The following is a 72,089-nucleotide window of genomic DNA, read 5'->3' as shown; positions in this document are numbered from 1 at the left end:
TAGTAATCCAGAAATAGGCTTCTCTTTGCCTCAAAGAAAAATATCTAACCCCCACCACCATAGCATACAAACTATCTTCACCTCTGGCTCATGTTCAACCTTCCAGGCAGAAATCACACCACTTCCACACATAAATCCCAGGCTCCTGCCACACAAACCGGCACCGGCTTCCAGAAGGGACAGTGTTCTTCACTTCCCTGCCTTGTGCATGCCTTATTTTCTCTCTGGAGGTTCTTCTCCTCCCCTGCCTCCTCTTTATGTGGAACACTTCTTTTAATACCCAGCTCAAATGCCATCTGCTCTCTGAGGCTTTTCTGAATTCCTTCTGCTTTCAAGCACAACTGTCTGTTCTCTCCTGCATGCCTATGCCAACCTTTCTATTCTCTGAGCGCACATCTTAACAATGCTGCATTAGATTCCTTTACCCAGCTGCTCATCCTCACCTAAGCTGGGGCTTCCTTGAGATAGAAGCTGCCTTAATCATCTTTCCCCCACCCACTACTGTGTAGAGCAGTGCATGATGTGTAGTGACCGTTCAATAGATCTTTGTTACATGCTGTAGAAGTACACACCAACAGCTTGCATGCCTAGGTTTGGGTGACTAGGAAACCTGCTTCCCTACCAGATTCCCTCATAGCACCCTGCCTGACCTCCCATGTGGAAAGACCCCAGCAGTGGGAAGCGGGGGGGATACAAAGAAGAGTTGATGGGGCCCAAGAAGCTCCAGTCTTTGCCTGAATATTTGGGTCTCACTTGGAAATGTCAGGGAGGAACAAACTTAAAGATGTCATAACAAAATTTTTTCAGGAGATTAAATCTGGTGATAAAGAAATAATATTAACGCCAAAACCAGTTTGGCTCAGTGGATAGAGTGCCGGCCTGCGGACTGAAAGGTCCCAGGTTCGATTCCGGTCAAGGGCATGTACCTTGGTTGTGGGCACATTCCCGGTAGGGGGTGTGCAGGAGGCAGCTGGTCGATGTTTCTCTCTCATCGATGTTTCTAGCTTTCTATCCCTCTCCCTTCCTCTCTGTAAAAAATCAATAAAATATATTTTTAAAAAAAGAAATAATATTAAAAGCTTAAATGGTAAACATTTCTTTTTTTTCTTTGTTCTTTTTTGGCTAAGCATAATACCTGAAATATTCACATGGTAGGTGGGAGGCATCTCACAGGACTTATTTATGACTAATGAGTATGCTGTCCTCTCAGAAAGGCATGATGCATGTGGAGTGGGTTCAGGTTCCTCCAAAGCTTTCATTATTCAGTTCGGTATCAACTCCCACCCTCCTGATGGAGCCTCCTCCTATCTCTGGGCTCAGCGACTTGAGTGTGTGCTGGGAGCATCACTACAGCTCGTTCCACTGTGGATCTGCATGAATCCCTGTAGGAGGCCTTTGTACTCAGCGCCCAGGCGTTTTTTCCTGGGGGACTTGTGCTCAGTGAGAAAGTTTGCCTAGTCCCAGCATTTGCTCGGGTGTTCCCACTTGTCCTCTACTTCCCACAATCCAAACAAACAACACATTCTAAAACAGACAGCACTGAAGTACAATTTCTTTTTGATGCTGTTTAATTGAATCTTTTCTTTATTCCAATCAAATTATTAAGGAATGGAATACAACTTAGGGATGTTCAACTGAGTCTCCTTATTTTGCTAATGAAGAAATTGAGACCTAGCAAAAGGGTGTGAGTGAGTGAGGCAACTCTAGATGGTGACAGAGTCGGGACTGTATTTTCTCAGTGAAAATACAGTTTGATCTCTAACACCTGGTATCTGACTGTTAATTGTACATTTTGTTAAAATTTATAAACTTTGGAGTCAAAACACCTGAGTTCAATTTCCAGACCTATCAATGTCTAGTTCTTCCTGATAAGAACCTGAGTCTAGTATTGTCACCTATAGAACAGGTAGAATAATAATTACTTCTACCATGAGCTTATTGTGAGAAACAAATAAGTTTTGAATTAAGTACTTTATAAATACTAACACATCATACAGACATTAATTATTGCTACCTCTTTCTGACAATTAGCTTGCCAATTTTTTGCATAAAATTTAATAGAATTTTGTGCCACCCACAAAATTAAGACAAAAATTTTTAAAGTACTCACAATGGCCCTGGTCAGTTTGGCTCAGTGGTTATAGTGTCAGCCTGCAGACCGAAGGGTCCAGGTTCTATTCCTAGTCAATGGTATGTACCTGGGTTGCCAGCTAGATCCCAGCTCGGGTCGTGGCAGAAGGCAACCGATTAATATGTGTGTGTGTGTGTCTCTCTCTTTCCCCCCTCCCTCCCTTCCACTCTCTCTAAAAATCAATGGAAAAAATATCCTCAGGTAAGAAAAAGTACAAATGTGAACTATACAAGATGGAGTTTTTTTGAGCTGTAAATTTGTGTTTAGTGTTTCATTTTGCAGCTGGCTATGTTCCAACATACCTCCTCATTCATTTTGAGTATGTCAAATTTGTTTTAAGAATTAGCCAGGATGTTCCAATCACAAGTCCTCATCATTTTATCCTCAGTCACATTTTCCCTTTGGGACATCTAGTGACAAGCAGAGGTCTACGATTTTTAGAGCAATGACTTATGGGACTTCCCCAGCATGTTTCCTCAAGCATTCAAAGCTCAACAGAAGTTTATGTATCTATTGTAATAACGATAACTAACACTTGTATGGATTCTAACAAAGCTACTCATACATTCTGCAGAGACAATGAACTTTTTTTCCTGTTTAACAGAGAAGGCTCACCGATGTCAAAGTAACTTTTTTAGGTGCCCTAGTGGCAAGTTCTGATAGTAAATGCAGTATGTTTCCTACCTCAGCACTTCTGGCTATTTCTAAGGTTAAAAGGCGTCTTTGTATCTTCCAGAAGCAGTATCCAATGTGTGGGTACAAATAAGGTTGGGGAAAGGTCATTCTGAAACTTCTCAAGTTCCTATATTTGGTGAACATCCTTACATGGTATATATTTATTTCTGTAAGCTGGTAGCATTACTGGTGAAGCACACAGTGAAATAAAAGATGTTAAGGACAGTTTGCCACAGTAGTTGTTTTTGCACGAATACACCTCCCCCTGCTGTGATGTGTTAGCAGGAAGGAAGAAGGAGAGGTGTGCCTTGGTATTTCTAACAGCTTCCAAGGGACAGGCTCAAAGTCAGAAGCTGAGAGTGGGAAGCAAAGAGCATTCTGTCTGCAAATGCCTCTGAACCTCACTCTATTTGCCAGATGTGGACAGAGAGAGCTGTGAGGTTTAGGTACATTTAGTAATCCTGCTTGCCAGCTGCTGCCCAGATGGGGCTCAGATCCAGTCTCCAATAACATCTTTGCTTTCTTGTCTCACTGCACCCATGTACCCCAGGGTCAGCAAAGCAAAAGCGCTCATGATCTTTTATTACTTAGACATCTGGAGCAAAGAGAATTTTTTTCCCTGGGCTACTTCAAAACTCATAAAACATAATTGGCTGACCTCAAGCGCAACAATAAAAGTATGAGAAGTTGAGAGGATGTCATAAAACACCTCAACTCAGACATCACACCTCACAGCCACCTGGTGTTGGCACTTGCCTTCTCCTCTTCCAAGGCCCTTTCCTTCCCTGGTCTGCACAGAAACTACACAAAAGCCAGAAAATGAACTAGGAAGGCTCAATGAGGATTATACTCCCCTGACCAGTTACACTCGGTGCTGTCCTATCTTTCCCTTTCCTTCTATGTCATTATTTTCAGTGTAAGTGGTTGGCGGAGGCAGGGAAGCACAGGGAGTAAGAAAGAACATGACAGAGATCCTTAGTCATTTGTGTTTCTTAGGATGCCACTGTCTTCTTTCTGTGTTTGAAGCAAGTTCCGGATAGAGTGGAGAGCAAGTTCTGGTTATCAGGAATGTCAGCACCTCCACTTGCTCAATCATAGATGTAACATGCTTACCTGGTATCCACTTTGAGTCTTACTGATCTCCCATGCACCCTGTAATTATGATTACCCTCTGCTGACAGCATCCTGTACTCATGGGATACCCTATGCTCATGGACTCTCTGCTCATGGACAGCCTGTGTGCATGGGGCATCTGTGCTCCTGAGGCATGGTGAGTGCTGTATGCAAATGAGGAGGGAAGTAATTGAGGACATGCATATTGCACACACCTCCTCTTCCATGTTCATCCTCCATTGTCGCATTGTACTTCACCTAATAAACATATAAAGATTGAATTACCAAGAATTTCTGGATGGCCACAGCAGAACATTAAACCAAGTGTGAGGGTCTTTTGATCACAGGGCCCTTTTGAGCATCATTTTTCATGGGACTGCACACGTCACAGCCCCATGAAGCCAGCCTGGGCCCAGCCTACTGTGCATTTGTCCTTCTGCTGGTTCACTCTCACTGTAACCAGCCATGGAATTCTCACGTTTGGGCACCTTCTCTCACTGTTTTCCCTGTTTTAACCCATTTTACATCATAAAACTTTGACCTGTGTAGGTATCTCAGGCCCTAGCTCCAGTACTCGCCTGCTCTTCTCTGTCCCGATTCCCTTTGCAGACCTCCAGCCTCCTACAACTAGAGTTGGCAAGGAAATCAAAAGCAGGGAGCTTCCAAGCCACTTGGCCAACGCATTCCTGGGTTTGAATATTCTAGTGCGCCGCCTGCTGTGTGATTTCAGAAAACATTTAAGACAAAAGCTACTCACTGCCTCTGTAACGATTTACTAAGGTAACACAAACTACAATTTTTAACATTTTCCTAGTGCAGTAGGTGGTCATAAAGCATCACTAAGGCAAAGACGGGTTTAAATCTAGTGTGTGCCCATGACCATTATAATTCAGGCAGAAGCTTAGTCTCCAGAAGCCTTGGTTTTCTCCTCCACTCATCTCACAGTATTAGTTTTAGTCCAATGTAGTAATGACTGTGAAAGTACTTCACAAACTCTAAAATGCTATATAGCTTGTAAGGTAATATTATGATACTAATTGTAACATTATTTTGGAAATTAAAAACAAACCTTTAACATTAAATGGAAAAGTGAGTACTCTACCCCAAAAAATACAAGGTTCAAGAAACATAGGAGAGTCACCTCATCTGATCCTTTCTCCCCTCACCCCTAATTTCTACATGCCCAGACAGAGAGGAAAAAAGATATGGACTTTGGAAGTGCATGACACCTAGATGGAGGAAGCAGTGCTAGACACTTCATTGTAATTTGTTAATTAACAGCATATCTTCTCTGCTTAGCAACCAGCTCCACAAAAGTAGACCTTTTGTCTTGCTCTCTGCTGTATCCTTAGAGGCCAGCACTGTGCTGGGCATGTAGTAAGTGTTCAGTCATTATTTTCTGAATGAATGCATGAATGAAGGAGTAAGTGAAAGAACGACAGAATTAGTGCATGGCTGAGAGATACCATAAGAGGAGAAGAGCATAAGGCATCGAGATGGTGCTATATTAAGACTGTCCTCTGACTTCTGGTTCTCATCTCAACTGCAGGTTTATCCAGATGCCAGGGCAAGAGTTTTTAACTTCTTTTAGCCTTCTCCTCAGCCTTTTACTAGAAATAGAAATGAGCACAACTCCCATCTGTCACATGATAGAGAAGAATGAAATTTCAGAAGAATACGGTCCCCTGATATTTTATATTCTTAGGAAATGTCTTTGCACCTTATTATGATGGTTTGGTGAATTTCTTACCACACGGTGTGGCATTTTGTAGAGGAGAAACACCTCACAGTGTACACAGTCCAAACAATTAATTGAATATGACACGTGGGCTACATGTATTTTTTCCTACAAAACCAGATGCTGATGTGCTAAAAATAACGCATTTTTTCTTTATAATGAAGCTGAGAGAATTTGCCTTCTGGGATTTGATAAAATAAATCAACTCATTTATTCTGAACAGATAAGATGTTATTCAAAAAGCAGAGTCATCATTTATGGATAATAAAGAACATTATAAACTGATGAACAAAAAGATAGATACAGAGACAGTAAAACATCAAACAGACTGTCAAATTACAGAGGGAATGTTAGGGAGAGGTGGGGGAGATAAGAGATCAAACAAAGGACTTGTATGCATGCATATAAGCATAACCAATGGACGCAAAACTCTGGGGGGGTGAGGCCATGGTGTGGGATTGGGGGGGGGGACAATGGTAAGATATGTACACATATAATACCTCAATAAAAAAAAATTTTAAAAGCGGGGAAAAAAAGCAGAGTCATGAAGTAAAATCCTTTCCTCTCTGATTCCTCTTTTCCTCAAGAGAGTCCTTCTAAAAATCTTTCTTATTTCTATTTTGTTCTCTTTCTGTTCCCAGTGAGTTAGTAAATTTAATCTAATTTTTGTGGATAGTAAACAAAAAGTTTAAATTATATTTTCTTTTCATAAAGACTCTGTACTGCCTTCAAAATGACAGATGAATAGTTTACAAAACACTGCCTCAAAATTCTACAACAGTAGAGGATCTGAATATGCCTTCCAGATTCTACTACATCTGTTGGGGTGTGTTTTTGTTCATCATATGGATAAGCAAATAAATACAAAATTATTTTGTATAAAACAAGTTAGTAACATAAAACAGTAAGCCTTCATAGGTTATCAAATTTGATATGTTAGTCATTGTGACTTCTAAGTTCAATGGGATGAGTTTTCTCTTTTGTTAGCCAGATTCTTGTATCAATAAAAAAGAGAAGTTGCCAAAACCGGTTTGGTTCAGTGGATAGAGCGTCGGCCTTCGGACTGAAAGGTCCCAGGTTCGATTCGGTCAAGGGCATGTACCTTGGTTGCGGGCACATCCCCAGTGGGGGTTGTGCAGGAGGCAGCTGATCGATGTCTCTCTCTCATCGAGTTTCTAACTCTCTATCCCTCTCTCTTCCTCTCTGTAAAAAACAATAAAATATATTTTAAAAAAATAATAATAAATAAATAAAAAAGAGAAGTCACTATAATTACCAATGAGTTTTATGTTACATTTCAAAGGAACAGGGCCAAGAATTGTTAGTACTCTTGGCCCATTACATGCTCTGCATCCCATAATAGCCTGTATTTTTCAACATTCTTATGAAAAGATAAGAGGTATTGATGCTTCTTAGAGAATTCACCTTTTTTCAGCAATGTGTCAGAAAGGACCCAGACACCAGTATTCAAATGTGCTGTCAAGTGTGAGAACCACTGATGTAGAACAGTGGTTTTCAAACTTTAAAGTTCATGAGTCACCTGGGATCTTATTAAAATACAAGTTGCAATTCAGAAGGTCTGGGTGGTCTATGGAGATTTCATTTTTAACAAGTTCCTGGGTAATCCTTCTAGCCCACAGAACACACTTTGATGACAAGGATTTATAACAACAATGAGTATGCTCTGGTCAGCAATTAGTAGTTCATACCTAACTTATTAAGTTAATTGCCTGAAGTGACAAAGAGAAACTCAAGCACATTCACAAAAAGGAGACAAGGATGATGAAGAGATTTGACCACTTGTTCTGTTCTAAGTAGTTGAAGGAACTAGAGCTTTTTAGCCAGCTGAAGACACATTGTGAAAATGACAGCCAGTTATAGAGAAGTGAAGAGCTATTATATGGAGCCAAGATTAAATGTGCTCATTCCTCCCCAAGGGAAGTGATGGGTAGAAGCCATAGCAAAACAGACTTGGGATCAATATGCAGGACAATGTAAGAGCCAGAACTCAGCAAATATTGGATAGACTCTGCCTTGGGAGAAAACAAGTACCCACAACAGGAGGTGTACAAGCTCAGACTTGGTGTGACTTTGTGAAGCTTCTGCAGAAAGGAATCAAGCGCGGGAAGGGAGCTGACATTTAACATACCTTCCAAACTGGGTCAGTGATGCTCTCAGTTTGTTTTCAGGCCAGGGCCTGTAGCTTCTAACGAATGACAGGCAGTGACGTCTGATATTAACTGTGGCTATAAGCTACTTTTTCCCTTACTGCTTGCATTCCTTCATGAAATTATAAAATTTGATTTACTTGAATATTAAGGTAAATTAACCCCTTCCCCTTTCAAGCTGTTTTCCTATTTTGAGCATATGCTACTTCCCCTTTGAATTTAACTAGAAAATCTGTCATAATAGTGTAGCTCTTTTGATGCAAACAGCTAGAGTTTGCATCTTGATTTGTCTAAACATCCTTTCTGGGCCCCATCCCATTTTGCCTCTCCCATTTGTTGATGCTAATTAAAACATTCTAATTATATGACTAGTCTCCTCCAGGCAGCTAATAATTTTAATCTCCCTAATTCATTTTTCTTGTTTATGGTTACATCTGAGTGATGCCCTGCAATTCTATATATCCAAATCTCTCCAGCAATAACACAGTACCCAAAGAGATTAAACCTTGCATAATAGTCCATTTTAGGATTATTTCTTTCTTTATGAATTCAAGTGAAAGTAGACAAGTGAGTATAATTTCTAGCTATTTTACTGAAACCAGACAATCTATGCTTGGTAATGTATGATGGTTAGGAAGTAACACACAGAATTCTTACCTATACAAAATTTTTCAGTAAGTATCAGATACTATAACATTGCTAATAAAGTGGCAATTTAATCTAACAGCATAAGAATTTGAAAGTAGTTTCTGAACAATGAGTTGCACATATCATTGAGTTCTGGGCATATTCACATCTTTTGACTTGGTTTCCCCATTCCAACATGGTGGGTTATCCAAAACTCAGTACTATTTCACAATGCTGTGTTTTCTTTTATTTCCATTTACTCTGATCTCATTTTTCAGAATTTTAAGGGCTATATTGAACCTCAATCCTAATAAAGTTTTCATATGTAATAACAGACTTTTAATAAGTTTCAGGTGTTACTGTCTACAAGGAGCTATATTGTGAATAAAACTGTTTGTGATTCTATTCCCCAGGATATTTCCACACAAGTGGTCTCCCATGAAAAGAAGAGACATTTCTTGACAGAAAACATGAAAATCATAAAACAAAAGATTGATATACTCAATTACATAAAAATAAAGAAAATGTATGCAATGTGGCAAAAATGCATAATCAGAGTCAAAAGAAAATTAACAAAATGAGGAAAATATTTGCAATTCATATCCATAGTTAAGGAATATTTTCCTTGATATATAAATGAGCTCTATAACCAATAAATAAAAGTCCATTGGTACAATAGGAGGACAGTAGAGGGTATGAACAGATGGGTCATAGAAAAAAGCAAATGACTCCTAAGAGGAAGGGAATTAGACCTCTTGTACCTTTTGAAAGTTTTGCCATGTGCATGAAATACCTCTTCAAAAGAGAAGTAGCTCTGACTGGGTAGCTCAGTTGGTTACAGTGTCATCTAATATGCCAAGATTGTGTGTTCGATCCCCCGTCAGGGCACATAGAAGCAGCAGCCAATGAATGCCTAAATAAGGGGAACAACAAAGCAATCTTTTCTCTCTCTCTCTCTCTCTCTCTCTCTCTCTCTCTCTCTCTCTCTCTCTCAAATAAATAAAAAGAGAGAACTATACCTGTTCACCTCCTCTGCATCTCCTCAATTCATTTTTGTTTCTCTAGAAGTGCTGGCTCCAATAGGATTTAATATTCCTTGGTAGTTTCTGAGATACTACCCACCTCACTTGGCTTCAGTTTCCTTGACCCAAAATGAGGCTTTGGGCTGGATGGATGCTAAGGTCCCTTCTAGCACTGGCCTTCTATTAAATTATGTTATAATGGCCTTAAATGTGGCTTCTCTCTGCAGTTAACAGTACACCCTGCCACCAAAGATCTGGAAGAAGATGGCACAGTTCACTTATAGTCTTTTTTTTTTTTTTAAATCTCAGGAATTATTCAATTTTAAATGCTGTGGCAGCAAGCTAAGGAGACTTCTTCCATTTTATTATACCTGGAAATGGCATTATATTGCAAGTGGTCTAGAAATCTTACTGTTAACCATTTCTTTTATGTAAAGATATCCAATATTCCTGTTAATTATGCAAATGCTTGACCTGAGGGATAACACAATATCCAATCAGCTGGATATTTCAGACTGACTCCAGCATGGGAAAAGATCCTGAAGGACCAAGCAAAGGATGTAGCATGAAACAATGGAAAGAGCAATGAATTTATAAGTTATACAGCTCTGTAACATTTGCAATTAGTTTCTTTTTCTGTAAGATTAAATAACAAAATCCTCTCTACCTACCCAATGGATAAAGAATCAATGATATGTTCAGTAAATCATTTATATATGAACACTAGAGGCCTGGTGCATGAAAATTCATGCACTGGAGTGGGGGGTCCCTCAGCCCGGCCTGCCCCCTCTCACAGTCTAGGAGCCCTCAGGGGCAGGAGGCGACCTGGCGATCAGGAGAAGGCGACGCCCCCATCACACCTCTGCTCGCCCCCATCACACCTCGGCTGGCCCTGAACAGCTAGGCAGCTGCCACCCAAGGCTTGCCTGTGCCTCAGGCATTGGCTAGGCAGCCGACCTCTGAGGCTTGCCGGCCCTGGGCAGCTGGGGGGCTGAGGGGACAGGGGGACTCTGGAGGCAGGTGTGCAGAGCAGCTGGACCCACCTGGGGGCGGGCCCGGCTGGTTCACGTGCCTGAGCCCCGGCGGGGCTGAGGGGACTGGGCGCCGCCATCTTGTGGCTGTGGGCGTCACCATATTTGAGGGCGTGGCAGTCAATTAGTATATTCCCTCCTTATTGGCTGTGGGTGCCACCGTCTTTGCGAGGGCGTGGCGATCAATTAGCATTTTCCCTCTTTATTAGATAGGATAGGATAAGAGGACACTTATGAGATTCTGTGGACATGAGTACTGGAACTCAGCCTCATGGGAGAAGAGATAGTGTGTAGAGGAGAATGCCAAAGGAAAGGAACAAAAGCAGGAACGTGCTTTACCTAAGACCAGGCAACTCAGAGTACTCTTGAGAATCAGCCATAGGTGATCTGCCTCCTTAAACAAATAGATAACTCAAAATGTTGAGGAGAACAAGACAAAAATGATATTTTTGTCAAATTTATTCAATAGGTACTTAACGCATAATTACTTACCCCAAGTCCATTTCTCAACCAGATTGTTTTTCTCCTTTATTTGACTTATCTATACTACCATTTGCTGGAAGATCCCAAAACCAGCATCTATCACTCTCGTCACAAGTCTCACTAAAAGGCCACCTTGTCTAGCCTCCTGGGTTGCTCCAGTACCTATAATTGAGCAGACATATGTGTTTTCTTATAGGTTTCCAAAGGGAAGAGAAATGGTCTATTTAACTATTTTGGTCTAGCAGCATGTGTAGACATGGACTTAATTAGTGTCTCATCTTTGCAACCCATGGTCACCACTGACATCCTATCTAATAAAAGAGTAATATGCAAATTGACCATCACTCCAACACAAGATGGCCACACCCATGTGGTCAAAGATGGCCATCCTCATGTGGACACAAGATGGCAACCACAAGATGGCCGGCAGGGGAAGGCAGTTGTGGGCAATCAGGCTAGCAGGGGAGGGCAGTTGGGAGTGACCAGGCCTGCAGGGGAGGGCAATTGGGGGGGGGACCAGGTCAGCAGGGGAGGGCAGTTAGGGGCAACCAGAACTGCAGGGGAGGGCAGTTGGGGTGATCAGACCTGCAGAGAAGGGCAGTTGGGGATGACCAGGCCTGTAGGGGAGGAAAGTTGGGGGGGGGGACCCAGGCCTGCAGGGGAGGGCAGTTGGGGGGGATCAGGCCTACAGGGGAGGGCAGTTGGGGGGGACCAGGCCGGCAGGGGAGGGCAGTTAGGGGCAACCAGACCTGCAGGGGAGGGCAGCTGCGGGGGGGACCAGGCCTGCAGGGGAGTACAGTTCGGGGCGACCAGGCCTACAGGGGAGGGCAATTGGAGGCAACCAAGCTGGCAGGGGAGGGCAGTTAGGGGTGACCAGGCTGGCAAGGGAGGGCAGTTAGGGGTTATCAGGCCTGCAGGGGAGGGCAGTTAGGGGCAATCGGGCCACAGGGGAGCAGTTAGGCATTGATCAGACTGGCAGGGGAGTGGTTAGGGGGTGATCAGGCTGGCAGGCAGAAGTGGTTAGGGGCAATCAGGCAGGCAGACAGGCAAGCGGTTGGGAGCCAGCAGTCCTGGATTGTGAGAGGGTTCCCAGATTGGAGAGGGTGTAGGCTGGGCTGAGGGACACACACACCCCCACCATGCACGAATTTCGTGCACCAGGCCTCTAGTTTAATTTATAAACATATAAGGTGGAGAGTTGGCTCTAAAATGTCTAAGACAACCTAGATTCACTTCTATATTCCGATTCCTGGTGGACTGGTAGTGATGGGGGGCTTAAAAAATAAGTGGAAAAAATTGAGGGATTTTTTTCTAAGTTTTCCAATGAATAAACAAGAAAAACAAACAAACAAAAACTCATAGGCACAGAGACTACCAGAGGGAAGGGGAGTGGGATGGTGTAGTAAAGGGTAAAGGGGGTCAAATATATGGTAATGGAAGATTATTTGACTTCGGGTAGTGGGCACACAATGCAATATACAGGTCATGTATCATAGAAATGTACACTTGAAACCTATATAATCTTATTAACCACTATCACCCCAATAAATTTAATAAAAAGAAAAAAAGAACTACATTTTCAAAGAGCAGTAGCACATTTGGCTTGGCACTAGCAAGTTCTGCAGAGACAACACTCCATTAGTACTGTCTGACTTAATACTAAGTTTCTAATTGCAAACAAGCCTGTCTTGGGATAGGAGAAGATTTAGAATCCTATTGAACGACCATCTCCACCACCATGTCACTATCCTATATAATAAAAGTCGAATATGCTAAGTGTTCAACTGTTCGTTCAACCATTTGAACAGTCTCTATGATGCACATTGACCAGCAGGGAGCAGACTCTCCAACCGGTAGGTTAGCTTGCTGCTGGAGTTCGGCCGATTGAGACTGGGTGAAACTGGGCGAGATGGGCCAGACATGCCCTGGAGCCCTCCCACAGTCCCTCCCTGGCCCCGATCATGCACCTGGGTTACAGGAATTGGGCTGAAACTGGCTCTCCAACACCCCCTGAGGGGTCCCAGATTGTGAGAGGACACAGGCCAGGCCGAGAGACCCCACCAGTGCACGAATCCATGCACTGGGCCTCTAGTTTACAAATAAAAGAGCAAACTTCTGCTGGCCAGTTAAAACTGAGTTAAGGTTTTTCCTCAATTAAGCAAAGAGACTGCCAACAGCAACTGTTCAAGCCAATCCACCCAAATCCTAAACCATAACAACTCTCAGAATCCTGTCCTAATGTATGTAGTCTCAGGAAGAAGAGAATCATAATATAAGGAAGCACTCTGCACTCACCATTTTTGATCCTCCTAGTTTGAAAGATTTATATTCTGTATCCAATTACTAGCAATGACATATGACATTTGAAATGTTAATGAACTAAAATGATTGGAAGAAAGGATAGAAGTTTATATTTCCTATGTCTTTACACACCAAAGTAAATTTGAATAATGGACATAACCCCATTTTCTAGTTTCTTCTTACCCCTCTTCACCTTCCCAACCCCACACTATTATTATGATGACTGATATTTCTATTATGTATTTATTAACATGTCTGCAGTTTGCAATTGAAGGGACATAAAATAAAGATGCCTCGAGTAAATAATACAAAGAGTATCTTTCTAATAAAATAATTTATGAAAATTTAATTAGCATAAACTAAATTAGATCCTTCTTTTAGAGGCTGAAGTGTGCTCCCCCAAAATTCATATGTTGAAGTTGTAATCCCCATTACCTCCGAATGTGACTGTATTTAGAGATAGGGCCTTCTCATTTTTCTTGATAGCCAAGCATGGTGTGCTTCTCTGCCTGCAGCCCTCTTCCTCCACATGGCCAACTTCTTCACCTCTGTGCCCCCTTAGGTGTTCAACAATGGTGTCTCCAGGAGGCCTACCCTGGGCATCTCACTTAGACTGTAACCACTGCCTTTTCACCATCACTCAATCTCCCTTCCCCTGCTCTATTTCCTTCCACAGAATACTGTAACATATTATATGTTATAGTCTAACAAGCCACAAAATTTACTTATTTGCTATGACTATATTATGCTATATAATTATTATACTCTGTAATTATTATAGTATATGTTATGATTATATACTATTACTATTACTATTACTATTACTATTACTATTACTATTACTATTATTGGTCTGTCTCCCCTAGCTAAAATATAAGGTCCACCAAGGCAGGGATTTTTTTTCCTGTTTGTTTATTGTATTAGCAGTACCAAAAACACTTCCTGGAATGTATAAGTGAACATAGGAGTACCCAAAAAATATTTGTTGGATTAATCAATAAATTCCTTAACTTCCAGGTTTGAGGGATTAAGAGAGTAACTATTTTAAATGTTATACTTTTAAAATAAGTTTATGACCTAGTAATTTTTACATGTGAGTATATACTCAAAGGATATCTTCAAAATGTAGATGAATAAAGGCAAAGACATGCATTATGATTTTTTTATATCAACAAAAATTTGAAATATAAATATTCACCAATAGGAGAATTTATCTAAATTATTATGTATCCCTTTGATGTTGGAATTAAAACTATACTTACAAAGATTGAAGTATAATAAATAAAACTATAAAAACCAGAATAAAATATATTTTCTAATTTTTATATGAAAAAGGTTGTCAAATATAAGTATATTCTCTACCAGCAACATTTAACAGATGACCACTCTGTCTTTGAAGCATTATTCATATGGATGTGCCTATCTTTTCTTAAACTTTAGGCCAGCTAGTTGCTCTGTGATTTCAGCTCTATGAGGGTTTTAAGAAAAGTGATTATTTTGTATATTATTTAGTTTTTATCTTATTGCTGTAATTGAAGCAATGCTCTTTCCAACTTTTTTTCATCCTAGATGATGCCAGAAATCCCACCGGATTTACCTTAAGGAATTTATCCTAGGAAGACAAATTTTATTTCGATAAAGATAGACATGTTGGTATATTTATAAATTGAGTAAAATTAGAAAAACTTTGAGGGGGAAAGATTCCTTTTCAATTCAGCCAATGAACATCCCCCTATGATACAATTGTATAACTAGTGTTTATTTTGGGGTATAACTTCTTTCTCCAGAGAGGAAGGGAGAGGGAGTGAGAGAAACATCAATGATGAGAGAGGATCATTGATTGGCTGTCTCCTGCACAGCCCACACTGGGAATTGAGCCCGCACCTGGGCATGTGCCCTGACCAGGAACTGAACCATGACCTAGTAATTTTCATAGGATGATGCTCAACCACTGAGCCACACCAGCAGGGCTAGAACTATTTCATCGATTAGCACAAATGATAGTAACTGCTGAAACAACCTTCAAGTTCTAGAGCCTTAACATGATAACATTTCTTTCTCACTCATACCAGAGTTTGATGCAGCTTGGGGGGCTTCCTTCAGTATCTGTCTTCTAAGTCGTGACTGCAAAATGTGCCTTCCTTCACATCTCTACCATCACATCCTTCTGATTCTACAAAGAATGAAAGAAAGAGAAAGAGAGAAGAAAACTGAAAAGTATGTTTTAGGGTCAGGCCTGATATTTCTGGCCAGATTCCATTGGCCAGAAGTCAATTATATAGCCCAACGTAACTGAAAGAGAGGCTAAAAATATCATCTTCCTGTTTATCAACAAGAAAGAATAGCATTGATGACCATCTGACCAGTCTGTGCCAGAGTGTGATCAATAGAAAAACTGTTAAATTGTGGCATGTCCTTATGTTGGAGTATTTATTATAATGTTGCTTTTGTAAAGATGTTAATGTCAATGGAAAATGCTTATAACATTAAATGTGAAAAAATATAAGTTAAAATATACACTGATATCCCAATTATATACATAATATTCATAGTATATATGTACACATTTACATATACTCCTATGCCAACAGAAAGACTAAAAAACTCTGAATTCAGTGGTTTTCCTTGAAAAAAAGGATTAGAAGTGATTAATATCTTTTTCTTTTAAAAGTCTGTGCTTTCCAGATATTTATAATAAGTCTGTATTATTTTATGATACAATAGTATAACTAGTGTTGATTTTGGGGTATAATTTAGAAAAAATATCAGGAGCTTTTCGAGAAAACAAAATATTAAAACTGCAGAAAATAAATTCTTACTGTAACTTTGTGAATTACCCATATTTCATATTCACAGTCTGTAAGTAATTTTCATGTTCATGGTATGACTATATCTTTATCTGAAGAGCTAAACATGATCTAAAGATAATACTTGTGCTTCTAAAAATGAAATTCTGATAACTATTAAATGCGACCATAATAGAAAGATAAAATGTTTCAATTAATGATAAATCTGGACAATGGATAACATGAGCAAATGAAAATAGACACAGCCCCTTTTCCTCTTGACTTTTCATGTTGAATTGGGCACTAAGTCATTTTTCCTCTAACTTCCGAATGTGTAGAGAAGCAATCCCTGGTGCTCATTTCCTACCCCAACTACTTGTATTTCCCCCTACACTACCTGCTCAGTCACCAACCCAGCCCTCCTTCTCAAAACCACTGTCAGGATGATCTTTCCAAAATGCAAATCTGATCTGGGTAAGAACAGACCCCATGAGAAATTGAGAAACTTCAGTACATATAAGGCACCTGGACAAAAGCCCTAGGGCCAGTTGTGCACCTGAACCAGAATGTGCACTCAGTGAATTAGGGAGATAAAATCTGACCTCAGGATCCTTCAGCAAGGTTGTTTGTGCTTCAGATATGACAGAGTTCCTACAAGGCTACAGAAAGAGATGAGAGCGGATAAGGAAGGTATGCAGTTTTGAAGGCTGTGACTAGAAGTTTTCCTTTGATACCCAGAGTAAATCTAAGAAGCTGCTCAAGGATCCTGAGCAATGCAATGACAAGAATGGAAAATTAGAACTATTTTCTCTTCCCAGTTTTCCTAATATGACAATAAGAGATATTGTCAATATATAGAAGATTTGGAAGAAAGCAGGCATGTAAAGTTTTCCTGCTCACTTCATATAATATTTAGCCTAATTAGTCATTTCTTGTCTAAGAAGTGTACAAAACACTGCTTTTTGTTATTACTTTTTTAATTATTTAAATAAATTCACCTCTTATAACCAAATGATTTAAAGGCAGCTGTGAAGCTAAAAAAAAACAGGCCATCACCATCACTTCCTATTCCTACCCTCTGTGATGGCAGCAAAGGAGTCTTTCTCCTGCTGTATCTCAGGGTCAGGCCCACAGGAATATTCCTCCCTTTCTCCCTCTTGCTATGCTTTTGATATACAGATAAGATACCTAGGACTCAGAAAGGGAAACCACAAAAGAAATCGTCTAGAAAAAAATACAAAGCCTTAAAATTCAAATACATTTTCACTTGTGTATGTAATGGAAATTAATATATATTTTTATTTAGATGTAATTTATATATTAATAGCAATTATAATGTTACCAGAGAATCAAACTCCTCCATCGCTCCTGGGAGTGAGGTTCTTTCGATATCTTCAGAAAATGAATTTTCTAAGACTCACACAGAAGGATGGGATGTGGAAGAAGGCTTTATTTGTGTAAAGTTACATTTCTTGGGTTCCAAAGTCCCCTGTCCTGGAAAAGGTGCAATTAGGGTTCCAGCACAGCCAGAAACAAGGCCAGTGTCCAGAGCTCCCATTCTATGTTGTAGCCAGGTGTGGTTTAGTATCCAAGCTAATTAAAGTCCATTAGTCCATGTGTGGTGCCCCAAATGGCTGTGGGTGCAGGCGAGTCCTGCAACAGGGGTCCCAAGAGGGTATGGGGTGTGTGTGTGCGCGTGTGTGCGTGTGTGTGTGTGTGAGAGAGAGAGAGAGAGAGAGAGAGAGAGAGAGAGCGCTTCCATTGTTAAACACCATGCCATCTGTTCTCGGGTATGACTGGCAGACAGGTAAGCACCTTACCACGTCACTCAGACCTTACTGGGCATGTATCTAAACTGCCTTTGTTCAGTCCCTTCCCCCATCAATCAGTGGAGAACAGACTTGGAGAATGTTAAATGCAACTTTCTGGCAAAGCTGTATAAATGGCATGCCTATACTATTTGGTCTTTCCTTTCCTCCTTTTCTGTTAAATAATAACCAGGTTATTACAACAGCATCAACAAGACATTCCATTTCTCCAGTTAGTATTACTTTATAAAAGAATTTGAAGTCAGGAAGTGGAATGAGAAGGGGGTTGTAGTTTGATAAGGGAAATGAAGTGATGGTACTTCCCACTTTCCTGAACACCAGCAATCTTACTTTTGCCTTCTCCCCAAAATAAGCATGACAAATCTTCATGGATCACATAGCATACTCCCATTACTGCACATCCTATTTCTGTCTGCATATCTAATTACCTTCTCGTGAACCATTTTCTAAAGGAAGATGTTTTTACAAAATAGAAACAATATCCCTAAAGTATTAGACCTCAAAGATAAGGCCTGAAGTCAGCATGTGTACAGGAGCAATGCTGGTTTATAATGGTACTCGCACTGCCCTTCATCCCTGACCTCATTGGCAGGCGTAGAGGTGGAAGGGACTGAACTAAAAGATCTCTGCCTGCCACACTGACCAACCCTAGCTCAATCTTCTCTGCTTAAATGCCTCTTCCAACCTTTTTTGTCCAACTATGAAGCAAAACTAGGAAGCCATTTCTTTCTGCCTCTTTAATTCTTGCTCGTTCCTGTATAGTTGTCCTTTGCTTTTAATTGTCCTTCAATATGAATCTCTCAAAGGTCAAGTTATGCCTTCAAGCTCAATTACACTGATATCTGAAAGACAAACCTTTCTTCTGCCTGGCCACACCCCCTGGGTTTCACCACACCCTTAAACTCTTTTGTTGGCTTCTTCAGACTTCCTTTAGCTCTGCCATTGCTACCAGATGTGAAAGAGGTTTTTAAGAAAGAGTTGGAACAACATAAACTGATGAACAAAAACAGATCCAGAGGCAGGGAAGCATCGATCAGACTATCAAACCTCAGAGGGAAGGTAGGGGAGGGTGGGGGTAAGGGGGAGAGATCAACCAAAGGACTTGTATGTATGATACATATAAGCATAACCAATGGACACAGACACCAGGGGGGTGAAGGTATGAGTGGGGGGGGGGGCGGGGTAGAGGGTGCAAGGGGGGTTTAGGACACATATGTAATACCTTAATCAATAAAGAAAAAAAAGAAAAAGTTGGATGATTTTATTTCTAGCGTCTATTCACTACTCATTGATCACCAGGCCACAGAGAGTGCCATGTCTAAGAATTAGGCCAACCCTGACCAGCATTTTCTCTTTGTTTAAATGCTAAAAACTCCCAACACATCCAGACTGCTCATTCTCTTGCTTCTTTTCCTTTCTTTTAAGAAGAATATTTTTTGTACAGATGAGAATCAAAAGTGTGGATAAGTTAGGTTGTTTCTCCAGAGAGTAAAATGGGTCCTTAGGTAGTTATTAAAGTGCTTGACTTGGCATGTGCATTCTGAGAAGTATGCAAACATATTTTTAGTTCCTTTAATAAGACTTTTGTACCCTTGACACTCAGGGCTAGATGTATCTGCCAAACTATGAAAACAGCAAGGATGGATACTATATCCCTGAAAGCTGGATCTAGGTGGAAAAAAACAAATTTTCAATGGCATTAGAATAAAAGAACCCAACTCTTTGAAAATATAGCCCAAAGGGTGCAGTGCAGAATATTTCTTGATTTCCCTTGCTCTGCCCTAAATGTGTCAGTTCCGCAATCCATCCCCCACATAAAAATAAAATAAATGTCAATAACTCTGTAGTTATGAAATAAGGACAAAGTTCAGTTTTTATTATATGATCCTTTTAACCGCCCCCCCCCCCCCCAAAAAAAAAAAAGTCTATGATTTTGCCTGGAATAAATAAAAGTTATATTGAAAGACTTCGCACAGAAATACTTTTCAGGTTGATGAAGAGAAAAGAAAACTTTAGGTAGAGGGAACTGCATGTACAAAGGTCCTAGGGGAAGAAAAGAATTCAGTATGTTTGAGGAGCTGAGAAAAGACACGGATAGCTGGAGCACAGGAAGTGAGGGGGGAGTGAGGCGTAGGTGATGTTCAAGAGGGAGACAGGAAGCAGAGAGTAGCACAGGCAGAGCCTTTGAGATGACAGGTAAGGATTATGCTAATGCTTGTGTGGAAGCTCCAGGCCAAGAATAAAAGAGAAAGAAATTCCCAAATGTTTTTGACCACTGCAGAGAATTAAGTTAAAGATGTTAAAATAATTCAATGTAGTTTATGAAAATATTTATGGCAAGCAAAAGAAAAAGAGAGAGAAAAGGAAACTAATATTTATAGAAAACTCTATGTTTTAGCCACTGTGCTAGAAAAGTTCCACAAAGCAGAGTTCAAGTAGGATAAATTAGGCATATAACAAGCCAAAAATGCGAATGTATTTTTAAAAACTTGAAAAACAGTATCATTTAGCATGCTGCCTTTTTTATGTGTTATTGATTAAAGGTAAAAAGACATGAAAGGTGATTTGAAGTTCTGCAGCAAGTGAGATTGCTAGAAATGAGATTACAGTTGATTTCCAATGTTTTGAGGATTTATCTTCATCAGAATCAGAACTCTTGATTGGAAGCCAAGATTAAACATAAGATTGCATTCATTTATAGAGGTGTGGCTTGTTGTTTCATCCAAACCATTTTGTTACTAAATCTTTTAATTTTCCGTTTATGTCTGTGTAGGAAGTTAGAGGGAAAAAATTAGTCCTGTTTGATATAAAGGAAGCAGAAATAAAAAAAAAAGTTAAGTGATTTTTACTTAACCTTCCAGAGAAGATCAGTAACTGATCTTCCAAATTAAACCTAACTTGTATCTACAAGAAATTGTGCTGTGTCTGGTCCCTTGACATAAAATTAAAACTAAACCTTGAAATATTCATGTTTATTGCATGTAATATTATTATATGTTAGATCATTTTTCATGAATAATTGGTGTTTATTGCCTGTAACATTATCATATTTAAAATTGTTTTTCTTGAGATATTAATGTTTATTGCTTGTAAAAAAATTAAACCTTGTAAAATTTAAATTTGAAAACATGTTCATTCATAGTCACTTTTAATAGTACAAACAGGAAGCTGTTTGTACCCAACTAGTGGTGATTATTTCAGATTATAGAGAAATATTTGTGATGGAGAAAAAACTAGTGAACACACTTTGAAATGGGTAATATTCTTATATATAAGTGGGATATTTTCACTCTTTCATTCTCAAAGATAATAAAACACATATATTTACTTGTTTTAATGATGATTACAAGATTAAAGTTATCTAAATAAGGTTTTCATTTACCAAGTTTTTAATTGTAGAGACCTATATTGGCCTCAAAAATCTTTCTCTCAGTTATATCCATTATGTTATATAATACGACTCATAAAAGTAAATAACTGCAGCTAAATACCAAAGATTGAGAAAGCCAGGGAATTGGAACTAGACAGAATCATGTGAGTGGGGCAGCCACTGGGGTTTTGGGGTACAGAAAGCCAAAGAAGTTGCAGCCAGACAGGTAGGATATTGCATCTAGGAGGTGAGGTCCCAGTCCTTAGAGGGATGGGAGAAGAGGAAGAAATATAAATGATGCAATTTCTGGACCAAGATTATGGGTCATGAATTCAGGGACTAGGTTATTCATTCTCAAAATTTTCTCTTTCTTTTGTTTCTCAATCTATTCTGTTCTCCTGAGTCATGTTTATATCTATACACATGGCTTGAACCACCAGGTATATTGTCATGTTTCCTATGTTTACATTCCAGCCCAAAGTTGTCTCTGGAGTTAGAGCCATAGGCTCCTTTATGTTCACTACATGTCATCTCATAGATGTATCACAGCATCTCAGATTCAACATGTCCAAAGCATATTCTGCAGAACCTGTTCCTCTTTCCTATATTCCTTCATTCATCTATCAATTCTGTTAAGCATATAATGAATGCAAAATATTTGCTAGGTTCTGAGAATTTGGTGACAAATTAGATGTTCCCAGTTCACAAGAAATCTAAGTCTAGTGCAGCAGTTCTCAACTCTACCCACAAAATGAAACCACCTGGAGTCTTGAAAAAAGTACCAAAGCATGGGCCCACCCTCAGATATTCCCAGTTAAGTCTTTATTGAAGGGGAAAGCATACTATTGTTTTTTAAAAGCTCTCTAAGTGAATATAATTTGTAGCCAGTGTTGGAAAATCCTGGTATAGTGGAATACTAACTAGCCTATGGTCCATTCAAAAAACTTACAAGTTACCTTAGACCTCTTATTTTCTGCTTCCTACAATACTAGTCACCAGATTTTATGGGACTGCTACACGAACATTTCTTAATTCCAGGCCCTATTATTATTATTTCTAGAGGCCTGGTGCACGAAATTTGTGCACTCGGGAGCGGGGGGGGGCGGGGGGGTGCCCTCAGCCCGGCCTGTGCCCTCTCGCAGTCCAGGAGCCTTCAGGGGATGTCTGACTGCCACAGAGGCGGGAGAGACTCCCGCCACCACCGCTGCACTTGCCAGCCATGAGTCCTGCTCAGGGCTTCTGGCTGAGCAGTGTTCCCCCTGTAGGAGCGCACTGACCACCAGGGGGCAGCTTCTGCGTAGAGCATCTGCCCTCTGGTGGTCAGTGCACATCATAGCGACCAGTTGTTCTGCTGTTTGGTCGATTTGCATATTAGCCTTTTATTATATAGGATTATTTCCACTTGGAAGCCACCTTGATGAAGCCACCCTAATTTCTCCAAAATGTTGGCAATCATCTCCTAACTTGTCTCCTTTCCATTAGATTTTAACTCGCAAAAGCATTCTCTACACAAGAGCAGAAGTGATCTTTCTAAAACTCGGTCATGATCATAGTGTCCAATAGTTGCATGTATCAACATATAAAATAAATATACAAACAATATATATATCCGAAATAAGAATGTTAAATATATAAAAGCAAATCATATAAGAATATGTGCAGTTTAATTCCATTTCAAGACCAAAAAAGGCCTTAGACCTGAAGAGAGGCAGACCTAATGCATGCAGGCAGGTACTTCTTATGGAATAAAAATGCCCGTTAAAGAAAGATGGGTGGAAAAGGAAGCACAGGCTTGTTAAAATACACCCATTTGCAGTACAAATATAAGTTTGTTGTGTGTTTATACTGCATTGTATTTAGAGACTATCTGCATTGGCAGTAATCTCTTGATTTATTATACCCAGCAATTTGACTATTAAAGTAATCATTTCAGGTCTACCCATAGTTTCTATTTTGATAAGCAAAATTTAGCAAGCATATCTTCTCCCAGCTCAAAATGTAATGTCTACTTGGCAGCCAAAATAAGGTTTCCACCTGTTTAATTTTTAAAGTGTTTTTCTGCAATGTTCTGGCAGGTCTTGGCAAAACTTGGCATCACAGCTGTTCTTTTCATCATGGAAATGTTATTTAATTAATATATGAGGGTTAGGCTTCTTATGGTTGCCACCAATCCTACCCAGTACTGTCTTTGAGGTCATAATCAACATTTTACAATATTACCCTATTCTCTTCCCTTCTAATAATTCAAATGTCTTAAGTGTTAGCAATGAGGGGATACAGAGTTACTTAACATACCTACCTCAGCAAAACTCTGATTTTCCTTAGATCGCTCATCTCTTGGCTGCAAAAGCTCTCCCACTACCAGAACCTTCATGTCTCCTGTTTTCCCTTGCAGTCCCCTTTTAATCCCCAACTATTCTCACAAACAATCTTCAACAAAATAAAGTCTTCTGTGGCAGACCTACCTTAATCCCTTGCTCCAAAAAAGCAGTTTTGAAATTATCAATGTTGATGGGGGTGGGTGCAGTAAGAAATTTTCTCACCCTTCTATCACAAACAATGTATCAAAGATTTTACTGAACAAAGCAGAACCATTGGGGGTAGAGGAAGAGAAGGGGATTAGGAAGTGCTAAGGAGCAGGGGACCCTCTGCTTATAAGAAAAAAAAAAAAGAGCAACATCTGTCATAGAAAGGAAGTAGTTGCCTTATCTGTCCTCTTTTTATTTTGCCTATCACACTCCTTGCACCTCAAATTATTACATGATAAAAATGTGTCATCTCCTACTCAAAAGCAACCAAGAAGCCTGATTTAAACATGTTACCTTCCTACAGGAATCCAGCACTTAGGTGGGGACTGGAGGGTACAGCAGAAGTTTCTCTCTTCCTAAAAACCAGACAGATTCAACTTTCTGGAGATTCCCAGATATAAGATTCCCAGAGAATAAGGCACTGCAGAAGAGAATAAGGCAAATAACATGTGAGCTGAAGGTCAAGGTTATAGAAATTTAGAGAAGGGAATGCTCATAATCAATTGGGGGCAGTTAAGAATAGTTTCAAAATCTGTCTGTATATGCAGGAGTGGTGACATCATAAATAAGACTGAAAATATATTTGCTGGGTATAAAATTTGGGGTTCATATACTGTTAGTTGGGTTTATTTTTCCCCAGTATTTTAAAGATGTAAATTCATTGTCTTCTAGCTTGTAGAGTTTTTGAAGGAAGCTTAGTTAATTGTTTTCTTTGTTCCTCTGTATATAATATGTCTTTCTGGTGTGTGGGTGTGTTTTTTTTTTTTTAACTTATAGTTGTTTTCCAGATTTTTCTCTTTATCCTTGATGGTTAGATGTTAGAATATAATATGTCAGTGATTTTTTTCTATATTCATCTTGAGTGTTGTTTTTTAATATTCTTATATCTGTGGTTTGATGTATTTCATTATTTCTAGAAGATTATCAACCATTATATCTTCATATATATTATTATGCCCTATTCTTTCTCTTTTCTCCTTTGGAGAGTCCAATGACACCTATGTAAAACTATTTGATATTAAACCAAACTCTTAACGCTTTCTTTTTATTTCAGGTTTTTCTTTTATTTATTTTTTTAATTTACCTTTATTGTTGAAAGCATTACAGATGTTCCCCTTTTCTTCCCCATTGACACTTTCTAGCCCGCACTTGCCCCACACCCCAGGCCTTCACCACACTATTGTCTGTGTCCATGAGTTATGAATATATGCATATTAGTTCCTTAGTTAATTTCCTCCCACTGATATTTATTTTGTTCTTCCACAGTCTGTTCCATGCTTCTATGTCTCTGGATCTATTTTGTTCATCAGTTTAGATTCCACATATGAGTGAGATCATGTGATAATTGCCTTTCTCTGACTGGCTTAATTCAGTTTGCCTAATACTCTCCAGGTCCCTCCATGCTCAAAAGGTAAGAGATCTTTTTTTTATTGCTGCATAGTATTCCATGGTATAAATGTGCCAGTTTTTTTATTCACTCATCTATTGATGGGTACTGGGCTTTTTCCAGATTGGAGCTATTGTAAATTGTGCTGCTATAAACATAGGGATGCATATATTCTTTCTGATTGGTGTTTTAGATTTCTAAGGATATATTCCTAGCAGTGTGATTACTGGGTCAAAGGGCAGTTCCATACTTAATTTGGGGGGGAAACTCTATACTGTTGTCCATAGTGACTACACAAGTCTGTATTCCTACCAGCAGAGTACTAGGGATCCCTTTTCTCCACATCCTTGCCAACACTTGTCATTTGTTGATGGTAGCTATTCTGACAGGTGTGAGATGCTACCTCATTGTCGTTTTAATTTGCCTCTCTCTGATGATCAATGACTTTGAGCATTTTTTCATATGTCTTTTGGCCATCTGTATGTCCCCTTTGGAGAAGTATCGATTTAGGTCCTTAGCCCATTTTTTAAAATATATTTTTATTGATTTCAGAGAAGGGAGAAAGATAGACAGAAACATCAATGATGACAGAGAATCATTGACTGGCTGCCTCCTACACTCCCAACACTGGGGATTAAGCCTACAACCCGGGTAAGTGCCCTGACCAGGAATTGAACTGTGACCTCCTGCTCAACCAGTGAGCCATGCCAGCCAGTGGCCCTTCCCCCCATTTTTAAATTGGATTGTTTGTCTTCCTTTTGATAAGTTGTATGACTTCCTTATATATTTTGGATATTAACCCCTTATCAGATGTATCAATGGCAAATATGTTCTCCTATACAGTGAGCTCCCTTTTTATTTTATTGATGGTTTTTATTGATGTGCAGAAGCTTTTTATTGCAATGCAGTACCATTTGTTTATTTTCTCCTTAGTTTCCCTTACCCTAGGAAATGTATTGACAAACATATTGCTACAAGAGCTGTCTAGGATTTTACTGCGTATGGTTTCTTCTGGGATTTTTAAGATTTTATGACTTAGATTTAAGTCTTTTATCTATTTTCAGTTTATTCTTGTGTATGATGTAAGTTAGTAGTCTAGTTTCATTTTTTTGCATGTGCCTGTTCAATTTTCCCAAGATTATTTATTGAAGAGACTGTCTGGACTCCATTGTATGCTCTTGCCTCCTTTGTCAAATATTAACTGAGCATGATGGTTTGGGTCAATTTCTGGGTTCTCTATTCTATTCCATTGATCTATATTCCTGTTTTTATGCCAATACCAGGCATTTTGGGGTACAGTGGCTTTATAGTATAACTTGATATCTGGTATTGTGATTCCTTCAACTTTGTTTTTTCTCAAGATTGCTGTAGCTATGCATGGTCTTTTTTAGTTCTATATAAATTTTGGAGGTATTTGTTCTATATCTGTGATTTTAATAGGGTATTTTAATAAGGATTGCATTGAATTATAGATTGCTTTGGGTAGTATGGCCATTTTAATTATGTTAATTCTACCAATCCATTAATATAGTACTAGATATACTGGTTAATAATGGCAGATTTTATAATCAAAGAAACCACAATAATATTTTTTATTTAATTTCTTTATTGATTAAGGTATCACATATTTGTCCTCATCCCCCCATTCCCATCCCACACCCCTCCCCACACATGCCCCCACCCTCCTGTTGTCCTTAACCTCTGGTGACAATAATTTTAAGAGAAACATTAAAAGTGCTTTATTCAAAGTAATGTCCATCGCTAGCTACACATTTCCCCCATCTTTCAGGTAATTTGTGGATACCATCCCAATAGAACTTTTCTTGTTTTGAGGAAAACCATTCAGAGACCAAATTTTCCACCTTTTCATACGTTTTGAAGTGCTGCTCAGAAAGTGCGTGTGCCATTGATTGGAACAAGTGGTAATCTGAAGGAGCAAGGTCTGATGAATATAGCAGGTGGTTAATACTTCCCAGGCAAGATCTTTTAATGTGTCTTTAACTGGTTTTGAAGTGTGTGATGGTGCATTATCATGAAGCAAAATTACTATGCCAGGTCTTCTGGAACATTCTGGTTGTTTCACAATCAAAGCATGGTTCAAATGGATTATTTGTTGTCAGTAGCGATCAGTACTAACGGTTTCACCTGGTTTTAGAAGCTCATAATACACCACACTTTCCTGATCCCACCAAATGCAGAGCATTGTCTTCTTTCCAAAGCGATCTGGCCTTGCAGTTAATGTTGATAGTTGACCTGGATCAACCCATAATTTTGTGCATTTGGGATTCTCAAAAGAAATCCACTTTTCATCACCAGTCACAATTCGATGCAAAAAAAGACTTTCTTTCATGCCCTTGAAGCAGCATTTTACTGATGACTTTTCGGTTTTCCATTTGTCTTTTGTTCAGTTGATGTAGCACCCATTTTCCTTCCTTTAAAATCTTTCCCATTGCTTGTAAATGATTGAAAATTGTTTGCTGAGAAATGTTTAATCTTTCTGTAAGTTGTTTTTGAGTTTGACACGCATCTTCATCCAATAATGCTGTAATTGTTGGTTTTCAAACGTTTTCAGTTGACCTGGACATTCTTTGTCCTTCACATCGAAATCATCACTTTTAAAGCATTTAAACCAATGCTCACAAGTATCTTGAGATGAAGCATGTTCACCATAAGCTTCCCTAAGTATATGATAACTTTTTCTTCAAAATAATGAATTAAAACTTCCCACAAATACTCTTTTTTTGGCACGAAATTCGACATCTTTAAGCATAAAAATATCTATGATGTTACCACCTTCAGCAAATTCGACATATGAAGTTTTGAAGCTTGCTGTCAATACAACAAAATAGCATACATAATCAAATTGCATATATATCAAAATATGTGTAACTCCATCTATTGAAGAAAATCCACATTATTAACTGGTACACCTCGTATACTAGAGGCCCAGTGCACGGATTCGTGCATCAGTGGTGTCCCTCGGCCTGGCCTTCAGGGATTGGGCTGAAACTGGCAGTCCAACATCCCCCGAGGGGCCCCAGATTGCGAGAGGGTGCAGGCCAGGCCAAGGGACCCCACCAGTGCACAAATTCGTGCACTGGGCCTCTAGTATGCATATAAAATCTTTGGTTAATCTCTTCCCGCCCTCCCCCCTTCCCTCTGAGATTCATCAGTCTGTTCCCTGTTTCCATGCCTGTGCATTAAGCGTCTGACCCCTGGTGGTCAGTGTGCATCATAGCTACTGGTCGAACAGTTGCTTAGGCTTTTATATATATACTAGAGGCCTGCTACACAGGGGTGAGGGGGGTGTCCCTCAGCCAAGCCTGCACCCTCTCCAATCTGGGATCCCTCTCAAAACCCAGGACTGCTGGCTCCCAACCACTCGCCTGCTTCTGCCTAATTGCCCCTAACCGCTTCTGCCTGCCAGCCTGATCACCCCCTAACCACTCCCCTGCCAGCCTGATTGACGCCAAACTGCTCCCCGGCCAGCCCAATTGCCCCTAACTGCCCTCACCTGACAGTCTGGTCGCCCCTAACTGTCCTTCCCTTGCAGGCCTGGTCCCCCTCAACTGCCCTCCCCTGCAGGCCTGGTCACCCCCAACTGCCCTCCCCTGCAGGCCTGGTCCCCCCCCCACAACTGCCCTCCCCTGCTGGCCTGGTCTCTCCCAACTGCCCTCCTCTGCTGGCCCGATCACCCCTAACTGCCCTCCCTGCTGGCCTGATCACCCACAACTGCCCTCCCTTACAGACCTGGTCTCCCCCTACTGCCCTCCCCTGTAGGCCTGGTCCCCCCAACTGCCCTCCCCTGCAGGCCTGGTTCCCCCCAACAGCCCTCCCCTGCAGGCCTGGTACCCTCCCCCCAACTGCCCTCCCCTGAAGGCCTGGTACCCCCCGCAACTGGCCTCCCTTGTTGGCCTGGTCTCCCCCAACTGCCCACAACTGCCCTCCCCTGCAGGCCATCTTGTGGCAGCCATCTTGTGTCTTGGAGTGACGGTCAATTTGCATATTACTTTTATTAGATAGGACTAGAGGCCTGGTGCATGAAAATTTATGCACTGGAGGGGGGTCCCTCAGCCTGGCCTGCCTCCTCTCACAGTCTGGGAGCCCTCAGGAGTGGGAGGCAACCCGGCGATCAAGGGAAAGTGACACCCCATCACACTGCTGCTGCCATTTCCGAAAGCGCTAGCCTTGGCCGGCCCTGGTTACCTGAGCCTCGGGTGGCCCTGGGTGGCTGGGGGGTTAAGGGGACTGGGGGACTCCGGAGGCAGACTCACGGAATGGCCAGGCCCCTCTGGAGGCAGGCCCGGTGTTGCCATGTGCCTGCCACGCCAGCATGGCTGAGGGGACTGGGCGCCATCATCTTGTGACTGTGGGCACCGCCATCTTTGAGGGCGGGGCAGTCAATTAGCATATTCTCTCCTTATTGGCTGTGGGTGCTGCCATCTTTGAGGGAGGGGCAGCAATTAGGATATTCCCTTCTTATTGGCTGTGGGTGCCACCATCTTTGTGACAGCATGAGGGCAATTAGCATATTCCCTCTTTATTAGATAGTACTAGAGGCCCAGTGCACAAAATTCGTGCACTGGGGGGATGTCCCTCAGCCCAGCCCGCACCCTCTCTAATCTGGGACCCCTCGGGGGATATCTGACTGCCGGTTTAAACTGGCAGTCAGACATCCCTCTCACAATCTAGGACTGCTGGCTCCTAAACACTCGGGTGCCTGGCTGCCTGATTGCCCCTAACCACTCCCCTGCTGGCCTGATTGACACCTAACTGCTCCCCTGCCAGCCCAATCACCCCAACTGCCCTCCCCTGCCGGCCATCTTGTGACAATGTGGGGGTGGCCATCTTGTGGCATCCATCTTGTGATGACGTGGGGGGGCCATCTTGTGATGACGTGGGGACAGCCATCTTGTGGCAGCCATCTTGTGACAACATGGGGGCAGCCATCTTGTGTTGACCATCTTTTTTTTTTTAATATATTTTATTGATTTTTTACAGAGAGGAAGAGAGAGGGATAGAAAGTTATAAACATCAATGAGAGAGAAACATCGATCAGCTGCCTCCTGCACACCCCCCACTGGGGACGCGCCCGCAACCAAGGCACATGCCCTTGACCGGAATCGAACCCGGGACCCTTGAGTACGCAGGCTGACGCTCTATCCACTGAGCCAAACCGGTTTCGGCATTGTGTTGACCATCTTGTGACGACATGGGGCAGCCATCTTGTGATGACGTGGGGGTGGCCATCTTGTGGGGGTGGCCATCTTGTGGGAGGACGTGAGGGTCAATTTGCATATTACCTCTTTATTATATAGGAGGATAGATTCTTCCACTTGTTTAAATCTTCCTCTATCTGTTTTTTCAATGACCTGTACTTTTTCAAGTATAGGTCATTTACTTCCTTGGTTAAGTTTATTCCTAATTATATTAAATTTTTGTTGCAATGATAAATGGGATTATTTTTTTAGGTTCTCTTTCTGATCATTCATATTGGTATATAAAAATTCCATCAATTTCTGGGTGTTAATTTTGTATCCTGATACATGGCAAATTCATTTATTAACTCTAATAGTTTTTTGGTAGAGTCTTCACAGTTTCTATGTACAATATCATGTCATTTGCAAAACTCTCAGCAAAGTGGGACTAGAGGGATCATACCTCAACATAATAAAGGCCATATATGACAAACTTACAGCCAATCATACTCAATGGGCAAAAACTAAAACCATTCCCCTTAAGAACATGAACAAGACAGGGATGTCTGCTTTCACCATATTCAACATTAGAGGCCCGGTGCACGAAATTCGTGCACAGGGGGAGGGGTTCTCCTCAGCCCAGCCTGCACTCTCTCCAATCCGGGATGCCTCGGGGGATGTCCAACCGAAACCGGCAGTCGGATATCCCTCTCACAATCCAGGACTGCTGGCTCCTAACTGCTCACCTGCCTGCCTGCCTGATCGCCCCTAACTGTCCCGCCAGCCTGATCACCCCTAACCGCCTCTGCCTGCTAGCCTGATCGCCCCCAACTGCCCCCTCTGCTGGCCTGGTCACCCCTAACTGCCTCCACACACGCCAGCCTGGTCGCCCCTTAATGCCCCCCTTGCAGGCCTGGTTGCCCTCAACTTCCCCCCTCTGCCAGCCTGGTCACCTCCAACTGCCCCTCTTGCTGGCCTGGTTGCCCCTTACTGCCCCCTCTGCCAGCCTGGTCGCCCCTCACTGCCCCCCCACCAGCCTAGTTTCCCCTAACTGCCCCCCCCCCTGCCAGCATGGTCACCCCAACTGCCCCCCCTGCTGGCCTGGTTGCCCCTCACTGCCCCCCCTGCCAGCCTGATCACCCCTCACTGCCCCCCCTGATGCTCAGTCATTTGGTCTCCCTCGCTAACCCCCCTGCCGGCCTGGTCACCCCATGCAGCCTGCTGTGTGGTTGTTACTGTGAGGTGTCATGACCAATTTGCATATTACCCTTTAATTAGTATAGATAGTACTAGAATTCTTAGCCACAGTGATCAGACAAGAAGAAAACATAAAAGGCATTCAAATTGGAAAGGAGGAAGTAAAATTGTCATTATTTGCAGTTTTTTCTTTTACATTCAGTTTAAGTAATTTCTTCAAATTTACTAATTCTTGTCTCAGCTATATGGAAGCTACTGATAAGCCTCCTTAAGACATTATTCATTTCTGTATTTTTCTATTTCTAGCATTTCCCTTACCTGTTTCTTAAATTTACCATCTCTTTGTCAAAATTCCCAATCTGATATACCATGTTTCTGCCTTTCCATATTTGAGCATTCAACATATTAATCATATGTGTTTTTAAATCCCTGACTAATAATCCCAATATCTGGATCATTTTTTAGTCTATATATGTTGTTTTGTGTCTTCACAGTAGGCATTCTGTTCTTTATTTTTGTGTGCTTCATAAATTTGTGATTTTCAGACATAGTGTGTCTAACAGTAGAGTCTGAGGTAAATAATATTTATGCCTGAAAACTTGAATCAATTTAGTCAGGGGCTAGATTTAATTTTTACTGTTGCTATAGTTACCTTTAGTATACCACCAGCTTCAAGTTCCTCTGGCATTAGCTTTCACTTTTTATTAATAGACTTGGGTCACTTGCTATTTCTAAACCAATTACTGGCAAGGGGAATGGAATTACCACTGAGACTCATTCTGTGAGTCTGTGGATGTGTTCAGCTCCCCAGAAGCATTTAGCTATCCAGTTTCTGAAGAAAAGCAGGATCTGCTAGTAAGGAAAAGAGAGGAAATAACTTTTAGATAGACCATCAACTTTTACATTTATATCCAGAGTAATACTGGTGAGTTTTGTAGCTCACCTTAACCCTATGTTTACAACTTTACCTTGGGTCTTGAGGACTTGCCGTTCTTATGATAAGAAGAGGTATAGGGAAATAAACCCAAGCTAATAAAACTTTTTACAGAACCCAGGCCATATTTCTTAATTTCTTGCTCTAATACTTTGGTCCAGCTGTGTCTCTCAGCATGTATTGATGCTTGAGTCTTCTACGTACTGAAAGGTTTGATGGTGTTTATGTTTTCTCTAGAACAGTAGCTCCCAAACTTAGTGAGGCATCTGTGCAATCATTTTCTTCCTGGAATCTTCTCAAAAATAAAAATAGCTAATACACATATTAATTCTTTACCAATTATGAAACTCTCTGACAATTAACACCAGAGACTCACAATAGTAATTGAGATAGCACTGGCTCAACTATCCACATTATTTATACTAAACTTCCTGCCTCTAATTTGCTACACTTCACTAAGTGATGGCATCCTTTTCTTTTTTGATCCTGCTAAAACTTTTCCAACATATACCCAGTACCTACCATAGTTATTCATTCAGAGAATGTTTGCTCTATGTCCCCCCCAATTATTCAATCCACAATTCTAATTAAAGTTCCTATCTCTCTTACTTCAAGCTCATTATAATGTGGGAAAGTCTTCTTACAACTCACACTAGGATGTACATTATTGACTACTTACTGAGAAGGTCAAATATGAATTAGGCATCAAAAATTTCTGTATAAAACAATTATGCATCAACAAACGGAAGGCAAGCAATCCAATCAAAAAATGGGCAGAAGACCTAAATAGACACTTCTTAAGAGGACATACAAAAGGCCAAGAGATGTGAAAAAATGCTCAACGTTAGTAATCATCAGAGAGATGCAAATTATAACAACAATGAGGTACCACCTCACACCTGCCAAAATGGTTACCATCAATAAATCAACAAACAACAAGTACTGGCGTGGATGTGGAGAAAGGGGAACCCTAGTACACTGCTGGTGGGAAGCAGACTGGTACAGTCACTATAAAAAAGTGTGCAGTTTCCTCAAAAAATTTAAAATGGAACTGCTATTTGGCCCAGTGACCCCACTTCTAGGAATATATCCTAAGAAGCTTGAAACACAAATCAGAAAGAATATATGCACCCCTATGTTCATAGAAGCATTATTTACAATTGCCAAGATCTGTAGACAACCCAGTTCCTGTCAGTAGATGAGTGGATAAAAAAAACAAACCTGTGGTACATTTACACAATGGAAGACAATGCAGCTGTTTAAAAAAAGGGCGGGGGGGGGGGGTTCTTACCCTTTGAGACAGCATGGAGGGACCTGGAGAGTATCATGATAAGTGAAACAAGTCAGTCAGAGAAAGACAAGTATCACATTATCTCACTTATTTGTGGAATCTAATGAACAAAATAAACTGACAAAGTACATCCAGAAACATGGAAGCATAGAACAGACTGAGGATCCTTAGAGGAAATGGGGGACGGGGGTGTGGAGGGAAGAGATCAACCAAAGAACTTATATGCAGATATGAATAACCCATGGACACAGATAATAGTGGAGGAAGGTCTGGGGAGGGGAAGGGAGTGGGGCAGAAGCGGGGGTGTAAACTAAGGGGGGTGGGGAAGGGATGTCTGTAATACTTTCAACAATAAAGATAAATTAAAAGAAAGAAATAATTATGCAAGTCTGAATTAGGTATTATTTCACCGCAAACATTTGTGAAATGATATATTCTACTGTAGACTAGTAAAATGCGATCATCTTCTCCATGATTTAAAGTCGAAAACCATTTTAAATTGATAGTGATTAAGGAAAATATATGCTGTTATGATAATAGTTGCCTTGATTTATATTAAGTTTACATTAGCTTAAAATGGAATATTTCAAAGAAAATAAAATACAATGAGATTTAGATTTCCATTGACTTGTTCCATTGTGTCCGGTGATTGTCCAAATGCTCTGTGGCTATGGCAGAGCAGCAGAGGAAAATGGAAACTATGCCTCTGTCAAGTGGCATTATTTAGTCCATAAAATTCTAAATAGTTGCTTACATTTCTTCTAAAATTTTGTGGTACATTTATGGAGGAATCGGCTGTTACACAATTTCCTCTCAGCATGAATCTAGATGAAACTCTATCTATCCATGAAGGCAGTGCACAGTTTTTAATTATTACTTGTACATTGATACCATCATTTTTTTCCAATTTTATGAGCCCCTTTTGGAAACTTCAACGGCTATCAATGTCTTTGAAAAGTTGGGGGGTGGGGATTGCTCTTTGCCAGAAAACAAGAAATATCTTTCTGCACAAATGTCTGCACTCCAAATGCTTGACAACTTGTAACTTGTAACTCTATATCATCAAGGCTTGCATAAGACTTCATTGGCATAAACGATTAAATTATGAGCCTGTTCTCCTCTCATAACTTTGTAAGCAACCATATAGGTCCAAGACAACATTGTCTCACACAGTGATGATTTCCAGCTTGTCTTGATTCCATTCTTGAGCCTCCAGATTCACTCTCCACACAGCAGTCAGAGGGGTCTTTAAAAATATTTATATCAGATAATTTCTAATTTATGACTCTTCAACAGCTTCACATGACCTTTAGATAAAATCCGAACTTCTCAGAAATCCATAAATGATCTGGCCCCTGCTTGCTCATCTGGTTTCAGCTCATATTATTCTCTCCATTTTCCACTATACTCTGGGTACCCTAGCTTTCTCTATGGTCCTTAAGCATATTAAACTAATTCTAACTTTGGGGACACTGCACCCAGAATTCCATTTTTCTGATTTTTACATGGCTAGATGAAGTTTGGTTTTGGTAGGTGTGGTTTTTTGTTTGTTATTTGTTTGTTTGTTTGGGGGTTTGTTGGGGGGGTTTTGGGTTTTTTGTTTTGTTTTGTTTTGATGTCATTCAGACCTCAGTTTGTGTATTACCTTCCCTGACCATTCAATCTAATATAAAGTAGCCATGCCTTTATACTGTTAATCTGTTACAATTCTCTGTGTAGCATTTATTAGGACTATCTGATATTTACTTCTATTTTTTTCATGTTTTTTATTTGCATGTCTCTACCCACCAGAATGTAAGCTCTATGAGAAGAGGAATCTCTGGTCTATATTGTTATTGTTGTATCAAGAGTCCATTGGGCAGTGTGTTTTACACTGTAAGAGCTCAATAAATATTTGTACATTTAATGAATTAATAAATTAATGAATGTGTTGATTGTACATTGATATGGCCCTAACTATCTAACATCAACATGCCTCTCCAATATTTTGCCTCTTCCAATTCCCTTGGCCTAGGGGAAACCTATTTACTCTTCAGTTCTCCGCATGAAATCCATTTTATCTTTTTCTTACATGGTGGTGTTTTTGTGGGAACAGCATAAAAATAAAGGTAATCTTTTGAACCACAGCCCTGAAGTCTATAAAACCAATTATCATAAGCATTAAATGACAGTAAATATCTGTCATCTGATGAAAGATACTCCATAAATATTGCCTCACTTTCCTCTTTCTTTCTTTTTTAATGTTTTTATTGATTTTTTAGAGAGAGAGGGAGGGAAATAGAATCATCGATGAGAGAGATACAGCATGCCCCCCATATGGGATCGAGCCCACAACCCGGGCATGTGCTCTGACTGGGAATTGAACAGGTGGCCTCTTGGTTCCAGGCTTGACACTCAACCGCTGAGCTATACAGGCCGGGCCCTCTTTCTTTCAACATTGGACCAGGGCTGGTCGTAGAGAGCATAGCATTTAGCTTAATTCCTCCTCTAAATTTTGGTTGAGACGGCTCACATATATTTCCCTTGGAAATTTGATATGAAGAGATTATGAGTTGGAAGAACTGATTTCACTTTCATTTCATTAGCCTCTTCATGTGTGTTTAATTATAATATTTAACCTCTGTTGTGCAGTTTATAATAAGGTAGTTATGTTAACACCATGAAAATAAATAAAATACAATGTCTAGAGCCTTACTTCTCCCATTCCTGGCTTTAGCTCACACTTCCCTCTCCACTTGAAAAGCCTCTTTTTTTTTTCCTCCAACTTCATCTGGTGAAACATCATCCATTCTTTAGAAGAGCATAAGTCCTTCTCTTCCATATCATCTTCAACAGCCCTGCCTCCAGCACATGAGGGCATGTATACATATATGTGCATGTCCCCATGCACACATGCACAGTTCAAGGAGGTTTTATTCCAGCCATTTGTTTATCTTCTTAACACTTCTAACGTCATCTACATAACTCATTCCCAGCAGACTATGAGTTTTTGAGGGTAGTATATGCTTATTCTTTTGCAACCCAATGACATATGTGTGTAGAAGATAGCAACAACAAAAATGAATTGACTTTGGTATCCACCTCTGTCAAAAACTGGCAAATTACAAATTCAGTTTATCCTTCATGCCCTTAAAAATATATAAAGAGAACTTTATACCAAAATGATATAAAGTAGTCATTTTCAAGGACAATTAGAAAATTGGGGATAATCAAGAATTTTTTCACCACTTTGTTGAGGCAATTTTGACATAGATATATGAGAGAGGGAGCAGCAGGTCAGCTACCCCAGGAACTACCTAAAAGACTAGCCTCAGAAAAAAACGCTTCCTGCCTCCTCTGGGGGAATCATCTAAACTTGCCAGAGGCATCAACAGTTCAAAAGCCTGCCCAAATATCCTTTGTGGTAAAGCAATTATTATGAGATACGTAGGAGAATAGTCTTTGGGCTTCATATGTGCGGCACTATCAAAAAATTATATTTTAAGCAATACTATCATCTCAGCAAAAGCTTGCCTCTGGCCTTGTGGATCTGCTAATTGAGAATAATTCCAAATAGTAGCAATATGTGTCTGCAAAAAGTCTGGGCACCTTAACATATTGAGGATCAAATTAGAGCTGGGTATTGAATTGCATCGAAAGATTGGATAAGCCCTGGTGATCTGGACAAGTCACTATGAAAAGGGAAACAACCAACAGACAGCATGTATGTAAAGAATAATGCTAAATGCTGCTGAGCCTGTCACACTGAGTGTAGATGCTGCTTTTATAAATGTCATTTGCTTATAGGGTAAAAGCTAAGGTCCATGTTTGTATGATTATCTAAATTATGAAATCTATGGATGGCCATTCAAAATATTTAAAAATATACACACCATGAAGTTATTTTGGCAAAAAAAAAAAAAAGTTAACCTAGTAGAGTACACAAAACTGATTAATATTTTCTAATTTACTTTTATCTTCATTAACTTGGAAAAATACTGGTTCAGTGACTTACTAGAAAGATAATCTATAACAACATAAATACATATAGGGATTTTAAGATGATGTAAAATATTCTCTTACGGTTGACATCAGGACAAATTAAATTCACAGAGTCAGCCTCTTTGGACACCTGGAATTTCCTCCCCTTTGACCTTGCTGCTCCTCTGTTTCTTCACAACTCAAGCCTGCCTTCGGGGTTTCTACTCCATATTGCCCTTAATTATTGTAATCCAGGAGACCTATTGCCTGGTATGAACCTGGCTGAAGAGATATATTCCTGGCTTTCTCCTGAAAAAAGAATGTGGATCCTCCTGTTCTTCAAAACACAGTACCAACAAGATAAGCCAACGTCTTTCTGGCTGTTTATTGCCTTTCTCAGAGAAACTCAAATGTGTGGGTAACAAGAATATTGACAAAGCTCAGGAGTAGGACTGGATTGAAGAAAGGAGAAGACATACAGCTTTGGGTAAATTATACAAGGTTCACTTATCAGAAGGACAAGAAGCCCGGCCAGCATGGCTCAGTGGTTGAGCATCGACCCATGAACTAGGTCCGTGGTCAGCAAACTGCGGCTCGCGAGCCACACGCGGCTCTATGGCCCCTTGAGTATGGCTCTTCCACAAAATACCACGGCCTGGGCGAGTCTATTTTTGAAGAAGTGGCATTAGAAGAAGTTTAAGTTTAAAAAATTTGGCTCTCAAAAGAAATTTCAATCGTTGTACTGTTGATATTTGGCTCTGTTGACGAACGAGTTTGCCGACCACTGAACTAGGTCATGGTTTGATTCCAGATCAGGGCACAGTCGATCCCCATTGTGGGATTTGTCGGAGGCAGACGATCAACGATTCTCTCTCATCGTTGATGTTTCTGTCTCTCTCTCCCTCTCCCTTCCTCTCTGAAATCAATAAAAATATTTAAAAAAAAAAAAGGACAAAGAAGAAAGTCAGTGCACAGTTCTGGTAGCTAATATCTGAGTGAGTGAACACCACATCAGAGCTTGTGAAAGCTCAGCTGTCTCCCTTTAAGGCCAAAGTTACATAGGACAAATTTATGTGCTCATATGGCTGGGACAGTTCTGCATGTAGTCCAGTTTGGATACCTGCGAAAGACTACCGGTCTGAACCAGGTACACACTATCAGTCAGGGGTACAATAAGCCGCGTGACCACAGTTTCAGTCCTGCTGATCACCCCCTCCCCCACAGCCTCTCCAGGCTGAGGCATCGCGATTCACATACTTCCCTGAAGTTAGAGCCACGGACCTAGAATAAGCGTTTGTTGCCCAAATGCCCGCAAATGCCTAGGTCACAGTCATCTGATGAGCTACCAGGAAAATCCGGCAATGTGTTGTTATGCCAAAAATATCTCCCCCCCCCCCCCCACCCCATCCCCATCCCAAGGATGAGAACAGGGAAGAATGAATACTCGCCACTGTTTAGAAGGAATTTCATAAAATTTTCCTATCATTTTCTGTAATTTGTGACACATATATGAACGCTAAATATTAAAACTAATTTTTAAAAAATTAAAGTGATGTGCCACCACTCTGCTTCCTCTGCTTTTGGGAGGGCTTCTGCTTGAGCATTTCTTTTTTTTTTTTTTTACCTTTATTGTTGAAAGTATTACAAATGTCCCTTTTATTTTTTTTTCCCCATAGACCCCCTCTGCCCTGCACCTACCCCTCCCAGGCCTTTACCACACTGTTGTCTGTGTCCATGGACTATGAATAGATGCATGTAAGTTCCCAGGTTAATCTCTCCCCACCCACCCACCACCGCCTTCCCTCTGAGGCTGGACAGCCTGTTCCATGCTTCTGTGTCGCTGGATCTATTTTTGTTCATCAGTTTACCTTGTTCCTTCGATTCCACACGAGTCAGATCATGTGATACTTGTCTGTCTCGGACGGGCTTATTTTGTTAGCGTCATACTCTCCAGGTCCATCCCTGCTGTTGCAAATGGCAAGAGTTTACACATAAAAAGAAGGAGCTCTCACCATGTGCTTTGGTACTTCTAAGGGCTGTCGTCCTCACCCACGAAGCAGGTGCTCCCGGCAGGGACCCACCCAAAGGAGCCCCCACCTAGGGGACAAGCGCAGTTCCCCTCAGCTCCCAGGGCGCCTGTGCGTGAGGGGAGAGCACGTAGCGTCAGCCTCCAGGCCCCGCCCCGGAAGCTCCGCTAAGCACGTACTTCCGCCCACATCCTCCTCTCTCCGCCATCGCTGTGGTGGTGCTAACGGTTGACGGCCGGCGGGCGCTGACGGTGGACTCCTGCGAGCGGTTGGCTGGTGCGTGCGGTTGACTGTGCCCTTCGCCATGTCTTCTCACAAGACCTTCAGGATCAAGCGGTTCCTGGCCAAGAAGCAAAAGCAGAACCGGCCCATCCCGCAGTGGATCTGGATGAAAACTGGGAACAGAATCCGGTACAACGCCAAGAGGAGACACTGGAGGAGAACCAAGCTGGGCCTGTGAGGACGCGCCCCGACGGCTCCCGGGCTCACGCCGCGGCGGCGCCGCTTGCACCCCGCACCCGCCCGTTCCTGAAAAGATGGCTACTCCCTGGACAGTTGGACGTGTTTGGGGGGGAAATTGTTGGAAGAATGGGAGTTTTCTCTTTGTGAATGTTCTCCTGCACTCAGAGGTTGCTCCGGTAATAAATATGTGAGACCTTTAAAAAAAAAAAAAAGTGTGGTGTCATAGAAGTCCTTAAGGACTAATGCCGTGGTCCCGTCCATGTTTTTTTCCCTCATTAGGCAAAATGGGATAGAACTGAATTTTTAAACATTAGCCCCACCGAACTGGTTATCTGCTTTTCTTAAAAAAAAAAAAAAAAAAGCGGGGGGGGGGGGGGATTCCTAATCTCTGAACACACAACTTTTGATCAGCAGGCTCGGTCAGAGGCGCTTTGGAAGCGGGTAGCAGCGGGGGGGGGGGGGGGGGGGGAGCGGGGGCGCTGGCTTCACACTTGGGGCGCCATGCTGTCTTCGCCCAGAGCCGTGGCTCCGCACCGGGGTGTGGGGCAGCCGCAGCGCCTGTTTCCGGGCTCTGCCCTCCCCCCTTTTCTCATCTCCTACCTTTCTCCCACTTAAAACACTGAAATACTCCAGTCCCCACTCATTTCATCTTTTTTTTTTTTCCCCTTTTTGTTTATTTGGAAAATAAGCTTCATACAGCCAGAGAGCCTTGGGTTATCACGCTTCTCTCTCTTCCACTTCGTTCTCATTATACTTTTCAAAGAACAAAAACGTCTCCCTTAAAAGCATTTCGTTTTGATAAAGACCGTGGCTACATGTGAAAAAAGTCCTTACTCGCTTGGATCTGAACATGATGATCTTCGTTATTATCTTTGTGACTTTGATAACAATAGCTCAACTCACCAACTTAATCTTTACATAATCAGCGGAAGCCTCAGAAGAAATCGTTGCATTTTAACAGTCTCCCTCTCTGAACCCTTGTCTGTATGCCCCATATAGACACACATAAATACATGTTTCCATATTTGGAGAGCAGGTACTATCTGAACTGCACAAAAAGATGTCCCACACCCTGTTTTAGGAATCGTGGCTTCTCTGAGTCGTGGTTCCAGTGATGAAAGGTTTACCTCAAGGTAGTTTTAGAGTATTGGCCCTTCAACAAATTTAAGAGCCGAGACTTGACAAACCTGCAACCCTGTTTGGCACAGTCTGCAGCTATTTTTCCCATTTCGGAGCCTGTCTATGCTTTTCTTATACAGAAGAGGCCCGGGTATGTTTATGCTGTCAAGCTATCTGAGAAATTTTCCCTTATTATTTACAATCCAGAAACTACAATTTATCATAAGAATTTTTTCCTTGTTTAAAAGTAAAAAAAGCCAATAGTTCTGCAAAAGTCTCTTACCTTTGGAACATTTTCATGGGGAAAGACTACCTACTCCTACTCATGCCCATTTACTACACCTAATGCCCCAGCCTTGCTGGACTGAACAGGAAGACAATATCTGTAAGGATAGGATTGAAGACAGAAATTTTTAATCCATGCCAGAAGTAAAAGCAAGGCCCTGCAGAATTCTAACAAATCAGTCTTGGATTGCCTATAAGATTGATATATAGCTGAACGTGAGTTGAGAGAGAAATAGAGTTCTCTGGTTGCAGTTCTTCTGGCCAATGTTATTAGGAAACTCTCATTCTTTAATTAAAGCAAAAAAAAATTGCAGACAATGCAAGGACAGCCATGTTCATGATTACAGGGCCAACTTCTGAAGTAGGGCTTAATTGCAATGAGCTGTGTTCTTCACTCTGCTGAGAAACCTGTAGAGAAGTGTTTGTAGGGAGTTGCTGAAATACTTAGGACAGGCTGGGGGATTGTAAAACACGGTGGCACAGCCATTTATGGTGAAAGGCAATTCCTCCTCCTAAGGAAGGATGTGTTGTTCCGGTGACTCCTCAAGGGTATGGATCTCTTTTTCCATAGGTGCTTATTGAACAACAACCGTGTTCCCAGACTGGCATAGGGTGCAGGCACTATTGATCTTGTGACTAGTTCTTAGAAAAATCAAATGGCCTGGTTTAAAGCGCTACAAAAGCATCCTGCTTAGAATATGCAGTTAGAAACGGGAAAATCCAGTTAAAAGTGATGAAACTAGAATTATGAACTGAATCAATTGAGATTACTATGAGAAAAATTAGTGGTTTAGGTCAGTCTTGCAAATACTTTTTTTTTTAAATGCTCTTCCATAAAATGTTATTTTAACTAATTCTTTTAGATCCAAATATCTTTACATCTTTATAAAATAGCTGCTTTCTTCCACTATTTCTAATACCATTTCATGGTAAGAACAATTGCTGCAATATGAGAGGCAGGAAATGAAAACACTGATTTTATTGCTATTATAGCACTTACACCTAAAGCGCCATTAAAAAAGTCTCAAATGCTCTGTAATTAGATTTCCTTATTTCTAAACTGAATATATTTATTAAATAATATGTATGTGACCTTATTATGAAGATTTAAACATTAATAAGAGTAAAATGCTTTTAAAAGCATGACATACATATAATGTTAATATTATATAAACAGTATATTAACATTAAACATGAGAAAAAAAACATGATCAGACTATAAATGATAAAAGATAATGACAAAATCTGTTTTTTAAATAAATATACCAGAACTTATACATCCAAATGTGTTTTTCCCCCACAATAGATACCTTGAAAAGCAGTTTATTTAATAGGATGCTACTGCTCAAAACATGTTTGAATTTTTTATTTTTTGGTCTTACTATCAGAAACCAATTTTTAAGCACACAAAAAAAATAAATCCTAATTCGTTTGTCATTAAATATTGTTTAGCGCCAAAACAGGACTCCTACTTTGACCACCCAACATATTCATCAGACTTAGGTCTGTTTGGCCTACAGCACTTAAAAAATTAGTCACACTCAAAAAAGATAACTGGCCAGGATTTTCAAAGCAAATGTTATAGGCTCTGAAAGCAATTCCAAAATAATATTTCCAGAACTTTTAAAACAGTGTCATTGGAATAATGATATAGCTTCCAAGGTAATTATTTAGATGGGGCAGCACTAGTTGCATGACTATGTTTTTGAAAACCAGTTTCAGTACTTCATAGTTCTGCTTAAAACATCACAAGGCCCTTCATGGCCTCTAGTTCCCATAAAGAGAAAGAGAGGATTGACTGATGGGCAAGTCTACACCTGATGCCATTTCAGCTGATAAATGTGAAATTGTGAGTTTTCCAAAATTCACCTTAGAAATAATACATTTTAAAATATTCCATTCATGAAATTATATTGGTTAATTGAATCTCCATCTCAAAACATCAGGCTTTGTCAGGTATAACAAAATAAAGTGATACCAAATATCAGATCATATGCAAAGACCCAAAACCATTCTGAATAATTAAAACAACAGTTGTCCTAGGACGTAGATCAGGGGTCCTCAAACTTTTTAAACAGGGGGCCAGTTCACTGTCCCTCAGACAGTTGGAGGGCCGGACTATAGTTTTAAAAAAACTATGAACAAATTCCTATGCACACTGCACATATCTTATTTTGAAGTAAAAAAAACAAAACGGCAAAAACACCCGGCGGGCTGGATAAATGTCCTCGGCGGGCCGCATGTGGCCCGCGGGCCGTAGTTTGAAGACGCCTGACCTAGATCATTCTCCTTGTTTGAATTAGTCAATACTTAAGATGGATTAAAAGGAGCCACAAATTTTTGCCCCTCCCTCTGATATCCCCTCCATTCAAATCTCAGCTGGCCCTGTGACAGTTGTAACCAACAGAATGCAGCAGAAATAATACTGTATAGTTTCAGAGATGAAGCCTTAAAAACCTGCAGCTTTTGCCTTAATGCTTGAAACATTTCCTTTGCCCCAAGCCCCATGAAGCAGTCATGTAGATGAAAATGGAGATATTTGGGTTGACAGTCCCAGCTGAGCTCCCAGTCAAAAGCAGCACAGACTGGTAGTTCTGTGAGCGAGTCCTCTTGGATGTTCCAGTCTCACAGTCCCCAGATGACCGCAGCCCCAGCAGACATCACTTAGAGAATAACCAAACTCTACTACTTACTAGCTATGTTTCTAGGCCAATTATTTAATCCTCTGTGTTTCAACTTTTCTCACTTTTAAACTGCAGCAATAATAATTCCTTATTGCTTTATTATTGATGAAAAGGAAATAAAAGATTGAAAGCACCTATGTAACAGTGGTTTTCATCAAACTGATAAATAAATTTGCTATTTCCACATTGTTTTTACTTAATAAACCTTTTCAACAATCTATTGTAAACTAAGAAGCAACCTCACACATGATATCTCACTTGGAAATCTCTCTCTCCTCCTCATTCTTTAGCTTTATGTCTAGGAAATGTCAAAAAAAAATTGTTTAAAGAGACTTCATGACAATTAGACTTATTCCTGTATCTCATTGAGAATATTGGCAACAACTCGTGGAAGTTTATTTCATATTTCTCATCAAGTGAGCATATTTTGATTGTAATCATCATTATCATTTTCCTCATTTATGCATTTTCTGCCTCAGTTAAAAAATAGAGGGGAAATGCAGAATGCTGAACTTATTGGTAGTGCTGTAAATCATAATATATCAAGCAAGATAAGACTTCTAAACCAGGTAAGCATCAAGATCTCCCCTTGCCCTGCTATGTGTGTGGCACTGATGACAGAAAGTAGATAAAACGGAGAAGCAATAAAAGAAGATATTCAATATTGGGGCTAATAAAAATATGTGAAATTTGCAAGTCAGGCTTGATCCAGGGTCCTGACTAGATTCCACAGAACAGTAGATACTATGTCATTCACAATGCACCTAACATGATACACATAGAGGTCTCTATGTCCCTTTTAATTGCACCAGGATCCCTACAAGTCACTAGCACTTGGTGAATGACCTGGTGCCAGTAACATATGTAGATCTGCCAGGGTTATTTTAGAATCTTCAGGAAAGAAGCAAATCAAAGTAGCATAGTTTTTATTACTTCAGAGTTATACTGGTTCCACAATAGTCTGCATTTAATTTAAAACATTAAAATGAGATTTCTTCAAAAAGCAAAATTTTTGACACTGCTCTTTTCAGGAGGACTCAAGATAAACAATAAATCAGGCTGAGTTTTAAACTTCTTGGCTTTTACATTGTATTTTAATTGTGCTGCTGTTTTTACTTTTGGTTTTTAATAATGCTTCTGTCGCCATCACAGAACACTGGGGAATCCCTTTGCATCTAACAGAGCACCAATTAATTCCCTTACTCACTAACCCAGAACTGCAGGGCCTTAGATTGCAAGTTGAGGATTACCAGATTTTTGCAGGTGGGATCATTTTTATTAAAACTGTTTTATTGTCCTACTGAAAAAAAGCAACAGGATTATGATATCACAGAGGAAGCAGTTCATAAACTTTCATAAGAGTTACCTGCTCTTTTCTTATATAACCACAGCAGTTTAGGGTAAAAGTCTGGTTGTGTTGAATATAACCCAACCAGCATTTCTGTGACTCCAGTCCTCTCAAATTCCTCTAGGAGTCCCTTGTGGAGAGCGGCTACAGTGTTTGGACAGGTTCAAGCCTCGGACTAATGAGAGGGCACAGTCCTCTCATGGCCACGTGCAAGTCCCAGCTTGGAGGGCAGAGCCCTCCCAGCACAATGATAGCCAAAAGCTATGGTTATAAGCTTGAACCTATGGTCTGAACACGTGGCCCCAGGTGCCTGAGTGATGTGGGCTTGATAGAGTTCAGGTGCATGTAATTGAGTAGGATCCAAACCCACGAGAATGTTGTAAACATCTTGACCACGCCCTTACTTTGCCTGGTGGCACCTGGCTATAAAATAAAGACACGGTTTATAGTCCGTGGCGCTGCCTCTCATCAGAGAGGGCAGCATCCCACCGAGACCCAGCTTTCTTCTCTTGTCTGTCTTTTCTAATCCTTCACTGCCCCCTCTCAGGGTCACTGAACCTGGCTGAGCTGGCCCGGCACATAAGGCACCCTGGGGCTGAGTATGCCATGGCCGTGCCAGCCCGCCACAGTCCCTGGCTATGTGAATCAGTCCTTTGGGACTCCATGTGATGGTTACTATTTTCCTCCTTTTGGGTCTGGATTCCTGAAGGCCTCTTGTTGAAGCCAGTGAGACCTGGCCCATGACGCTTATCTCAGAGAAGAATGATGGATATTACTCTGAGAGCACAGAAAGCCCTGGTGCAGGTGCTGAAGGAGACAGCAAGCATTTGAAATGTCAGCAGATACCTAATCACAAACCCACTAACATCTACAAGCTGGTAATACAGCTGGGCTCCAATGGGCCCATCTTTGGCTCTCAGCAAGATTCACCCATGTGTTTGGCAGTGTCTCTGCTGGGCAATGGGACTATGAGCTACATGTTTGTCATCTTATTTTAAGCTACACTTGCATTATTCTTATGGTGATGGTACAGAAATAAAAGCAAGGAACCTCAACAACACAAGTGCTTTTTAAGCCTGTTTATACTACTGCTGCTAAAATCCCTTAGTGAAAAAAATCACATGACAAAGTCCAGATTCAGAGTGAGAGGGCAGTACAAAGTTATATGGGAATGGGTGTAGATATAGGGAGAGATGAAGAATTGGGGCTATAAAAGGAATAAGTGTATCACATACAGAAATACATGCACATGTGTACTAAGAAATGTGAAAATATACATAACTTTATTATTGATGTAACTGTAAACCATCCAAGTGTTCTTCAATAGAATGGATAAAGAAATTATGATATGGTCATAAAATGAATGAATACAGCTATACAAAAATAACATGCAGGAATCTTATAAGCATGATATTGAATAAAAGAACTTAGTCACAGAAAATGATAGTATGTATAACTTATTTATATGAGTTCAAAACCATATGAAACTAATCAGTAACTTTAGAGAATGCTTGATCAGAGAGTAAAATGATTTTTTAAAAGAATAGAATTATTAATAAAACCATTAGTTATTAATTAATAAAAATAAAAATTATGACAGCACCTGCCAATGCAGATGGGAGGTAATAATTAGGGACCATGAAGAGGATTTCTGAGGTGCAATTTTCTATTTCTGATGCTTTAACATGGTCACTTGGTGATAATGTATTGACCTACAAATTTGTATTTTTACAGGTGTTGTTTCATAGTAAAAAGTATTAAAGAAAAAGGTTTTGTGAACTTCCTTTATTGATTTTTTTTCTGGTTATCATACAAAAGCAATAAGCCAAACAGAAGGGAAAAAATCTACCAAGTCCATTTTCAGCAATATCAGAAAATAAATATATTTCTCAGACTCTAAAAATGTCACATTTTAAAAGAACTAAGAATGGCTAAGAATTGAACAGCAGTGAGAAGAGGTAGGAGAGAGGTGAGTAAGAAAATGCTGATTTTCATTACAAACTTCATAGAATTAATCAGCTTTTAAACTATGCATAAAAAACTATGTATGTTTTATATGTATAATTTTAGTCTAGAAATTTTAAGTGGACTATAAAATCAATAAAAGTGTTTTTACAAGTATAGTTGTAATAGTATCAGAAAAGCCTTAAAAATAATGGCTCAGTCAAACCCTTCAGTCAGTGGTTTGACTTTTTGTCTGTGAGATTTCTTACCAAGAATGAAAGCACATCCCTCCCACATCACTTTCTGTTCTCTTCTAGAATCTTCTTGAGGTTTCATGAATGACTGCGTCTCATTTATGAATAAATCTTATGTTTGGTGACTGCTGAAACCAAAATGGAAGAAAGGTTTTCTGTTATAATGGGAATCTAGCAATTGCAAGAAAAGTAGTTCTCAGTTTTAGGACATAAAGATGCCCTTTCAGTCCTGCAAGTTGCATCCAGTCACTGCAAGGCCTTGGAAAAACCAAAGGCACATCACAGGCTGGAATTGCTATTGGCAGAGACATCTCTAACCCTAACTCTCCCCAGGTGCCCTAGGTGCTCAGATCACTGCGTGGCTCTTCAACCGGACTTGGCTAGAAATTGCAAAATGGAGTTTAATTTCTCCTGGCCAACTCCTCCTCAGAGGAATGGAGAGGGGGGTGCTTTGAGACAAAATATGCTGCATAGAGTAGGGGGCAGAGGGAGAACAGGCCTACTTAATGCACCAGAATACTTTGCAGACAAGTAGAAGCCAATAGAACCTTTGTGGTTGACTAAAGGCCCAGTGTACGGATTCGTGCAGCTGTGGGTTCCCTCAGCCTGGCCTGCGGGGATCAGGCTGAAACTGGCTCTTCAACATCCCCCAAGGGGTCCCAGATTGCAAGAGGGTGCAGGCCAGGCTGAGGGACACCACCGGTGCACAATGGGGCTGGGGAGGAACCACGGGAGGGCTCCAGGGTGTGTCCGGCCTATCTCGCCCAGTCCGGATCGGCCGGACCCCAGCAGGAAGCTAACCTACTGGTCAGAGTGTCTGCCCCCTGGTGGTCAGTACATGTCATAGCGACTGGTCAAACAGTTGGAGGGATAATTAGCATATTAGGCTTTTATATGTAGAGATGCCGCAGACTCCTGCACCAACTGAGAGAGGAAAGAGGGAGGCCAAAGAATTCTCCCTCAGGTTCATTGTCTTGTACTCTTACAGCCTGCCAAAAATGCTAAGGCTTTTGTTTGAGGTGACAATATTGACAATTTACATTATTCAAAATATAGTTTCAAATGGGGGAAAAGTTTTCTTTGATTTCCCTTTTAGCCCCTTAAGCTTCATGGTTTCTTTACATTCCCAAATACATTTCAACTGATGACAAATATGTAGGCACTTTTATTATTGGAACCAGTGTGCAGTGTTTTGATTATTTTGCCCAAAATCTAAAATTTGGACATTTTACACACAATTAGACTATTCAAGCAAGTTAGACAGTGAAAGAAAAAAGGACGACCAGGAGAAGGTAACTGTTATTCATGAAGGATTCTGTTGCTACATGAACCATCTTTCCTATAAGTGCTATTACTAGAAGACATTAGTCATTTTCTTTCTGAACAAGGATAGTAAAAAAAGCAATGGCAAAATGCATTTCATAATCATACAATGGACCCATTTCAAGATATAAATTTATTTAGATGACAGTATAATTAAGTCCATGCAGATTTTTTCCTTTAAGTTTTAAAGGAGAAAATATAAAATACTTGCCAAAAATTATGGAATCCTATTAGTTGTGCCATATTGTATGGATGGTTGAATTAAGACAATGAACTTTTATTCAGACAGTGAAAACTATCTCAAATGGGGTGAGCTTCAGATTATGTTGCTATGAGGACATAAAACTTTTGCCTAGAAAAATACCAACTGTATCAAATTATATAAATGACTCATATTATGCTACATGGCTCATTAAAAATCACATCCACCCACCTCTTTCCTTCAGTCCCGAATTTTCAGAGTATCTGGAGACACTGAAATGTACTATCTTGCTCTTGAAACTGATGTTCTGGAACAAAGTATTGATTGATCTATGCAACTGCTGACCTTTTGGTTTTTAGATCCATGTCAGTCCCACACTGAAGATGGGAACAGTGGCTTGGCTGTCACATCTCAGCTCTTGCTGTCTTTACTGTTGTGTGATTATCGGACTAATGGCATCATTCGCAAAACTATCCACCACTTTGAGCATTTATGACCTTTGGCCATTCTTAGAAATACCAAACTGTTTCTGTGAGTGTAAATGTTGCTTTAAAATCTTTTAAAATGTGTCTTTTCATGATTCTTGACTTATTTTTATCTCCATCCTATCTAATTATTTAGCAATCTTGTTTTATCTTTCTTTACTTCAGTTGAACTTGCAAAGTTCCTTTAGGACAGTGGTTCTCAATGAGGTAAAATTTTGCTCCTAGGGTACATGTAGCAGTGTCTGGAGAAATGGGGGTGGGGGGGGGTGGCGGCAGTGAGACATCTGACCTCTCATGGGTAGGGCCCAGGGGTACTGCTGAACAACCTACCAGGCATAAGACATGAGTACAACAAAGAATTATCCCACCCAAATGTCCATAGTGCCAAGAGTGAGAGGCCCTGTTTTAAAACATGGGGGAAAGGTGATAATAGACTTGCTCAAAGTCTTGATCAAAATAAGACTCAAGCCGTTGGCACTGCAGCACGCAACCAAGACTCACCCGCAACAGCGCCTGCTGGCCCGCTGGGGGAAAGGTGTCCTTGGAAACTACATTGGTGCCAGAGCTCCCTCTGTAGCCATCAGAACTCAGAAACCAGGAATAAGCGGAAGAAGAAAGAAAATCGAAATAATGAGATTTTTCAATGTCATGATATGAAAATTGGGTGCGAGAGATAAAGCCTGCAAGGAAGCCAAGATGGCAATAGCATTATTAAAATCTACATTGAAAGTAAAAAGAGAAGTTTAGCTTTGTGGATAAAAACAAAATCTTTGCTTATGAAGGACAAACCTGAGCAGCTTTTCAAGAGTGTAGAGAAAAAGAACAAAGGTATTTAAATGATCAGAGAAGAAAGAAAGAAAAGAGAATTATAGGTATAGTTACAGGGGGGAAAAATCACTACAACTGGAAACAAAGCAATTTGCAAAGATTTTAAAGTACCAGGAAAATAATGAAGAGACCCATACCAAGATATCTCCTATAATACTGTTGAATATAAGGGTATAGGAAAAAAAAAAACCTTACAAATTATGTACAAAAAACCATCAGAGGGTTCTCTCTATTGCTAAATGTCAAGAAACAGTAAAGCAACATCAACAGAGTTTTTAGGATAAAAAAATGTTTTAACTAAAGAAGCTGAGTCCCAACTAATTTATTATTCGTATGTATAAAGAAATAAAAATATTGTTTTCCTATGTACATAGTCACAGTATATAAGCCACTCACAAGTTTTTACTTTTTTAAAACATTCCTTGAAGTTATTCCCCAGCCTACTAAGATATAAATAAATACATATTAAAAATCCAATATAGAAATTATGCTTTTAATAAGCTTTCCAATGAATACTAAGACCATAAAATCAAACCATAAAATTAAAGAGTTCGATGTAACAATGGTAACAAAAAGTAAAACCAAATGTTAAAACAATTCCTGAAAGTGAAGATAGGTAATAGAAAAACAGTAGTTTTTAAGTTATCATTCTAAAGGAAAAAACAAAAACAAAAAAACACTGTAGGACATTAACAGAAGCTAGAATGATGAGGCTAAGGAGAAGTTAGAAAAACAAACAAAAAACACACACTAAATTCTTCATCTGAAAAGGATGAAAAAAAGGAGTTCAAATATTTATTCTTCATTTTTTCAATACTAAACATGTGGATAAATATATTTTTAAACACTTTCAGGGTAATCGGAGGTAGAATTAAAAATAGATAAAAACCTTTCAAATCTCCAAGAAAGAAAACAAAAGAAAGAATTAATAAAAACACACACAAAAAAGAAAACAATGAGAAAATACTAAATGTATTACAATTTAAAAGATAGACTTAACTCCATGAATAAAAGGATAAAAATGTAATATCCAACTCTAAATTATTTATGAGCCATTATAATATTAAAGATATTTATAAGCATAACACTGGTTTGCACTTAAAAAATGATTAATGTTTTAAAAATTAATATTAGAGTTGGGCAAGGTGTGATGGGTCAGAAACTCATTAGTTTGTGAAATGTTTCTGGAAAAAGAAACATAAGGGGCCTGATATAGGTTCATAGCCTAAGACAAACTAAATTAAATTCTTAAAAATTATCCCAAAAAAATATAATCAGGATGTAGACAAATAGCAATACATAATTAGTTTTGTTGCAACACTATTTTGTTAGTAAAAACTACATATTTCCTGATGTCCAATAATAGATGAGCCAAATAATTATCAAATACCCATCTACTGGAATATTATGCAATTGTTAGAATTATGAAAAAAATATCATTTGTAAAATTATTTAATAATGTGGAATTGCTAAACATATCATTCTAATTAAAAATAGAGCTTAGAGCCAAAACCGGTTTGGCTCAGTGGATAGAGCGTCGGTCTGCGAACTGAAAGGTCCCAGGTTCGATTCCGGTCAAGGGCATGTACATTGGTTGCGGGCACATCCCCGGTAGGGGGTGTGCAGGAGGCATCTGGTCCATGTTTCTCTCTCATTGCTGTTTCTAACTCTCTATCCCTCTCCCTTCCTCTCTGTAAAAAATCAATAAAATATATTTTTAAAAAATAGAGCTTAGAGTTGTATTATGATTTTATTTTAAAGAAAAATGCATATGGATATACTTAAATTTAAGATAATTTGCCAAAATGGTAACAGGGATTATGCCTGCTCAATTTTTATGCTTTCTTGGTACTATTATGCATTTTCAAATCCTCTACAAAGTCCATACATTGTTTGAATCAAAGAGTTTTGTTTTAGTTGTTTGATAAGTAGCTGAATGACCAGACACACATTTGGAAAAAGAACAGAAAAAAAAAATTAAATGAGCTTAATCATGAGCACAGAAATTACTGGCAGTAATTTAGGACATTTTTTTCTTCAAACACTTATTCTTTGCCCTCTTTTTGATTGCCAGTTTGGGCTATTTGGCGGGGGGGGGGGGGGGGGGGGGGGGGGGGAAATCCCTGGAATTCCTTATAATCAATGTTTCTCCATTTCCACCAAGTTCTGGTGATTCTTCTTTCCAGGCAGCAACTGACCCTCTTTGGGGGTTCATGTTAACTCTCAAGAGCATAATAAATGACTATGGGGAATGAAAAGAACAGTAGAGGGTTCTTCAGGAAGCAAGAGGTTTCAGCAAATTTTTGGTGGCTATAATAATGTACATTTACTATATTTTAATTTTAAACACATGAAAAATTTTAAGGGAAAAATATCTGTATAGTAGCATGGAGAAAGGATGACTATGAAGACAAAAAGAAAGAAAGGAGCCCCAAAACTTGAAAAAATAAATATAATGAAGAGCAAAAGATGTAGATTGAAAATAAATGATTTATTAGAAGTCAATATATAAAGCCATAAACCCACCTAATGTCGTTCTCCACCTGTCACCCAAAGGCAAGTATTTATACCCCATCCAGAGACAAAACATGGGGGCAATCTGTTTAAAAAATAAAACAAACAAACAAAACAGTTTCAAAGGAAATTTAGGAAAACTTTTGAGTCAGCAACACTGGGAAAACCTCCCACATGATAGTATTTATGGGACCAGCACAAATTAACAAGCAAGCCACTGCCTCCCTGTGGAGACAGCAAAATAAATGAAAACCACCTATGAAATGAAAATGGCTACACTGTACTGTAGTCTATTAAGTGTACAATAACATTATATCTTCCTTTAAAAGGCAATGTACATACCTTAACTAAATATACTTTATTGCTAAAAAATGCTAACCATCACCTGAGTCTGTAGGGAAAATAGCACTGATAGACTTGCTCAATGCAAGGTTGCCACAAATCTTCAATTTGCAAAAAATGCAATATCTGGGAAGTGCAAAAAGCAAAGCACACTAAAACGAGGTATGATGGTATTTTAAAAGATGCCTTTACCATTACTAAGAATGGAAAACCACTGTCATTTACACCAAAATCTAAACAATGTTATATAGCACAGTTTCTTTATATGCTCTTGCCAGTTTAAAAAAAAAATGGCATCTTCTTATTCAAAACTGTTAATGCTAGAAAACAACGTACCAATGTCTTCAGAGTTTTGAAAGAACAGATTTTCAACCTGAAAGTCAATTTCCAACAGAACTATAAATCAACCAAATGTGGGAATAAAATAAAGACACAAATCAATATGAAGACAGAATAAAGATATATCCATACATGAAAAGAACAGAAAGTTAATGCCCACTCTCTTCCTTAGAAAGTTAAGTCAAAAGACAGTCTATATTTATAATTGATGGAACAAGAAAATATATGTACATGTACTTTTTTCATTTCTTAAACAATTTATTGATTTTAAAAGCAAGCCCTGGCTGGCATTGCTCTGGTTACAGTGTTGGCCTGCACACCAGAGGGTTGAGGGTTTGATTCAGCATGTGCACCAGAAGGTCACATTCAATTCCAGTCAAGGGCATGTACCTGGGTTGCAGGTCCAATCCCCACCCATGGCTGGCATGCAGGAGAGGCAACCAATTGATGTGTCTCTCTCACATTGATCTCTCTCTCTCTCTCTCTCTCTCTCTCTCCCCTCTTTCTGTCACCCTTCCCTCTCCCTTCCACTCTCTATAAAAAAATCAATGGAAAAAATATCCTCACTCCTCAGGTATGGATTAAAATAATAATCTATACTAATAAAAGGGTAATATGCAAATTGGTCACAACACCCTCATAGTAACAACTGAACAGCAGGCTGCGTGGGGCAACCAGGCCTGCAGGGGGGTTAGCAAGGGACGACGAAACGACTGATGAGCAGGCTGCATGGAGCAACCAGGCTGGAAGGGGGGTCAGTGAGGGGTGACCAGGCTGGCAGGGGGGGAAGTTGGGGGTGACCAGGCCTGCAGGGGTGGCAGTGAGGGGCAATCAGGCTGGCAGGCAGGTGAGCAGTTAGGAGCTAGCAGTCCTGGATTGTGAGAGGGATGTCCGACTGCCGGTTTCGTCCCAATCCCTGGGGTCGAGCCGAAACCGGCAGTCAGACATCCCCCGAGGGGTCCCAGATTGGAGAGGGTCCAGGCTGGGCTGAGGGGGGACCCCCCTCCCCGTGCATGAATTTCACGCACCAGGCCTCTAGTAATAATAATAAAAGCAAGCCAAAAAGAAGAAAAAGTATAGTTTCTTATTGCTCATGAGAGTTAACTAGTAGAATTTAATTTTAGATTTTAGTATGTTTCACAACTAAACTCATGCTACATGAAAAGAGTTTCTAGTAATATTATATCTAAACATAGGTAAAAGTGTTAAATACATGAAGCTGGTATATAAGGTTTTATTTTTTAATTACAGTTGAAATTCAATATTATATTAGTTTCAGGTGTAGCATAGTAGTTAGACATTTATATATCTCATGAAGTGATTCACCCAATAAGTCTAGTACCCACTTGGCACTATACATAGTTATTACAATATTATTAACTGTATTCCTTATGCTGCATACATTTATTATATAAAGTTACAAAAGTAAGTAATAAAGTAACTGAAAGTATTAATACAACTGTATTGAGAGAAGGGAAGGAAAGAGGTGATGATATAAATGAGCTAAATCATCAACTATTATTTCAGAAAATCAGTATTTAGATAGATAAATATAAGCATCAAAATATTTCAAGTAGAAAAGATAAAAGAGTGGGGAGGAGCAGGGGAATGGGAAGACAAAATATGGATGCTCTTTATTGATATAAGTCCTTCTTTTCTAAATTATTGTGAAATTATGCACACAAATAATTTTTTCAAGTTATAAAACATTTAAATAAATTGTATGTGGAGATGTAGAGGTAGTGCATACGGTCAACTCAGAGAAGTTCTGTTATTAAAGGGAGCAGAGAAATAGGAAAATAAATTGACAGCAATGAGGTGAAGGAAAACAATGTCAATTTGTTCCCTCCCTCCCTTCAAGGAAAATTACTATATTAGTACGTTGACTGGAATGATACAAAAAGACAGAAAAATTAATAATACTTCTGTGCCTCATTCATTTCAGGTAATAGGCAGTACCCAAGCTAATTATAAGGTGAGGACCATTTTATAAAGAAAACTTACACCCTCATTAATGTCACCCTGTCCATCTACATACTTACCTTCAAACTTTAAAGTGTAGTATTAAGCTGATGTCCGTTGTATCAAAGCTGATTTCTTACTGGAAATCTAAATTTATTTATACTGTGTCTGTTGGGAAGCTTCACTTCAAAAGAATTCTCTGTTGTTTTTCTTCAGCCTGATCAAATTATATAATAGATGAATATGACTCAATATTGGCTGATATCTTCTTATGCTTGATTCAGAGAAGATACACAGTAAAGAAACTACTGGAAGCAGTCTAGCTTTTTACAAAGCATCAAGTTGACTTATTTGCTCTTTTCTGTAGAGGCCATCTTAATACAAAGCCCACCCAGGAATTCCCCACTCCCCCGCCTAAAAAAATAATAATAATAGCCAGAAGTTATGCTTAATGGTTTAGTTGCTCTGTGTAACCTTCCCCAGCACTTCCATTTCATTGGAAGTAGGAACGAGGGGACAGTTCAGTCAGGAATTCATACCAATTTTGCAGGACTCTGCTCATCACGCCTTCAAGAGCTTTTGGCCAGATATTAAACATCCAGTGCCACAACCGCAGCCCTGCACAGTGATGTGGATTGATTGCCTGACATCTTCCGACAAAAGGCCAGTCTTTGCTTCAATTGCTTGTTTAAAAGTGTGTATATTGACATTTTATTTAAGCTGTCAGTAGTAAGTCTAAAGCAAATATTCAGTCTGACATGAGACTGAAGAACAAGGATACCTAAAAGAGGAAGGCTGAAGGTAGTGGGCAAGCAAGTGCTGTTAGGTTTCTAATGATTAAACATGTCACCTTATATTCAAGAATAGGAGTCATTACTGCTAAATTACCCATAATTCATGTCTTTGATTCATGTCAACCATTTGGGTTCAGACTTAGCCAAGGAGGCATACAAGTAAGATAGGTCAAGAAAAACAATTTTTCAGGTGCTGCTAAGTCTGCTTATTCTTTACTCACTTGATTTTTACTTCTTATCTTGGCCCCAGAGTAAGGTGGGCTCTTCCACTATAGTGGAGATCATGGAAAGCTGAAGTTGTTCAAGCTTTTAGAAGTCATTTACCCTCTAGGCTAGAGATACGGTTGATTGACTTTCTTTATCAACTAGGAACGATTCAGGGTGCCTGGCAATCACAAAATAAATTTGAACAATGGCCCAAAGACCAAATTGATTTCTTCTCATAGAGCACTCCTGAACACACAACAAATGCCTAATAAATATCTGTCAGATAAATGAGCTATTACACCAACTCTAATCAATTGGTAGAAATGACTGCCTAGAGAGAGCTGAAGTGGGTAGGAAGGAGTTCCATAGCATTTATTTATCTCTGCTATGGGCTCTGGGATGGTGCGTGGTCCCACTTGTGCCATAAAGCTGTCATTCATGTTTCAGAAACAATTAAATTTTAAACTCTACTGAATTCCACCAAATAGTTTCTAAATCTGGAATTATTTTTCTAAAAAATGGTATTTTAGGCAACTTTTACAACTGTTTTTATAAGAAAGAATTGAAGAAGAACATGTAGCAAGGTATATAGACATATATTGTCTACACTATTCATTATCTTGGAAATGATTGGCATAAATATGTAAAATATTTTTTCTTTTTATACAGTTGTGCTTCAATATCTTTAGAGAGTTATTGCTAGCAAATTTTTTCTTTACATTTCTGTTAGGCTTTTTTTTTTTCTCCTAGCCATTGTTGGAGCCTATACAAATAAAAAGATCCCAATGTCTACAAAATTAAGTGGTAAAAATGAGTAATACAGTGTTGAATAATGGAGTGAAAGACCTGGATCCATTCAAGTTGTAATGTTGGTTCTATCTCTTGTAGGTTGTGTGACTTTAGGCAAGTTAGTCAACCTCTTGTAAAATAAAGATAATAATATTGACAATGCAGGGTGGTTGGGAGAACTAGCTGGAATAATGTAATCAAGAACAGCACCTGGGGAGGGTTGGAGGCTGGGTGGAGGGGGGAATAAGAGAGGGGGGATGCGGACATCTGTAATACTGTCAACAATAAGTTTTAAAAAATATTTTTTTGAAAACAAACACTATCACATGGAAGTTACTTAATGAGCTGAAGGTACCATTATGATGTTAAGGAGGACAAAGAATATGCTTTTGTGGACTGACTGTGAAGGACTTGGGAAAGAACTAACATTTCTTAAGTATGGACAAAAGAATAAGAAACAATGCCTGCCTTTTCATTTAAAAGTCATGGCATAAGTATTTCTTATGATATCAAAGCAGTCTGGCTTAGTGAAGGATAACTCCAATGAAATGGAGAGCTAGGAAGGCAGGGATGGGAGAGATAGCCTGGGGTAATAACTGAGAAAACAATTAGTAACATGAGTAGAGCTGGTAAATGTTTGTATCACTGAGCTCAGTGGGCCACCACCTCCACTCTGGAAGGAACTGAGAGCTGAAGGACTCAGTCAGAGCAGAAATTTATATTTATTGGAGACTCGGCAATGGGCACTTAATGTAAAGCAAAGGAAAAAGTGGAAGTTGGCTACAGTTATGAGAGGCAGTATAAGTCAGTCCAACTGTTTGTTAAAACAGCAACAACAAAATTCAGTAGATAATTAAATAAAGGTTCATTTCTCACAGGACCATCCACTGTGGGTGAACAGTGGGGTTAAGGTGGGGAAGGCTCTGTTCCATGCAGTCATCTAGAGACACAAAACCCTTCCATCCTGAGACTCTGAGATTCTATAAGGCCTCAGAGTTCACTGCTGGGTCCTCTGCAGGCTGGGAGATGAGACTAAGAGAGAATGTGGAAGGCCTCACAGGAGTGAAAGAAAAGAAGAAGAAACAGGAAAAGAAGTTAACTGAACACAAACAGCGGAAGGAGGACAATGGAACAAAGTGAAATAGCCAGGATGTGCACACAGAGGACTGTGAGGTGGACACTACGGCCTGATGCCCGGGAAGGACTCTCAGAGGTCAGATGAGAAAAAGCCAAGGCATCTTTACAGGCTGTCAGGAAATGGATTCTGAAAAGGACCAACACACACACACACACACACACACACACACACACACACACACACACACACACACACACCACAGGAAGTGGTCACAGCACCAAATCCACCTTGGTGTGAGTCGCTAGACCAAGACAAACCAGACAGAATCAAGTGGTCTGATCTTCAAGACAAAGACTGAATGGTGTTAACAGTGATATTTTTACACTCTTTTTTATATTTTCAAAATACAATGAATAATTGTAAATGCCTTTTAAAATGTAATTAAAACATAGAAGTGGTTAGGAGAATCAGATGACCTAGGGAAGAGGACAAAACTATTCTTTTTAAGGGCTTTTAACATTCCAATGGAGTCCTGAAACTATTTCAGGATTTGTAAACTATTCCAAGCCCTCGCCACTGTTTGTCATTTCGGACAACCCTGTTGGCTTCCCTGATGTGACCAGCTGTAAGAATACATCATTAAAATGGGGTTTCTTTGCTCATTTCAGAAACAGCAAGGAGGAAGGAAAATGGTTGGCTTTTTCAGCAAGACTGGGTAGAGAAGGAAGTTCAGAAAGTAAAACAAGGTAGTGGCAGTAGAAAAGAGGAAAGGCAGGTCAGGGGGCAGCCTGTGGGAATGAGGGAAGAATTAGTAGCCCTTGTGAGGTCCCCAAATAGCCACAGGCAAACTCTCTTTTGGTCCAAACTCTGACCTTCATGGCTCTTCCTAAGATCAAGGACACTGGCTGCACCCCACATGTTTTACATCGGCAGGAGGAAGCAGGGGAGTGGCATTGAAAGTAGATAACACTGCAGGTTGATGGATTTCAGGGAGTTTGGGGAAAGTAAACTACTAGGTTATCTCAAGAATTATTAGTTGGGTTATACCCTTCAGCTCATAAATTTTAATCCTTCTAACTTTGTTAAATGGATTAATCAAAAGAATGAGAAAATGTAAATACTAAGGGCTTGGGGGCTGGATTGGGCATATAATTATATTTTTCATTACCGCACTTTTCTGGGAACTGCCCTTCACATCTGTATACTTTCCATGGGAGCAATCCTTTTATAGATATGGACCTGCCTCTGCTCCCACCGTGGCCAAGGGTGGGGACCTGACCCTTAACCCAGACAACAGCTCCTGGCCACATGGGTTGGTCCAGAGATGAACACCTCATCTTATAATAGCCATCTCCATCCTTCCCTGGGAAACTAGACAGAGGTGGTTTCTCTTCGATGGCTCAAACTGCAACATGTAAAATTCTGGAATTTGTAGGCAGCCTTGCTCTCTGTCATTTGGGCTGAGAAAAAACAGGAAGTCTGGCTGAAGCAGGAGAGGACAATTAAACAGATGCACAAGGGGCCAATGGGTAAAGAAACCCTCAAACTTCAGCAATGGTGCTTAGATCAGCCTCATCGTGGCCCTTTTCTAGGATTGGTTACTGAACTCTTCCTGAATTTCATGACTTGCCCCAGGATCGATTTCATGCAGTCAACCTATTTCAAGAAAAATTCCTGTTGATCACAAATCTCAGATGCCCAATTAATACAGCTCAAATTTTAATAAGGAAAATGCATTAAAAATAACTCAAATAGATGTCAGTGGGGAGACGGTTAAGTAAAAGATGTTGCATAATTATGCTTCTATTAAAATTGTACTCATGGAAACAACACAGCAACATGACAAATATTCATGGGAGCAAATTAGAACACTAAACTGTAATAAACATTCTATTTGCAACTGTGTAAAAGCCTGTCTATCCCTAAATATTAGAAGAGAGAATTAAAATCATTAAAATTTCAGATTATGTTGTATAATATTTCAACAATCAAAATTAAGTATAATCAGAAAGAAATAATTATATATACATACACATATGTAAATAATTCTATATATATTTGTATTATTATTAGCCATAACCAGTTAACTACAGTTTCAGGAGTGCTAGTACAAGGAACACATGCAGTTCAAAAAAAAAAAAAAGCCAGCACACAGCATAATGCAAAACAAGATCTGTGTCTGTCCCACTGTTGGCTAGAGCATCCTAACATATTCTGACCACAATTTCAAAGGGCTCTCCTGTGGCCTGTTCACCTAAGAATGTGAGCAGTGCCCAGTATTTGTGGATTCGTGGCAGGGTTACTGAGCTGCAGGGAAGTCAGGGAGGAAGCAGCCTCAGTCCAACCGTTTTTGCATGCAGACAAGACTGAAAAGCAGCTCTCCTTGGCCATCATCTGCTGCTCTACCACATCATCTTAGCTCCTACCACATCCTGGATGAATGACAGCATGCTGCTTCGATGCAGGAATTAATTGTCCATGCATCATAGCCAAAGGGGTGGGGGAAGCAGAGGTTTAATGCTTTGCATTATCCCCACCCCCTCTGATAACAAAAAGAAACTCTCATAGAGGCATTTATTTTTGTTTTCTAAAATCCACTGAATTATTGTTTCTAGTCTGCATGCCTTATTGTGTCACTGTGAAAATAAAGGAAAACTATAGTCATTTCAGATTATAAGGATGGGCACATAATCACCGAATTAGATGCAGCATCTGTAGCTAATGCAGTCTATACCCTTCAGCTAATAACAGATGTCTGTTACCAAAGCTCCACTTTGTGTGGGAACTATGTCCCAGGCCTTACAAATGTGATCCCATGGGGTCTTGAGACAATCCTCTGATGCAGGCATTCTTATCTCTACTGCACAGGTGATGAAACTGAGGGTAGAAAAATTTAAATCCCTAACTCAAGGTCACACTGCTTATAAGTAGAGAATTCAAATTCAAAACCAGGACTTCTGCCACAGCAAAATGTATCTATTCCCACTAACTTCTGACACAGTACATATTTGATGACGATAAGATGATAATGATGATGATTATAGCAAGGTTTCCCGTGGAAGCAGGTTCCTTCTGCACGATCCTTAAGAAGTAGATGTGAGGAGGGAGAGATGATCCCTACTGCCATACAGTCTCTGCTCAGAGCTGACTGAGCATGGGGAAGCTCCGATGAGCGCAAGCTGGTCACTGAGAATGTAATCTCAGCTGGAATGTTGAGCAGTGAGAGAAGAAAGGATTTTCAAGGCTCTATTTAAGCATGAATTTCTTTGACCCTGTGATTCTGAGGTTCTATGGTGATGATGACGGGGCAAGATTTTTTAGTAGCAAACCACTTGATTTCTCAGTCTCATGTTCTACCAATAGCCATCTCCATCCTTCTCTGGGAAACTAGACAGAGGACCAGAGACCATCCCAGCATTCCCTTCCAGGTATGTGGGTGAGGAGCCTGGTTGGATGCTGAGCAGAGGGACTTCACATCCCCCATCTGCATTATCCCCCTGGGAGCTCTTTTCTCTGTCTTACATATTGGGCTTCTGTGTAAGAATATATTTGGGGAAAAGGTTGCCCTGCTTTAAAGAAAAAGAATAAAAGTAGATACAGTGTTTGAAAACCTCTACACTTTTAAAAGGAAAATTTTCCACTTACAACAGCACTTGCCTAGGCAATAACCAAACATAATGCTCTGTTCCATCATACCTGAAGCACTTAAACAACCGTAAACTTGGAGCCATCCACCAAAGTTAATAAAATGATGAGGAGCTTTGAATACCCCAATATGCCACAATCTTCCTGGACCCAACTGTATGACCTTATCTAACCTTTGCAGTGGGACTTGTTGAATCAGCCATGTATAGCTTGTAGACTCATCCTGCCCTATCCACAGTGTACACTTTCAATCACTTTCTAACATGGAAATCATCCTGACTTTTCCCACCTGGTGAACAGCTCAGATTTCTTCCGTGGACTCTGTATCCTCATCGGGCAAGTAAAACTCAGCACATGTGTTGTTATCCCTAAAGTGGGCACTGCTTTCCTCTGTCAGCTTCCTCCTTCCTCCCTCTGGCATCCTGGGACATTCTTGGACAGACTGGAAGCACCCACTGGGTCCTGTGTTGGTCTTTCCTAAGCCATGTGTGCAGGAGGGTAACCGCCTCAGCAGGCAAACTCCCCAAGGGCAATGAACTCTCACATAGGGAGCAATGTTACATATGCTAATGCACGCGAGGCAGGTATTACTATCACAGCTCTTTCTGTAATTTAAAGACTGGGTTACAGTAAGTGAGAATTGCTCACATCTGAATGGACTTGCCAATACAAAACTAAGAGATGGCAGCAGTGCTTTATTTGAGATAACTAGTTAATTTGAATCTGATTTTTAATTTAAAAATTTGAACTTTTTTCTCTAAAAATAAGTCTTTATTAAGGTTTTATCATGAGAAGATACACTGGCTTAATAGGAAAACTAAAGTAAGTTTTGAAGCTCAGAAAGACCTTGCTGCTTCTCATCTCATTTCCCCCATCCCCTCAGTTGAGGACAGAGAGCTCTTTGGCCTTCGTAAAAGTCAGACCGGTTCCTTCCTGGGCATTCAAATATCTCTATATATTCTTTTTTCAGCTTGGACTCTATTAGTGTGACTTGGTGAGCTGTCCTCCCCTCCCCTCTGACTATGCCCAGATCCCCTCCTGCATGTAATGTCCACTCCCAGGCAGCTCTGTGAGAAGTGAAGCCTCCGCAGAAGGAAAAGAACTAGTTGCTGGCCAGTAGGTCCTGGGTTCTGGCAGCCAGGAGTCACGCTCATGCGTTAATGAGTTAATGTGCTAATGGTGAGAACCAGGAGATGGATATAGCGGTATTCACTGTAAAATTTTCCACTTTGCTATATGTTTGAAAGTTCGATAATATTTTATTTTTTACTTATTTCTTTTTTTTAATTTAACACAAATCTTTTTTTAAATAATTTTTATTGATTTCAGAGAAGAAGGGAGAGGGAGAAAGAGAAGAAACATCAATGATGAGAGGACATCATGGATCGGCTGCCTCCTGCACGCCCCCTATTGGGGATCAAGCCTGCAACCCAGCATGTGCCCTTGACTGGAATTGAACCCAGACTCTTCAGTCTGCAGTCCAACGCTCTATCCACTGAACCAAACCATCTAGGGCTGTGTGATAATATTTTAGAAAAGGAGTGAGTGCTTAATTGATGGAAACTCTGAGTTCCAAATCCACATAAAAAAAAAAAAATCAGTGACAGACGTACCTACAAAACTGGAACCTACAGGCTCCCTCAGGTCCAACTGCAGACAGGCCCCTGCTTAGTTGTCCTGAATGATGAGGCCCAGCCATCCCCTCTCTGGCCACCCAGCCCATTTAGCACAACGGGGAATAAACAGGCAGCTAGAGGCGGAACTCTGCTCTTCTTTCCCAGGGCAGCACTTTGCTCTCCCTGCCCGACTCCCCATCAGAGACTCAGTGCCCTCCAGTGTCTACAACTTTCCCCACCAGCCAAAAGGGAAAAACTCCAGAGCCCTTGCTCTGAGTCCCAGTCTTTGCATCTTATGTCCTTCAGTTTTTACTTCATCAAAAGTATTTTAGCAACCAAATAAGTTGGTGCTGAAGATTTGGGCATAAATGTGTCTGAGCCTGAGGATGATTTCTTCTGCACTTGATACCCAAAAACCTTATGCTGTCATACAGCAGAGGAGGTTCCCGGTCAGAGCTGGAAGGCTTTTAGAGATTTTACAGTCTCTAACTGCCTACTGCCTGGTGGGTGTGACCCTCCAGAACAAGCCTGAGCTATGAGCACTGTGGTGATATCCAAGCTCATTTATACATTAAGCCATAGAGTAAGGATCTGAATAACTGTATTTTCCTCCATTTGTGCTAAGTGGATGCAAGATGTTGATTAGAACAAACTGTTCTAGCGAGCCATAGAATTTTATAAGGTACTGAATGCTCTCTCTAGAACATTTATTTCTAAGTTACTATGGGACAGAACATGAGATAACAAAATAAAGATAGTGCTCCTATAAAATGTAAACAATAAAAAAAAAAAAAAGAAAAAGAAACAACATTCAGTTTCTCCAACCAGTAAGTTTTGTGGGGGTTTTTTGAAAGTATTTACTTTAGGTAGAGGTTACCTTGTTGGAGAATACCGTTAGCTTCTCAGAAGCCTCTTGCATAATTTGTTTACCAAGCTGGTTTAAACCCAGCTCAGAAAATGTTACATCCAAAGCTTGATTGTTCCTTCCTGAAAAGAAAGTCTTGGGTCTTTGTAACGTATGGAGGATGTAATACAAGACCTGCTGGAGACTGCAGGAGAGTCAGAAGGAACTAATAGGAGACACATGGAGACATCTAAGTAGCTCCAAAGAACATAGAACCTTGCTCCACTGGCGGATGGCATTCAGCCACCGCAGCAGCGGGCGCTACACCAGCTTCACTTTGGCAGAGATGGGCGGGCACTCAAATGGGAGGCAACAATACTGCTATTTGATGGGTTTTGCTTCTCAACAGAGACCATAACATTCCTAGCTGCATCGCAGATATTGGTATAGCTTATTCACTCATCCATTTCTTTATTTTTTAGAAAAGAGACCCAAGGTCAAGGAAGGCTAATAGAGTTTATCACCACTAGACCTGCCCTACGAGAAATGCTAATTATACTAGTAATTTATGTAGACTGCATACATCTTCACATAATCTAAAAGAGAAAATTTTAAAATAATGATAAAACCACCAGCACATTGTTTTCTGCCACAAATTCCATCCTTCATGTAAAGGAGAAGCCATAAGAGACACTAAAGAACTTAGGGTATAACCTCTTAATTATTTAATGACTATACCTAGCCTTTGTCTGTTTGCCCCTAATTAAGTTATGTACTTAATTGACAACAACCATTCATTTACTCATTCAACCATTCATTCATCTGTTTGACAAACATTTAAGTGCCTACCATAATTAAATCAAACCCACAATTAAGTTGAATAACTTTACAGGTAGGAAACATTGAGGAAAAGAAATATTAAGTTCACACAGCTAGGTAAGAGTCATAATTAACACTCAGATTTCCTTCTTTTCTCAGGTATAAAGACCTCTGGATATAAATTGTAAAGCTAGCCCAAATCCCAGCTTAACCATTTACTAAAGATTTGATCTTGGGGAAGTTACTTGTAAAATGGGAAAATTATCTTTTCCTAAGGATTAGTATATAAATGAAACAAGATAAAATATCCCCTTACAGTATGTGACTCATTAAAAGCATGCAACATTATTTAATAATGTTTTCCCTTCATGGTTCAACACACTTTTCATGACTACCAATATATTTCCCAAAAGATTCACTTTAATTCCGCCATTGATTTATTATGAAACTGTCCTTTCTTTTATCTGTCTTCCCCAGTCATTTTATTTCTAAAACTAGAGGCCCAGTGCATGATTGAATCATGCACGTGTAGGGTCCCCTACACACTTTTGCTTTTGATCGCAGGGGAGCTGGGTGCCTGTCCGCTGGTGCACCAGGCCTTTCAGAAGCCTCTGGCTTGGCGGAGGCTTCTGAAAGGCCTGGTGCCGGAGCAGACAGGTACCCAGCTCCCCCGCTTTTGATGGTCCGCGGCAGGACCTGAGCTCGCTGCCCCAAAGGCCCCTTCTGTTCTGCAGCACAGCCATGGCGCAGACGCGAGCTCAGAGTCCCGCTGGCCCAATCGGCTTCCCCGGCCACCCCGAGTCCCGCCCCCTGCGCCTCCCGCTGGCCCAATCGTGGGCGTAGCAGAGTGATGATAATTTACATATTACCATTTTATTAGGTAGGATGAGCCAAGCTTCCAGCCTATGGGTGAGGAATTTCTTTACCCTTATGATATCAGGCCTATCTTTATGGAAATACCCCCTTCTCCCACACCCATGCTAATGCAGTCCCACATCAAGCCACCAGACTCTCATTCTCATACAATGCCCAACCCGCCTAGCATGGCCCTTCCAAGTATGGCCTGAAGTCCATTGAAAATGATTCTATTTAATCACTCATTTCATCAACATTTATCAGCTAGCATTATCAACCAACATGGCCTCATTGCTGGGACATAGAGATGGATGGTATAGAGTCCCTGCCTGAAATGAGTTTACATTCTAATTGTATGTGTTGTGTGACATTTAGTTATTTATTCAACACTCAGGTAAAGTCATTACATAAGATGATATCAGAGTGTAGAGGAGGGGGGCCTATTAGCTGAGGGAGAGGAAAGTTATCAAAAAAAGTTTTTCAAGGGCAGTAATCTCTATAATGGGGCACCAGGGAAGAGTTGGATATCTCCAAGTAAGGAAGAGAAAGAGGGTAAAAGCTTGGAGATTCTCAATCAAGCAACAGCCCAACTGGTTCATTGTGGCCAGGTACTGGTGTGCCTGCAGAAGAGCAAAGGAAGATGATGCTACAGAAGTGGCAGGGACTAGGTTGGGAGCGCTGATGCTTCTACCATGTAAGTGATTAGGAGACTGTGAAAGAATCTTAGCAAGAGATATAACACAATCGTATTTGGATTTAATAAAGATTACTCCACAGACAGGAGGAAATTGTAGAGAGGTAGGGCCTGACTTAATTCAGAGAGAGCAATTATAAGGCTATTACAACTTTCATTTCAAATTCCATGTCAAATTGTTTAGGAGTACATCCACCCCCTGGGAGCCACCTGCTATCTCCTGCAGGATGGGCCTTATAAGGACTATACTGACAAACTCACCCAGTAAAACAGTCCTAGACTCACACATTCCAACCTTGGACACTTGATGCTGAAATTCCCACTGCCTCATGCATGTTTTGTCTCAGCTGAGAAGGTATTTCTTCCACCATCAACCGTTGTTTGGGTCTACTCCAGCAGTTTGGCACCATTCTTCTGCCATTTGAGGTGATGTGGTACTTGCATAAAACAGGATGTGGGTCACATATGCCTTGCTTTAACACACACACACACACACACACACACACACACACACACACACACCACATACGCACATCCTTAGTCTCTTGAAAACCTCATCCCTGGTGTCCTGGCTACTTAGTCAAACTCTCATCTTCTGAAATGTAGCTTACATTAATAAAATGAGATAGACATTATCATAAGACTCTTTGTGAGTGCTTCATAAGACCCTTTGAGGGCTGTTTTTCATGTGCATTAGAAAAGATACATTTAACTCATCACAATAAAACCACATTGCTTCAAAGGGTGAAATGAATTTAAGACCCTGACAATTCAGGAACTAGACATAAGTAATTCTGCCAGGGAAAAGTACTTCTAAATTGTTTAAATGTGCTTGTCTAACATGTCACTAAAAGCTGTAATCTTCCATTTTCCATTAACAACTCCATCAATTTCCCTTTAATGTTTTAAATTAACTGTCTTTTCTCAAATGTGGAGCTATTCAACATTGGAAGAAAATAGTCCCTGTTTTTTTTTTTATTCTGAATTTATAAAACTGAATTTATTTTTCATTTGCCTTTTTATAAAAGTGTATTCATGTTAGAAGTTGGCATGTTTCCTATCATTTGAAATTTCAGAGCACTGCCCAAAAATAAATATACATATTCTTTTATAAATTCTATGATTGATGCTAGAATTATAACTATGCCAACCAGGAGAAAATTTCATTGTTTTTATAAAATACTTGGTTTTTATAATAGCTGACCCTATGATTATTTGACTGATCTCATCCTTATATCATGTCTTATCTTTTCCTTCTATAGAAACTTTCCTGGGAGAATGAGAAGCGCAAGAGAAGAATATGTTCACACCTCTAGTACCCTATATTGAAGGGAATGCGTGTACGTATATTAGAAGAGATGCACATCTCTTCACACACACACCCCAATTAGTTGATATAGCACATTTGGCTAATGGATAAGGAGAATATAATGTTCACACACCAGAGAATTTTAATATCCATCTACCAAGCAACCACTAGTGATCATTTCAGACTTGCCCTCTAAGCCCTACTGTGGACATTTTGTTTTGGTTTTTTTTATTTCAGAATGTTTACTAATTCATTTCCATTTAAGGGACATTTACTGAGTATTAATTTACACAGACATGAAGCTAGACACTGGGATGCAAAGACTAAGTAAGCATGGATTACGCTTTCAAGGAGTTCAAAATTATGTGGGGAGATAAAAATCATGTTCAAATTACTACTTTATAATGTGATGATATTATATAGTAGCTGTTGTCATATTTTATTTTTATATTGTGGGAACATGGCAGAGTAGTTAATCATATCTGATTTGGACAGGGAGGGAGCACAAATTCCACACACTGACCTATTTTCATTTAACTGATCTTATAGCCTTGTTCTTTTACTGAACTTGGGAAGACTTCGAGGAGGTAACATTTGAACTGGGAATTGAAAAATGAGAAAGGGTCTGGAACACTGTGCCTTTCTCTCAGGCTTAAAATAAGACTAAAAATATGGACATGAATAACACTGTCAGAGAAATATTGGACAAATAACTCAACTTCTATAATAACCTCAGTTTTTCTATATTTAGCACATAATGAGGAACATCAGAAAGACACCTGAATTTAAATTGTGAATGGTCTGATACACCATTCCAAGAATCATAGACCCTAACCCTTCATAATGGGAAATGATTGAAAAAATTTAAACAAGGCTGTCATGATCAATTTGAAGTGTTAGGAAGATTATTTTGATATGACACCTTGGTAGAGCATTGTTCCATTGTCTTTTAACAAGTTGGTCTTGTTAAATTCAGTGCCATACTGGTCCTCAAATCTTTGATAGGGACCTAGTTTCTCTTTTGGGGTACCTAAACAATCTTTTCTTTATCCTTGTTATTATGAAACTAGAAGCCTGGTGCACGAAATTCATGCATGGGGGCGGGGGGTGGGGTGTCCCTCAGCCCAGCCTGCACCCTCTCCAATCTGGGACCCCTCGAGGTATGTCTGACCGCCCGTTTGGGGATCAGGCCTAAACGGGCAGTCAGACATCCCTCTTACAATCCAGGACTGCTGACTCCCAACCGCTTGCTTGCCTGCCTGCCTGATTGCCCCTAACTGCTTCTGCCTGCCAGCCTGATCACCCCCTAACCACTCCCCTGCCAGCCTGATCGATGCCTAACTGCTCCCCTGCTGGCCCAATTGCCCCTAACTGCCCTCCCCTGCTGGCCTGGTCACCCCAACTGCCCTCCCCTGCAGGCCTGGTTGCCCCTAACTGTCCTCCCCTGCAGGCCCAGTCACCCCTAACTTCCCTCCCTTGCCAGCTTGGTTGCCCCTAACTGCCCTCCTCTGCAGGTCTGGTCACCCCTAACTGCCCTCCCTTGCAAGCCTGGTCCCTCCCAACTGCCTTCCCTTGCCAGCCATCTTGTGGTGGCCATTTTGTGTTCACATGGGGGTGGCCATCTTTGACCACATGGGGGTGGCCATCTTGTGTGTTGGAGTGGTGGTCAATTTGCGTATTACCTCTTTATTTTGTAGGATTTCATTATTTATGTCTTATGGTCTTTGTATTCTTCATGTTGGAATCAGTCCTGCTCTTATTAGAAACTAGAGGCCCAGTGCATGAATTTGTGCACAGGTGGGGTCTGGCTGGCCTGCCCCAATCGGGCTTGGCGGGGGAGAGGCCACGGGTGGTTGGTGGGCTGGCCCCGCCCCTGATCGGGGTTGGGAGGGCCGATCGGGGGTGGGGCCAGCCAGTGGGAAGGGGCCTAGAGAAGACACTGAGCTGGAGCTGAACATGGGCCCCAGGCTTCCCAGGGAGGACGGCCTCAGCAAGGAAACAGAAACCACCAGAAGGCTCTGCAAACAGGCCCTGAGCTCCCTTTGGCCAGGCGGACTCAGAGCTGGTGTCTGTGTGTACATTAGACACAGCCCAGCACTCACCTTTGTCTGTTGGTCAAATCCATTGCATCGAAAAACGTGTTCCCCTTCTTCTCTTTGGGCCCTTACAACAAATACAGGCCAATTGGGAGACGTGGGCCCCAGTGGCAGAGCCAGGCCCCACAATCACCTGGAATTTAGGCCTAAGACAACTGGGTAGCAATCTCCACAGAACAGAACACACTGTTTTAGAGTCTTAATTCTCCCCTAAAATGTGCCCAGCTGCTCCTCTTTAGCCAGGATAGACTGAACTAAGGAACCAAAGACCAAGTTTGAGGTGGGATCCACCGGGAGACGGCTGGTGGCAAGGCCCCTCACAGGCGGTTGCCTTCCCCCCAGTTCGGTGTGCTCTGAGCCAGTCTGTTTCTGGCGGTGCTAGGTCCAGTGGCAGGTCCACAGGGTTTCTCTCTGCCACCTTCCAGGCGACTGTCCTGTCACTAGAGCCGGGACTCGGAGAGTGAAAGAGCTGGCCTGCAGCCAAGAGGGACCCCTCAGGTGGCCAGGCTACACCCCGGCCCCCGACCCTGCTTCTTAGTCTCACTCATGTGGGGCCAAAGCCCACTGCCGGAGACTGGTGCCACATGGGGAGGGTCACAGATGGGATTGGGGCACCCTGACCTGCCAGCCTTGGTGACGATCATCTCGGTGCCCAGCTGATTGAATTCGTCCCACAGAGCCTTCATCTCAAGCTGCATGCTCACGCTGGCCACCTTCACATTCTTTTTTACGGGCACCTTGGCAGCGGCCATGCAACTGGCCCCAGGGCCCTCGGGCTCAGCATGGGCGCTGGTAGCAGCCCCTGCAGCCATCCAGTCATAGCGACCAGTCGTTCCGTCATAACAGTTGCTGGGCTTTTATTATATAGATGTCTTATGTCACTTCTTAGATAATTGCCTGCTCATAATTTTGCTTGCTCTCTCTTTCCAAAATTCTAATTAGTCAGATACTCAAACACTTGGTCATCTTTCTTTTCATTGCTTTCTGTACAATTTCCTTGACATTGTCTTTCCTTAACACTCCTTCTTTTGATTTTTTTTTGTTTATCTGTTTGAGGAGAAAGCATCATATTATTAAGTCCTAATAGTTTTCTCTTTTATTCTGATTATTCCTTTTCAGTATCATCCTGTTCTTGTTTCACAGGCACAATATCTTTTCTTTATTTATAAAGTTTCTTCTGCTCTCCAACTTTTCTGTTTCCTATGATTTGCTCTGTTTATTTAAATAGTTGATTGATTTTGTCTCTGTCTTTCACGTGGGAAGTTTACCCCAAGTGTTAGATGACTCTTGTCTGTCAGATCTTATTTCCAGCAAAGGCATGGAAAAGCGAATTGGAAACTCTAGCCAAGTGGGCAGAGCTTTGGGGCATCAAAAGTAATGGGAATCAAACCAGATTTCAATTAAATAATCTTCAAATATTAGTATCCTTCTAGGGCCAAGAAAGTTATCTAGCCTT

At 40.4% G+C, this 72,089-nt stretch overlaps 1 protein-coding gene across 1 annotated transcript; it reads left to right on the top strand.

The window, feature by feature from the left end:
- Positions 1-39,986: 39,986 nt before the first annotated feature.
- Positions 39,987-40,463, top strand: LOC129150517 (60S ribosomal protein L39-like). The gene has a single exon (XM_054722296.1). It carries the CDS (start codon positions 40,101-40,103, stop codon positions 40,254-40,256), a length of 156 nt encoding a protein of 51 aa, XP_054578271.1. The 5' UTR covers positions 39,987-40,100; the 3' UTR covers positions 40,257-40,463.
- Positions 40,464-72,089: the final 31,626 nt, after the last annotated feature.

This window comes from Eptesicus fuscus, chromosome 10 (genome assembly GCF_027574615.1).
Source record: "Eptesicus fuscus isolate TK198812 chromosome 10, DD_ASM_mEF_20220401, whole genome shotgun sequence".
Classification (NCBI taxonomy): domain Eukaryota; kingdom Metazoa; phylum Chordata; class Mammalia; order Chiroptera; family Vespertilionidae; genus Eptesicus; species Eptesicus fuscus.
Note: the sequence above shows the minus strand (reverse complement) of the source record. Positions and strands in the feature narration are given on the sequence as shown.

Coding starts and splice junctions, on each gene's coding strand:
- LOC129150517 (XM_054722296.1), top strand. CDS start 40,101: ATGTCTTCTCACAAGACCTTCAGGATCAAGCGGTTCCTGGCCAAGAAG.